Genomic DNA, 72,089 nt, shown 5'->3' on the forward strand with positions numbered 1-72,089 from the left:
GATTTGAAAATTTCAATACAATTCTTAGAAAATTATCATCCCAGGCTTAATTAGAAATAAACAAAAGCACAACTTGAACTCCGTTGCCTTTAATTGTTTGAGGGAATTCAGAGAAATAAAAGGAATCCTTGAGTACAGCTCTTCGAAGTAATCTGCCTCACATGTATGGCTTCTTTTATCATTTAATTAAAGATGTAGCTGCATCAAAACAGTGAGCTTCTACTGAAAATCTACAGAAGCATAAGAGTTTGGAAGTGGTGTGCTAGATGGAGCTGGCTTGTAGAGTTCACAAGAGCCAAATGTGTGCTTTTCTTCCTAACTGTGTTAGGTAACCTCACGTTGGTAGCTTTAAATTGCCTGTGGTAGGAGAATTTACACCATGGCAATAGGCAAACATTGCAAATCAGGACTTTTTTCCCCCCAAAGAATAGTTACTAAACATATACCAGCAGATCTCTGATAATTATACAAGACATAACAATATCAATAAGTATGAATTATGTTCTGTTTGATAAATTAATTGTATAATAAACCATGTATTCACTCATTCCAAGAGTTCCCCCAAGTTAACATGTGCACATGTTATTAAAGATACTGATTGCAAATTCTACCACAACGATACATATCTTTATTACAATAGATTATACCATTTATCTGTTTCATTATTGTATATAAAACTTTGAAACACATTCCAATATTTGACATAATTAGCTAAGTCTTTGGTGTGAAAATCATTTACCAAACTTGAGGACTTATGTAAGTGGTTTGGCTTGTATTTTTCTAGTTATTCTTCTTCTATATGATAATGAATTTGTATATCTCAATGTTTTTCCCTAACTTTCTCAAAAATCTAGACCACAGACCTTAGACTTCAGTGTTTAGCACAATACCATTTATGTATTTGATCTAAATGTTTGACTAAGTATTTTCAGGAGCCATAGAAAATGTGTCAAGAAAATTATTTAAAGTTTACAGATTTAAATGTTAGATTTATTCAAGATATTCACCTTTCTATGCACTGAATATAATTATAAATTTCAAAAAGGGAGAGATTTACTCTCAGTGCTGGAATACGATTTTCTTCATGTGAAAATTTTCTTCATGTGAAATGTTCAACTTACTTATTTTACAGCATGTTGAAAAACTTTGATAATCTGGTACACCTATAAGTATCAAAACGTGTCAAGGAAGATATTGTTATTTTCTGAAATAGTACTTGTTGAAATTATCAATACTTACTTATCTTTCTACACACACACACATACACACACACCTTACTTTTTTAGATCACATAATCTAAAGTTATGAATGTGAAACTCTACATAGAGTAAAAGAAAGAATTCAAATCCTCCAAAAATGAGGGTTAACAAAGCTGATAATTTCTCACGCTTGACCCTGTACTTCCAAGTAGCTGCAGAGAAAGGTGGGTAGAGTTGTATGTGCCTTAGTATTGGAAAAATAAAAACTTTAATTTTTCCAGGGAGACAGTATTTCCCCTTGCTTAAGTCATTTAATAAATTCATCCAATAAATGCTTATTAATAGCGTACTACATGTGAGGCACTACACTGATGCTGAGCACACAGAAATTAAGCAGTCATGGAAGGTGGATATAAAAATCAAATAAGTGGAAATGCATAGAACATGTGCCTTGCTGTAATGGATACAGAACACTGTGGGGCACCAAATGGGTGAGTAATAGATTTAACCTAGACGGGTGATCATGAAAGTCTTCGTAGAGATTTTTCCCAGAAAGACTTTAAAATTAAATGTATCTTTGTATGGCAGGTATTTCAAGTAGAGAGTGGCACAAGCAAAGGAACAAAAACCCATAACAGCAGGGCACATTCAAGGAACTTCCAGTACTTTCAGTTCTGCTGGAGCATAGAGTTTGGGGAGACGGAGAGAGATTGAAGGTCACGGCGCACAGAGAGTAACAGATAATAGGAGAAGAGAATTGGGGATATTGACGGTGTCTACTCTCAGAGAAAATAAGCCTAAAGCATAGGCGGTAGAGAAGGAAACTAATAGGGAGAGTGAAGAGATTTCTAGACCCGGAGTTTTCAATGAGTGAGTTAGTAAACTGAGAGACGGTGGTGAGAATGAGATATTATTAGGTAGTCTTTCAGAGGTAGAGGAATTCAAAATTCTTCCAGGCTCAGAGAATTTCTGTGGCATGGGATGACCACGAAGAAGCAGGAGTGAAAGTAACTGGACATAAGGAGCTCAAGGAATTGAATGAAAGTCTAAGACCTAGTTTAGAACACCCAACTTAATGGGAGGAACCGAGGTAAAAGGGAACTGGGAAGCCATAGTTTATCTATGTTTCTTTTGATTTTTAACACAGAAATCTTTTACTAAATTCTTTAACGTTTCCTCAGAAAAACTTGAATCAGACAAACCCAATTGTTTGTTATTTGCCAAGCACGTTTAGATCCTATTATTATCATCATCTTTCTGATGAGGAAACTAAGACTTAGCAAAGGTAAGTAAACTAGTAAGAAGCAGAGCTGGAACTAAAACCCATAGGAGCTGACAAATCTGCTACTCTTAATATTATAGTGGGCTAATTACTTAATCATTTAGATAGGAATAACATCTACCTCACAGAGACAGAATTACAGATTAACAGTAAAGTCTAGAAGTGATTGAGTGTTGTTAACTCCCTTTGCCCCAAAGTCAGGTATTTGTTTATGAATGTGTGTATGGGTTTATGTTTATATATACTCATTTATTGGCTAACTCATTCTAGAAAGAACTTCCTAAGTGTTCAATGAATATGTGTGTTGTATGAGTCTGAACACACTGAACTACAAGGACTGAATTTGATAATGCACAGGCACAGAAATAATTATATTCAGAAGGATAAACTTTCAAAAAGCTTTAATTTGTCTAAAAAAAAAACTTATAGCACTTTCTCTGTGTGTAGCAATGTTCTAAGCAAATTACGCATTCTTCATTAACTCATTAGTATAATGTAATAAACATAAGCAATATCAAAGAATTGAAAGAATATGAACAATAAGAACCCCTAAATGTTTTTTTAATAAGAATTTTCTCTGATGTTTACCTGGAGTTTTACAGTTGAAAATAAGAGGGATAAAGAGAGAATGTAAAGGTGAGGTTTTCTAATTATTAGTGGATAGGTTTGGATCATGGTGGGCATGAGGGAGGCTTATGGAAAAAGGAGAGTGAACTATGCTGATAACAATTATTCATTATTTGCAATAAGACCTAATAGAGCAAACAATAGCTTAATCAATATCTCCAACTTTTTCTCAATATTCCAAAAGTATAAAATTAGGTTTCAACAATATCTGTTTTCTTTTATTTACTTGTCATTTTAAATCTTCTAAGATTTTTTTCTAATGCAGTGAGCTATGAAGCCATCATTTTTGTCTGTCCAGTACATTCTCCCAACATTGCCCTTAGTAGCAGATGGGTTTCTCTGGACAAAGAGAGTGGACATGAGAGCCATGTCTGGCCAATCATGATCCCTCACGTTTTGGGCATTGGTGACTTTCATGGTGGTGCCCATGTGATCCAAGCAGAGGCAATCAGTATCCTGGCTGATGTTCAAATGATAGGAATGAGTTTCATTTCATGTTTTCCATTAAGTCAGTAAGCAAGGAACTCGTGATTCTGTGGCTACTTAAGAACATCTTTACCAGCAGCATGGATAAAGCCTGTCACCACTAGGAGGAACTGAGGCCACCAAAGATGGAAGCTGATTCTGGAGATGGAGAAAGTGGAAAGAGAATTGAATGAAACTAAGACAGTTGGTACCCTTAGATCAAGCCATAAGTGCAATCCATTCACTTCTCAAAGGCATGACCAACAACTTTCAAAGTCAGTTAGACTTGTTTTTTGGTTCTCACCATTCAGAGAGTCATCACTAATACTTCAGACTTGGATCCAAAGAGCTGGTTTCTAATTCCAACTAGTTGGGCAATCTTGGGCAAATCATGTCTTCTCCCTTGGTCTGAGACTCCTTACCTGTAAAATGATGGAAATGAACTTGACCTTAGGTCTTATCTGTCTATCATTCCTGATTCTACAATATAATTAAATTATATAAGACATAATTAAGTTAAAATGACTATTTCCCAAGATATCCTAATTTTGCTCAAAGATCTCTCCTTTTCTAACCATTTCCCGATTCTATCTCTGTATTACTCCTACATAATGGTATCAACAGAGAAGAAAGAATGTACAAAAGGAAAGTGTAAGCTGTGGTATTTTGCAGGGTTTAATTTTTGACTTGGCACTGTTTTCATGAAAATATGAACTGTAGGTAAGTTATCTAAATAAAACTTATTGATTCTCTATAGAAACAATCCAAGTACATTTCTTTATGTTTATAACTAAAATTTATGTTAAAACTTTTATCTAAACATAAAACCACAATAAAGTCCATACCAATTAGACTTGATTCAGAAAAGTTTATTAAACACTTATCCTGATGAAAAAAATAATTTACATATCATCCAAACTGGGTCTCTTTGGGTCTCGTGCTTAGCGCTTCGCTCTGCGCATTAAACTCTCAATAAATGTTTGTTAAATTAAATTAAAGGAGTTGCTTTAACTGCAGCTCACATGACCTTTCATGATTAATGAATCATCACTAAGTGAGAAATTAATGAGTGTGCTCTGCGCATCAGGAAAAAAAAAAATGTGTTCTGTTTTGGAAAGGGACAAAATTTCACAGCAGGGGAAGGAGAGAGGCAACTCCAGGAATTAACAAGAAAAGAAGCTTGCAATTACAGCTACTGACATGTGGATAGACTCAAAATAGCTGTCGAAATCACTATCTGTGAGCTGTCACACACACTAGCTTCAAATTAATCAAGACTTCACAAATCCCTTCTCCTTACAGTTAGAAAGCAACAAAGGATGGAAGAATCTATCCAGGACAGCTCCAAAGCAGAGACAACTCTGAAGTTCAGATTTCTCACTGCTGCCATGTTTCCAGGCCCTCTGCCCACATTTTTCTTCCTCTTTTCCATAATCAAAGAACCAGAGCACACAGGGAACATCAGACAGTAAAACCAGGCTGAAAAAACCTGAATGAAATGAGGAGGCAACTAAAGATAGATCCCAAAGTATGAAAAGGGAATAATTCTGATTCCACACTTGGCATGTTAGGGAATTATGGCAAATAGAGAAATCTAAGCAATCAGGCAATTCAAGGCAGGAAGATCCCAGCAGCTAAAGGTGGGACATAATTATTAGTGGGAAGCACATGCAGGCAATAAGAAGTCTGAATAAGTAAGCAAATGGGAAAGGATGCAAAGGCATCCAGAAGTCTGGTATTAGGTAGAATTGGGCAAGATTCAGGGAGAAGAACAAGTCATAGAGAAATTAAGCAGGAAGGAGACAGGGAAAGGTCACATTTTTGTTCAAAGGCTTGACAACACCCCTTATTGCAACTGGGGCACAAGCAAGGGGCAAGGTCTTCCATATGGGATGGCTTGACACTGAGTCAGCAAGTTACTGTCTCAAGGCTCGTTAATATTTCTCAGCTATGAACAGAATTGGTCTTGGGCCTGGACCAGTGGAAAAATGATGAAGACAGTGTGTGTGCCAAGTGTCTATCAGGGAGAGAACATTTCACTAGTGCCATTTCCTTTTTTATTTTCTTCAATTATTTTACTTGGGAGCCAGGTGGGGAAAAAAATCACACAACTGAAACAGCCACTGTACTTCTGCACCATATAGCTATTTCCCTCACATTTGACCACTTGGCTTTGTAGCACAGCTTTTCCATTATTTGTTTGGCTGTTACTGATAGCACCAGGCTCTTATGAAATATTAAGTGCTGTGAACAGACACTACATACAGAATTAGTGGCCTTGGAAAATAATGAGTAGACTTAATGAAAGGAAGAAATAAGCAAGAGAACCTGGATTTCAGAATCCTGGCAAAGTAGCTCCAGGGCCCTCTCCGAGCACTTAAGTATCTCCACATGTATGAAGGAGTCCACTATTCCTTCTCATGAACTCCCTGGATGCTGCTGAGTGTGGTCACTGGAAACGAGAGACTTTGGTTTTCATTCAGAATAACTTGCTGATTACTGGTTAGAAAATTAAACCAGTGACTTCTTTTTCAGTTTTCTATTCCCCAATTTTTCACTAATATCCTCTGGCCCTCCTTTCCTTTTAAATATGATAAAATACAGGGCTCGATAATTTCCTCTGGAAGACTGGCTTTCCTTGGTATCGGTAACCAACAAACATGCGTGGTTGCATTTTTTGGTCAAGGGATGGATGGGGATAGAATATAGTTTTCAGATTTGACATTGACTAACATTGACATTACAATACAATGGCAATTAAATATAATTGTGAAAAATAGAATAATGATCGACTGAGACAAATTCCTCCTACACTTGTCAATTAATTATAGTCTAACAAGTTTCTCCTTTGCTACAAAGTTATATACACCCACAGCAACCTTCACACAGTCAGGGACTTTTTAGTATTGAAAGTTTAAAAATCCATGTGAACTAGTTTTCTTCAATTATAATGGGATTGACTTACTTTTTTGTAGTAAGATACAGTCATCTTAACATTTTTAAAGGTTATAATCTTTATTCTTTCCTGATTAGGACATGATACTCTCATGAGGATTTGATTTGGTTAAAATGATTATGACATATGTTAATTTTATGACTCTCAATTCTAAAAGTGATGCAGAAATTTAAATCCATAATTTTAAAAAAATACAGACTTAATATGGGATGAAAGAAAGCTTGTTAAATTTTATATCAAAGTAACTGCTAAAAAGAAACTATGAACACATAATATAGGATGTTGTAACAATTAGGGTTCACTCTTGCCAACAGGTTATTTTCTCCATTTATGATTTTGGATTTTATAACGTAATCATCAGGCCAGTAATAGCTAATCAGATAAGAACCTGCTGTATAAATAAATAAAATAAAATTGAAAGATAAAAAAAAAAGCTAATCAGGGCATAAAATAAAGTTAAAATGTTTTACCAGCCTTATAAACATTTGTGCTGCTAGATTTTTCACTAGTTGAAAGCAATAGCCTATTAGGTAGCTGAATATAGAGTATGTTAGAATTGCACCATATGCTGTTTCAAAGAAACATCTGACTTAGCTAAGAACATGCTTTTGATTTATTCGTTGACTTCTGTGCAGACATATATGTGATTTCTTGATTCCTTTCTTCGTGTCACACTTTTGATGCAATCAACCCTCATGTTCTCTTCTATTCTTCAAGTCCTGGGAGAAAATGCAATCAATCACTGCGTAAATGTAGTAGGGTAACAGCCCTTTCTCGAACATGATTTTCCTTTTTTATCCTGCTGTTTTAAAAAATATATTTTTGAAAGAGAAAATAAATGAAGTGATCTAGTGGTAATCTTCCTTTCTGCACATTTTCAAATTTGGGCTGCATCGATTTGTCAATTTTGATATTGGAAATCGATAGAAAGTGATAAAATTCCTCATACTTGTATACTAATTTGTTCCTTAAAAATAAAAACAAACAGTTATAGTTTGTCATATCTTCCAGTGAACTAGAATTCCAAAATAAAAATGAGGTCTGAAAGACCAGACAGGCAAATGATATATGTCTGAGATGTAAGTGACAAGTCCATCACTAACAGCAAAGGAAATGTATTTTATTATGAGTTAATACTTATTAAATACATGCTACATGCAGAGGAGTATTAATGCATTTTACCTGGATTATCACAGGTAAGGTTCCAAATAATCCATAATTCAAATGTTAGCCTTAACCACATTCTGCAGTTAAAGTAACTGAGTCTCAAGACTTAGGTCACTGCCCAAGGTCATAGAGTTAGTAAATTACAGAGCCATGATTCAAACATAGGCCACTTGGCTTCATAGTTTGCAATACTAAGTTATTCTCTCTCTTGTCAACTTTAAAACATGGTAAGTCATCTAGACTCTCTTAGCTTCTGTTTCCTAATCTCTAAAAAGTGAATGATATTATCTACCTCTTCAGACATTTGGGGAAAATAAGTCAATTTGAAAAACAAATGCGTGAAGAGCTGAGGGCAGTAAGGCATAGACTTTTATGGACTGAGGAAGCCATAAAGACTTCTCTTCTCAGAAATGACATTTTTGAAGTGATTTGCCTAGATATTCTTTCATATATTTCCTGAATCACCCAATTATTTTAGAATGAGGGCTAGAACCCAGGTGCCCAACCAACCATATTCATTCTCCTACTACCTTGAAATGGAGGCTGATAATGGTCATCATCGCCGGTCTACATCGCTCTCCAGCACATTCCTGGTGGCTTTCATGTCTTCTCTTGGCTCTCTCATGGGACATAATCTCATGGTGGGTTTTGTGGTTTTTCGTAATATATCCACTCCAACGTGCCCACTTCTCTCAAGCATACTTTTTCCCTTCATCCACCATCTTCCAGGCCAACTCAGGCATTTCTAACTTACTGAGAGTTGCCCATTGTTTTTCTAGGTCTCTAAAAGTCACCACAGTAGCACACATGCCCCATGTCTAGAGTCTTTGCTAGGGTGTTAATCCTTATTTCCCAAGAAAGTGCCCCCAAGTTAATAAATTCTTGCTTATTCAGGTTTTCATTCTGGTCCATTGACCAAGCACTCTTAAAAATACAATCTGTAGTTATTGGCCTGGCAGCCAAGAGAGGCAGTGAGGGCTGAATCTGACCAAGGCACCAATTGCCCTGTGGGGAGAGGCTTCTGCAGCATCTTCCAGCACAGCTGAAGTGCCAGTTCTTTCTACAGAAGGGAAGGGAGGCCACCTCTGCACATCTAGAGGGTTCAGAAGGGTTGTAGAGTCAATATCCTCAGGAACACCCAGAGAGCCCTCTCCCACTTCTCAGAACTCCTAGTTTTTCCTACTAGGACTCTGACCTTCACGTAACAGATCTGCCTTGGATGAGGGTTCAAACATCTCAGCAACTCTCCCAATTAATTCTACTCTCTGCCATTTGACTACACCTGCCCTTTAAATATGCTAAAACCACCCAGGCTCTCTAGTTTTTACACCCAGCAGTTATCCATTTGTTAATGGCAGGCCATCTTTCATCATTCTTCAGCAGGGCCTCATTTCAATATATTGGGTTGGCCAAAAAGTTTGTTTGAGCTTTTCCATAAGATGTTATGGAAAAACCCAAACGAACTTTTTGGCCAACCCAATAGCAGTAGCCAGCCAACTCCACTGTCTTTGTAGGCACAGTAACCTGTTTTTTGTTTTGTTTTTTTTTCTTCCTTGAACAGCTCACTGAACTCAGAAACACTTACTTATGTTTACCAGTGTGTTAAAGGATATGATAAAGGATACAGATGAACAACCAGATGAAAAGATATCCAGAGCGAGGTCTGGGAAGGTCCTGAGCACAGGAGCTTCTGTCTCCATGGAGTTGGCATGACTCACTCTCCCAATATGTAGATGTGTTTACGCACCTGGAAGCTCCCTAAACCCCATACTATTGGGGTTTTATGGAGGTTTCCTCACACAGGCATGAACAATTATTAACTCCATTTCCAGCCCCTCTCTCCTCTCTAGAGAATGGGAGCGGGGCTGAAAATTCCAAATTTAATCATGGCTTGGCTTCTCTGGTGACCAGCCCCCATCCAGGAGGCTCATTAGAACAAAAGATACTCCTACCACCCAGGAAATTCCAAGAGTTTCAGGAGCCCTGTGTCAGGAACTGAGGTCAAAGACCAAATATTAGAACAAAAGATGTTCCTAGCACTCTTATCCTCTATGTGTAGGCATGGTGGCCTGTTTTGATCACCTGTGACCACACCTAAATCTCCCAGGCCAAACCCCTTATATCTTTAATATGATATTTGGGATGTTTGGGGTTGACTTGGAAAAGTGGTTTCAGCCCAATCCAGCTTCTATCTCATCTAATGGCCCAAAGCTGGCTTACTTCACAGCCATGTGACCTGTGCAGGGCCCTGCCTTCAAAAGGACTCTGCTATTGCCATCATGAAATTCTCCATAATCTCATATTTGAACTTGTGTTTTGTTTTTTTTTTTAAGTGAAGTTCGATGGGATTGGACAATGGAACACACACATGAGCAGAGGAGATATAAGCAAATGCATGTCAGCCTGCACTGTTCCTTACCTCCCAATTCACATGTACTGCTTTGTGTGTCCATGTGCACTGGATTCCAGGAGACCCAGAATAAGTGAAAGTTAAGAGCGATGCAAATCAAGTACACAGTAAGTGTGTTGCTTCTACAACTGAACCCCACAAGCCTATGCTTCCTGTTTGAACCAGAACTGCTTCCAAAAGAAAGAAAAACAATGGTGTTACAAGAAACATGAACAACAAAGGAACTTTATCATATCCTTTCTTACACTAGTTCCGGTTATTAATGAACTACTTTACATTGAAAATTATGAGATAGAAAGAATGGAAAAAAACAGGACAACTCACATTCCCTTTTCTTTTCAGTCCTTGCTTACTCATCAGTAAGCCAGAAGGAGAAAGTGTTGGTAAAAAGTGCATGTCAAGAAGTAAAATAAAAACAACTGGGTTAGTTTTATGCACAGTTTCCACTGTTCTGGTAAAAAAAAAAAAAAAAAAAAAAAGATATTCAGGTACAAGTTACAAAAAAAGCATCGTGCAACTTTGGTGATTCCACATAAAAGTTAAAAGCTCTTCTATTTGCACTGAAAATAGACATCGCACAATACAAAGATGAGTGGCAAAATTCATGCTAATAATTTCAATTTTTAATATTTCTTTACTTAGAACGACATTCAATGGCTAATGAAAAATTTCGTGACAAGAGGGTGACCATAAAGGAAGGGAAAAGGCTTTATATTTTACTATTATTAATCCTACTCTTTGAACAAAAGGCCCCACGTTTTCATTTTGGACTGAGTTCTGCAAATTATGTAGCCAGCGCTGGCCACAACCTAGTTCTTCCCATCTCACTCATCTATTGTTGAGTGATTAAGTGAAAAGCAGAATTTGGCTACAGTTGCTCAAGTCCCAGACTGTGGCTCCAGGCCTCAAAATTCAGGGGAGCTGAGGTGCAGGCTGATTTGTGGAGAGAAAGCATATCACAGTAATTAAGAGCACCAATGCCAGAGTCGGGAGTCAGCGTGCCTAAGTGCAAATTCTGAACTGTCACCTTTATGATCTGGGACTATTTACTTAATCACTCTATGCCTCATCTTCTTCATCTGTAAAATGGGATTGTGATCATCGAAATGCCTACTACATGGTGTTGTTGTGGACATGAAGTGACCCAATACCTGTAAAGCACTTAGACTAGTGTCCGGCAAATAGTTGGTACTATATAAATATTAGCCATTAATGTTATTTCATCAAATAGAGGGAAATAGTCTAACCTTAATCTGAAATAAAAGCCACCTACACTTTATTAAAGATTAGCATTATTTTAAAAGATTCTGTATGACAACACAGAAATATTTGCCTTCACCAAACACTACTTAAACATACTTGGATATAGTATAAGATTTTGATAAGTGAGCAAGGATCCATCATGATTACCCCCCAAATGAGCACCTTCTGGTCATCTTAAGCTTATGATTAACATGCTCAGACACTGCTTCAGGTAATCAGCTGATAGATAGCCAGACAGCAATAATAGGTACATTATTGCTATATTGTGTTTGAGCTACAATTACTTGGGAATGAGGAGGACGTTATAAAATTGTATTTCCTAAATTACATGTTTATTTGGTAATTCACAAGCCACACAGAAAAAAATTACTCAGGACAAAGCTAGCTGAAACAAATTTGCCTTAATGTATCCTAGAGACTCAGCAATGTTTGGAAGATCCAGGCACACAGATCATACATTATACTGGTGTAACACAACTTGGAAGTTTCAATACTACAGAGGATAGAGTCTGAACTTAGATAGAACTGGGAAGTAATGTTTGTAATTATAAAGACCTAAGTTCTCATTTCTCTAAACAGCTATGAAACGCTTCTGTGTTCCAAATCCCTTTGGAAGCACATGACTGTAAGAAGGAAATAAGTACCCAACCTCAATAATTAAAAATACCACTGCAACGTTTATCTTTAAAGAAAGCTTTGCATGCTGGGAAAAGAAAGATTTCAACCTGCTTCTAAGTATAATAATCTTTAACAAAGTATTCACAAAATTATTTTATTAGAAAACCAAAGCATACATTTTTCCTTTTTAGTTAATTCTATTCTGCAAAATTACCTGGGGCTTTTGACTCTTTCACTCCTGTTCATATTTTTGCTTCTTTATGGTTTTTCTCCTCTCCTAGTACTCAAGATGCCTAAGGGCAAGTGCTTTCTCATAAGTGTTTGTATCCTTCCGAAGTGTAATATATGTAATATACCATCACATATGCAGTAAAAATCTCCTGTCATTGTCGTTGGATTAGTGAAACTTAGTAGGATTTTACTAACGATGAGAATAATTTTAAAATGATGGAACTTGAAAGGAGTAAATATAGAAATCATAGATTTTATATTGTCTTTCTGTAATGATGGCTGAAATGAACACCTTGAAATTATTAAATCTAAGTTGACTATTATAAAACAAAGCACTTAGAGATGGTATAGCAAGAGCAAGCCTTACATTCATTCTGGGCTACTTTTCTCTTCAGAAGTTCTTGGAATCAAAGTGGGTAAACCGAAGCCTCTACAATTCTGGATAACGTTGAAGCCCAGCTAAGCAGCACTAACCTTTGATATTCATTTGCCCTGGTGTTTGGGCCTAATCCAAAGTATCTACAGGCATGTGGCAATTTACTCATAGAACTGTAGAAATTTAGAACTAAAAGAGTTCTCAAAATTTATCTAAGCCATACTCTTCAAAGTCACATGACCTACTGAGGCCCTCAAGAATTCTGCCATTTGTCTAGGAGCACTCAACTCAATATATATGGTGGACATAAGTGATCAAGTCTCCTTAATGCTAAGCTCAGGTCTTGTAAGTTTACAGCATCACCTTTATCCAACTTTTAGGGAAATTCCATGACCCAGAGATAATCAGCAGCAATGTTCCTTACTAGATCCTTCTAAAATGAGTCGCAGCAGGAGCAACGCACTAATCAGGAAACTCAGGAAGAATGGGGACTTCTGGATGCTTTCCAGGCTGTTGAGAAATTATGTGAAATTCCAGTGCACCTATATACACCTTTACTCTACTCCCTACACTTCTGAGGGATACGAGAATACTGGCTGCAGACCAGTCCCGAACTTCTGATGTAATGAGTAAATAGCTCTTGTTCAGAACAGCTTATCATGGTTTCAGAGGCTTCTTTCTGAAGAAATTTCCTGCCTCTAAGACTGACAGCAGTGCTCTCAGGTTGAGAGCTGTGGGCTCGGGATGGACGCTGAGGATGATAAGGTTAAAGGTGCCAGGGTAAATTACTGCCATATATTTTTTCTCTTTTCCTCACTGACTACCTCTGTTATGGCAGTAAGATATACAGCACAAATACTTAAATACATGCAGAAAGGAGAGATTTTACAAGGAAATGACTTCAAGCTTATTCCTCTAGCACTGGTATAGAATCTATCTGCCCTAGAGGTGGAGGGAGTATCAGCTCCTAAATTATGAGACCAGAATTAACCAGAAGAAGAGCCAAATTTAGCCTCCCTTATGGATGTAATTATGTTACTGCAGAAAACCTGCAGACATAGAAAAGATGGCTTGAAAAATATATATGGAGACCCAAGTATTTACGTATAGCATTGAGTTGAAACTGCAGTCATGAAAACTTGGCCTTCAGAATCCAAATCCATTAAAACCAAAAGGAATCAAGGAATCTTTGAGGACATGTCAAACAGATGAGAGAATAAGAAACCGAGGCTCATGACAGTTAAGAGACCTTCCAAAGGTCACACAACTGTCAGGCAAACCAGAGTCAGGCCTCGGTAGGTATTTCATATTTGTAATTGCTTGCTTAATACTGTTGTGAAACAGAAGTTCAACCCCTACATTTGAGAATCAAAATGTACACTGCTTGAATCTATGGACCGGAGAGTTTTGAGACATGTCAAGGACACGAGAAAGGCTACAGGAAAGGGGATTACATATTTTCCTTTTGTCATTATTCAATGAGCTCTCCATTCCTCCATGGCCATTGCTTTTGGCTAGGTATGAGCTGTGGAAACATTTTTCCTGGATTCATCTATTCCCTGGAAAGGAAACTCAGTCTGGCTTAAGAGAAAAAGTTCCTCTCCAAGTAATGATAAATTGTCTAAATTGAAAGCTCACACCATAAACAAATTTGAACAGTACAGACATCTTACAAAATTAAATTTCCATCTAGTGCACTTGAATGATGTTTTGAGAAAAATAGAGGATAATATTTTAAGCCCTGCTTCATATGACTCCCTTCCATAGTACTGTTTTTAAGGTCCACTCCCAGGTAACTGAAAACACAATCATAATGCTTTTTTGTTCTTTATTTCTATAGGCTCTATTTTTAGTGAAATACTTAATGTGCTTTGAGTATAACCACTAATAGTATTGTTTTTACAAGGAAATAAAAAGGCCTACAAATTTTGATACTCTTGCAGTTTTACTGAACCTAAATATAAACTGAACACGTCTTTGAATGTGTTAAGAAATTTAACCACACGAAATGTTCTCCGTGTAGTTCTATTTTTCTTTTGCACTTCACTGGAACTAAATTTTGTATTTCCACACAATCCATACAATCAGATTCTGTCTCAGATTCACTGGAATATTACCTCTCTAACAGTTCCATTCTATAGTTTAAACTAAGAGGCAGGAGATTGAAACTACTATCAAAACACTCAAGAATCGATTTTTTTCTTAAAAAATATTCATAATCTTTTTACATAACTATAACCAGGCTCCAAATTACCTTTCTAATTTTATCTCCCACTGTTCCTCATCCTGCCCAGCTCTAGACGGTGTGACGTAGTGTTTTCTCATCTGTGTCTCATGCTTTTCCACCTCTTTTGCTCACATTCCTTCCTCTAAGAGCCATGCACCTAAATCCTACCCAGCCTCCGAGAGTCAGATCAGATGCCTTCCTGGCACCCTGGCATTTCCTAGTACCCCAGATCAGGATTAATCTCATCTAGCTGTGAACTCTTGGAGCCCTGCCCTTTCTTCTGGCTGCACCCATCACCTCTGCCTTATAACATGGATCCTTAGGGAACAATTTACTATAGTTGTTAAGAGGAAAAACTCTAGAGTCACACAAACTGGGTTCAAATCTTGCCAGTATGTTGTTAGTCAACTGGAGATCTTGGGCATGTCCTTTATTTAACCTCTCTTAGCTCCAATTCTATTACTTATAAAATGGAGATAATTATAATACCTATCTTATAGAGTTGTTGTAATAATCTAAGATAATGTATATATAAAATAATTTGAAAGGTGCCTCATAGCTTAGTAAGTGCTCAGTAAATGTAAGCTACTACCAGTATTCTTATTATATTATCATTGTTTGCAGTGGAAAGAGCTTTCACTCATAAGTGAGAGAACTACAAACTTGCCTTAACATTCCAAGTGTTTTTTTTTTCATCATCTGTACTGAAAACAGTATTAGCTATCTATTGCTGCATAATAAATTACCCCCAAACTTAATGGCTTTAAAAAATATTTATTACCTCATAATTCTATGGATCAGGAATCTGGGTGAGGTTTAACAGTGTCCTCTGGCTCAGGATCTCTCAGAAGGCTGCAGTCAAGGTGTTCACTGGGGCTGCAGGCATCTCAAGGCTCAACTAGAGAAGGGCCCACTTCTAAGTTCATGTTCTGGTCCTTGGTAGGTCTCAGTTCCTAACAAGCTACTGGACTGAGGGTCTTGGTTCCTTTCTGGCTGTTGGCTGGAAGCTGCCCTCAGTTCCTTGGCCTCTGTACAGGGCAATATAACATATCACAATTTTATTCATCAAAACAAGCTAGAAAAAGTGAAACAGAGATAGCGTGAGCAAGAGGGAAGTCACAGGTCTTCTATAACCTAATCCCGAGATGATATCGTATCACTAGTGTCCTACTGCATTCCTTGGGAGTGTCACCAGATCCAGCCCACACTCAAAGGGACAAGATTATACAAGGGCATGAAGACTATGTGGTGGGGGTCGCTGAGGGCCTCTCTAGGCTGCCTACCGCTCCTTATAAAGTTATTGTGGGAATTAAATGGGGCTAATGTATCTGAAATCCATTGTAGAGTGCTTAGCCCATAGCAGCTATTCAACCTGATTCTCCCTTCCTCACTAGAATAAAAGTTCTTGAAAACAAGGACATTGCTCAGTGACCCCTGCAGTACCTTAGCACTCTGTGAAGAAGACATGGCTCTTACCAATCACTGGAAGAATAGATGATAAATGATACTGACAAAACTGTTCACAATTTAGTTAATATTGTCTCCATTTTCAGAAAGTGTAGCCCATGTACCTCTCATTCATCAGGGATTCTTTTTTTTTTTTTTTTTTGGCTGCATTGGGTCTTTGTTGCTGTATGCGGTTTTTCTCTAGTTGCGGTGAGCGAGGGCTACTCTTTGTTGCAGTGTGCGGGCTTCTCATTGCAGTGGCTTCTCTTGTTGAGCAGCACGGGCTCTAGGCGCGCGGGCTTCAGTAGCTGCAGCACACGGGCTCAGTAGTTGCGGCATGTGGGCTCTAGAGCACGTGGGCTTCAGTAGTTGCAGCATGTGGGCTCAGTAGTTGCAGCACACAGGCTCTAGGGCACACAGGCTTCAGTAGTTGTGGCTCGTGGGCTCTAGAGTGCAGGCTCAGTAGTTGTGGCACATAGGCTTAGTTGCTCTTCCCGGACCAGGGATCAAACCCATGTACCCTGCATTGGCAGGTGGATTCCCAATCACTGCACCACCAGGGCAGTCCCAGGGATTCATTCACAGTACAAGAGTGTGGTAGGCAGAATAATGGTCCCACAAAGATGCCCTTACCCGAACCCCCAGAACCTGTGAATAAGTTACATGGCAAAAGGGACTTCAAAGATGTAATTAAGGATCTTGAGATGGGAGATTGTCCTAGATTATGGAGGTGGATCTAATTTTATCACAAGAATACTTAAAAGCAGAGAACCTTCCCTGTCTGTAGTCAGAGAAAGAGATATCGCTGCAGGTTAGTTAGAGAGCTACAACATTGCTGGCTTTGAAGATGGAGAAAGGCGTCCATGAGCCAGAGAGTGTGGACACCTCTTAGAATCTAGAAAAGACAAGAAAATGGATTCTGCCCTAGTGTCTCCTGAAAGGAATACAGCTCTGCTGACAACTTAACCTTACCTTGGTCAAATCAATGATGGACTACTGACCAATAGAACCATGAGATAATACATTCATGTTGTTTCAAGCCATATGTTTGTAGTAATACGTTACATTTAGCAGGTAACAGAAAAATAATATATAGAGAAAATATGTCAGTTACTCAGGAGAGGGATCATACACAAGTACTCTCTAAATGTTTAATGAATATATCATTCTATAACAAGACATTAAACATCATTGAAAGCTAAAAAATCGCTAGTTAGATATAACAATTACAAAACACTGGGCTATTTATTGTTTTTATCACTGTATTATAAGGACATTAGCTATTATCAAAAGTAATAAGAACATAAACTATTGTGTTTTAACTTAACCAACACTTATAGAATATTTGCTATGTGGTAGACACTACTATAGACACTTCATAAACACAAGCTCACTTGGCTCTGTTAACCCTAAGTGATAGTTACTATTATCATCCCTGTTTTAAAGACAAAGAACAGACTCAAGGTTCAGAGTGCACAGGTAGTAAGTGGCAGAGTCAAAATTCAAAGCCAAACACTCTGTCTCCAGAGTCCATGCTCTTAACTACCAGTTATGCTTCTTCTAAAATCAGAACCTTATATATTCCCAATAAATTTCTTTGGGTACATTTGGGGATTTAAGCAGCGTTTTTTCCATTGTATGTATTTGCGGTTATTTTTCCCTATTCATTCATTCAACAATTACTAAGCACCTCCTATTTCTTGGGCACAGAAGAAAAGAGAAATAAAACAACAAGCTTCCCCTTAAAGCGTCCACAGCTCAGTGACAAGAGACAGACATGTAAATAGGCAATGATGAAATAGTATAATAAATTCGTGCAAGCAAAAGCATCTCTTACTCCCTATCAATGAGTTCATGATTTAGAAGGAAAGAAGAGTGCTTAAATAAGCATACCTTGAATGCAACAGTGGAAGCACCTAACTGCTGTTAAGAGACATAAGGAAAGGAATAATATTTGCAGGAACTGGTGTCAGGGGGAGACAATGAAGGGTTTGAAGAAGAGTAACAATGTGTGGAGTTTTGTACTTTAGAAAGATTATTCTGGTGAACAGGGAGGAGAGTAAGCTTGAAGGGTGATAAGGAGGCCACAAATTTGTTAGGAAATAAAATGCAGAGAACATGAGGGTTTGAATTAAGGCAATGGCAGCAAAGATTATTAGAAGAGGGTAAGGTTTGGAGTAGTATTAGAAGGCGTTATGGCCAGAGACCCAGCATCTGCCATGCTTCCCTCCAAGAATAATAATAGCAAAAGAGAACACTGAGAAGTTAGAAATGGTGGATGTGTACATACTAGGCAGAGGAATGGCAGCAGAGGGTATTTGGAGCTTGTGTCCTGGTGCCTTTCTAAGGAATTTGGATGTTACCCTGGGGCAACTAGAGTCTGGACAAAGTATTTAAAGTATTCGATCAGGTAGCACTAGAAAGTAACACCACCAGAAAGACGGAGGAGAGGCTGCAGTGGAGAGAAATTAGAAGCTGGGAAAGGAGACAGCATTGTGGTGTTTTAAAAGGAAAAAATTAGGGCTTCCCTGGTGGCACAGTGGTTAAGAATCTCCCTGCCAGTGCAGGGGACACGGGTTTGAGCCTTTGTACCGGAAGATCCCACATGCCACAGAGCAACTAAGCCCATGTGCCACAACTACTGAGCTTGCGCTCTAGAGCCCACGAGCCACAACTACTGAGCCCACATGCCACAACTACTGAAGCCCATGCACCTAGAGCCCATGCTCCACAACAACAGAAGCCACTGCAATGAGAAGTCCACGCACCGCAACAAAGAGTAGCCCCCACTCGCCGCAACTAGAGAAAAGCTCACGTGCAGCAGCGAAGACCCAACACAACCAAAAATAAATAAATAAATAAATAAAATTTTATAAAAAGGAAATATTTAACTTTCAGTTTTTATTTCATAAAGAGACTGAATTTACAAAAGGAAACATTCCTTTTTCACGATAAACTGTTTTTAAAAGTTGAATTGTCACCAATAATTATAGCTAGCAACAGCTCACGTGGAGGCCCTTTTCTAGTACTTCACATATAGTGCCTCATTGAATCCTCAAGTGTTGTCATGAATTCAGTTAATAATTCAGTTACCTAACCAGGGAGGTTAGGTAACTTGTCCAGGTCGTCCAGTAACTGGTAAAAGGTAGAATATAAATCCACACCTTGTGATGCCAGAGCCTGAACTCATAGTCACTATATCACTAAAGCATGTGTAGTAAATCCAGACGTTCACAAATTTCTACAATGTTGTGGTTCAGAGCATGCAGAGGCCCTGGAATCAGACCATGTAGATTCAAATCCTCATTCTACCACTTAATAGCTGTGAGAAGTTACTTCCCCACTCTGTACCTGTTTCCCTCTCTGTAAATGGGGATAAAAAACAGTACTTGTCTCCTAGGGCATTTCTAAGGACTAAGAGTAAATGCAGAAAAAGGGTTTAGAATAGTGCCTGGAATATATTATACATAGGATAAAATTTACCTGTTATTATAAACATTATTATTCCATCCTAAAGTACTGAGAGTACTGATAAGAAATGATGGATATACTGCATGGACCCAAGTATGATCTGTGGTAGGTAGAATAACCTCCCCTAAAAATGTCCATGCACTAATCCCTGGAACCCATGAATATGTTACTTCACTATGGCAAAAGGGACTTGAAGGATGTGATTAAGTTTACGGACCTTGACGTGGAGAGATTATCCTGGATTATCTAGGTAGGCTCAACTTAACCAGAGTCTTAAAAAACTGAAATTAGAGAGATGAAACAACAGATGAAAACGTAAGAGAAATCAGAAGGATGAGAGGATCTCAACCTACCATTGTTGGCTTTGAAGAGGGCCACAACCTAAGGAATGTGAGTGGCTTCTGGAAGCTGAGAACATCTCTCAGCCGACAGCTGGCAAGGAACCAGGGACTTCAATACTACCATAGCAAGGAACTGAATCTGGTCAACAATCTGAATAAACAAAAATCCTGATCCTTCCCTAGACCCTCTAGAAAGGAACACAGACCCGGGGACACCTTGATTTTAGCCCAGGGAGACCCGAGCTGGACTTCCGACTACAGAAATGTAAGATAACGTACTGGTGTTGTTTTGAGCCACTAACTTTGTGGTAATTTGTTACAGCAGCAGTAGTAAACTAACATAAGATTTATGTTTACCTTTTTCCTAAAAGACTCAAATATATTGATTTAAGAACTCTGTAATATGCTAAAATAAATTTAAGTTTTTAAAGTCAGCAATTTTAAACTATGTTGGGGCATAAATCAATGTTGCCTTTCCATTTCTATTATTAAATTCCTTAGAACCTAAAAGTTGCTGAAAGGCTAAAAGAAGGTATCATAAATAAGATGCTATTGTAATTTTTTCATCTTTTCTTTCTTTTTAAAGGTGAATAGTCTAATTTAATTTTTTCTTGAGTTCTCATAATTAACAGATGAATTAAGTATACTTTGATTTTTTTACTAATATACTTTAAGCCCATAGTCAAGTCCTAATAAGACTCTTCATTAAAATGTCAGCAGGAATATATAAATTCTGGGTTTAAAACAATGTGTTGAATTTACAGAGGTAAAGCACTTACTCAATGGCAAAATACACTATGCCTTGGTTATTATGTACTTTTTCACTGTCTCTGAATTGATAACCACTATAGCTCCAAGAGAGTAAGGGCCGTGTCTGAGCGCTAACCTTTACATCAACACTGCTTAGCAATACCCCTGGCCCCCGGCAGGCTTTTATTAAATAAATTAATGAAAAAAAATATATTTTTAAAGCAAATATACACAACTGGAAACAAAGTTTCCCTGAAACCTCAGCTTACTAGCTCATTGGAAAACTAAAAAAGTTCACTATATCTAGGGATTAAATGGCAAAACCCAGAACCTATGTGAAACATTTTCAATAGAAATTTTAAATGTTCTACACGTTTTGCCCTCTTAATCAGATTCCTTAAACATAATTCAAATTTCTCAATAGCTTGGTATCGTTTTTATTATCAATGGATATCGTGACGTTCACGTGACATACATAAAGCTCCGTGAATTAGAAACTTCTTTCTAAAAATGTCCCCTATGTTAGTTTTTTTTTTGGTCCCTTTTTCTCCCTTTCATAAAAATTAAGTGAAGCACAGTACAGATGTAGGTCCACCTGAGAAGTACAATGTGGTTGCCTTCCTTCACAACTGCTACATAAAAGACTTGGTCTTCTTCAAAGAGCTAGAACAGCCCTATCCAACATAAGTGTAACGGGAGCCACATATGTAATTTTAAAATTTCCAAAACATTCTCATGTTGATATGTAACCAATATAACAAATGAACAGTTCCCATTCTTTGCTTTTCATACCTTATCTTAGTAATCCAGTGTGCATTTTACACTTAGAGCATATCTCAATCTGGCCTACCCACACTTCAGGTGGCTAGTGGCTGCTAGCTGGCCGACTCGAGCTCTGCAGAAACCTCTCCTTCTGTACCTAAGGGAACTACACACCCTTTCAGCTTGGAGCTCCTACTCTATATCACTTGTACTCTTGGTTCCTATAGTGGGAATTTCATTATTTGGAGAAACCATCACCATCATTCTCCTAGGCCTGACCTGAGAACTCCTTAACGTATGGAAGACAAGAAAATTCCAGCTATCTGTGGTGTTAACTGTGTATCTTTCAGGTAAAAATGAACTTGAACAGTATGAGACTTCACTGAGAAATGTTCTTTTATCTTATCTATGTTTTAAATTCTGAATAACAAGTGTTCCACGGGATAATCAAAACAAAACAAAAAAACCCCCAAAGCTTTCTTGCATCACCGCTTCTACAGGATGAGCTCTCCAATGTCTATCAATACAGCTATTGTAGGACTGATTGCTCCTGGCGAGAAGGCGGGGCCAGAGGAGACAAGAGCTCAAACGTTTTTAAGACCTACTGTGTGCAGGAAACTTTAAGCACCTGACTTCATTCAAACCAGCCCGACAGTGCCATCCATGAGTAGGCAGTGGCGATTCTCAACGCCGGCTACACATAATTGCCTGGTGAACGCTCAAAAAATACCTTCCGTCGGGCCCCAGTCCTTAGAAATCCCCCCTCACTTCCCCAGAACTGGGCGACCTGGCTGTCGGTGTTTCTAAGAGCTCTGGGGTGATTCACACCGAGCCTGCGGCCGGGAGCTCACGGCCCCCAATGCTGCGAGCGCGTCCAGCTCGCCCGGTAGGGCCTCCCGAGCCGCGATTTTGCAGGGTGGATGGCCGACTAGACGGGACCACCTGCCTCCTAGAGCCTGCAGAGGCCAACAAGCCCCGCCCCACCCCCACCCCTACCCCTAAGGCAGCGCCGCGCCGCAAAACTGCCCCAGCTCGGATGCTGCCGCGCTAGCCGGAGGCTCCCTTCCCAATGGAGCTATCCCGCGGTGGGCCCTCCACCCGGGGCAAGCGAAGAGTCCCCGAGACGCGGAGGCGCCCCGCCGCCACTCGGCGGCGCTTGTCCGGAGGCCAGCTGCCGGCGCCCGAGGGCAGGGAAAGCCTTGCTTTCGAGAGCCTCTGCTTCCCAGCGACCCCTGACACCAAAGCCTCTCCACGCGCGGCCCCCCCGCGTTCGCCACTCTCCTGCCAATCAGATACGGATTTCCTCCACTGCCCGCCGACCAATCATCGCGCGCGGGTGTTCTCTTCGGCCCTTCGGCTCTTCGGCCCTTCGGCCTTCGGCACATTGACATTCGCTGTTCCGCGGCGCGCTAAAGCGTGGTTCTCGTTGGTTTAGTTTACCCTTTTTTTCAGGCACTTCCGGGTGCTGCGTCACTACGTAAACCCTCGAGTTCCGGAAGCTTGGAGAGCCCAGGTTCTGCTAGGAAAAGCCAAGCCTCCCAAAGAATGTTTCAGGAACAGTTACTTGGAGCGGGGCGTTTCGCAGACTCCTAAGGTCAGTGTCGCCCGAGAGAGCCGGAGTGCGGACCTGAGGTCTTGCTTACAGCTGGGAGGGCGTGGAGTTTCACGACCTTGTAATTGTCGCCTTTTACTTGTTTCCCTGTTGTATTGTCTTCCTGGAAGAGGCAGTCACAATCTGATTTGGGGAAAGGCAGTGGGACAAACGTAAACTCCTAAAAACAGTCTTAGGATCGCACCATTAAAAAGAAAAAAAGAAACACAGCTAGACTTGAGCTCCTTTGCATTCTGCGAAGTGACTTTCTAGACACACACTTGGAAATCTTTTCCCGGCACTTGGCGGTAGTGAGATTTAACTGTTACGAACGGCTTAAGAATTATTCAGGGTCAAAACTTTAATATCTGATGGTTCATGTAAAATGTTATGTTTGGTACCAAAAAAGTTGAGTATGCTTAAGTTTCCAACATTTCTGAAAGACTATGAACTCAAAAGCAGTTTTAATTTTCTTGGGGAGAAAAAGTTACTGAGAATTTTCTTAGAAAATTGCTTGCGATGAGCGTGTTATGTTTAACATTGATTTCTGATAAGAGATAGAATGTAAAAATCATTGTTCTTCTGAGGCCTTAAATTAAAACTCATTGTTTGTTTACTTATTTCTTTAGGTCCCATTTTCCAAAAATACTACATTTAGTGAAAGGGCTGTTCACAGAATCAGACCAAGTTGTTGACCGTTCACAACACGTCTGTATTCTTTGATGTCCCTGGAATACTATATACCTGGACAGTTTCAAGCAATTACAGGGAGGCTGAGGCTCCATCCACACCACAGTTTGTCGTCTAAATACTTTCCCATGATGAGTTACCTTTAGTTAAGCCTGAACAGGATAATCTTGGGATGGCTGACTCTTCCTTTTTCTTTTTCACTTTATCTTCTCCCTGATCTTGCCCATATTATCCATTACTTGTACCCAGAAAGTTTAGAGTTGAATGGTTTGGGGCTATAAAGAGATTTGGAAGAAAAGAGAGAGTGGAATTAGGAATTATTTACAAGTTAAAAGGAGAACCCCTTATTTTTTTCCTTAGGAAAAAAAAAAAAAAAAAGGAAAGAAAATAGAAGTAACAGGACATAGTAGAGAACATGCTAGACTATATCAAGAGAATTGAGTTCAACTCCTGACCAGGTCTACCTCTTAGCCTTATTCTCCTCATTTTTAGAAATTAGGAGTAGCACCTCAATCTGTGGTTTTAAAACTGTTCCATAGGAGGACTTCTGTAGAAATTTACTGGAGCCATGCAGAGGAGAGATGAAACAAGCAGACCCTCAGCAGTATTTTACAAGAACAGCTATTTTTCCTGTTCTGCTTGAAAAACTGGGATCCCGTTAGGAAGATTAAATTCATATTTTAGACTAGATGATCTGTTTCCTTCTAGCATTAAAATTTTGTTTCTTTGGTTAATTTTTCATTTGTATTCAAGGTGCATTCCTTTGATTATTACAGTTTTTTAAGCAATAAAGTGTATATGTTCACAGTTAATTCATTACCAAAATCCACAAACCTGTCTATATTCAACCTTATTTAATAGATAAAAATTTTAAGTTTCTTTCTTTTTGATCAGAGTCATACTTCCTTTTCTCTTTTCCGCCTACTTTTTACAATTTTAGCCATAAAATTTTTGCTTATATTTGAAGCTCATAGTAGTCTTTGCAATAGGGAAGTAGATGTTTTCCATTTTCCATTTTTGGTAGCTGAACCATAAAGATGTTAGCAGTCTTACCTAACGTCACGTTACTAGTAAATTTCCAAGTCCTGGCCCCATGTTTTCCTCACAGCATCAAGTATATTTTAAGTTTCTTTGCCTCTTGCACTCCACCATGCTCCGGTTCCTCTAGCACAGGAAAAGGTATGCAGTATGCACAATCTTTATTTCTGGACGAAAGTTCTGCTCTGAATCACTGCCTCTTTTTTTTTTTTCCCTCCCTTGATTATCTGGGTTGGACAACCTAGAAGCAAATTGGACGTTCCCTTTTTTCTCTTCACTGCGAAATGACAGCAGTTTCTAAACATTCCATGTTCCTCCTCAGCTCCTTTAGAAGGTGGAAGAGACCTCAGGAGGAAAGCCCCAAACTGCCCACACTTGCCCCACATCTGTAATCCTGGCACTGCAAGTGCCATCGCTGTGATTTCTGGATGTGGACGTGGAAGCAGGGAAGAGGATTTCTAGCACCCTCTGTACTTCCCATTGTGGGCTGTTAAATTCCCAACCTTTTCCCACCTTGGAATCAAAATGCCCTTTTCTACATTGCTTTTTATCTTGTTTCATTTTATTTTCCAGAGCTCTTCCTTCTTACCTGCCTGTCAATAAGGTGAGATAAAATTTCATCCCAGTTTTCTTTTCTTTCTTCTTATTATAAAAACATGAAAACCAAGAGCTCTGGAGTAATTCTGTTTTGATTATGTATACCCATTCCTTTCCAGTGTCAGGCAGGTGAGTTGGCATTGCCTCTACCTTGTTTATGGTGTATGTTCATAATAGTTAAATGAATGTTTGCACCTCCTTTTTTCACCCCCATATTCCTTTGGTTCAGATTTGATATTGAGTCTCTCTGAATGGTTCTCTGACCACACGGAAAGACAGGGAAAGTAGATGAGGTGCATCCCAGGCAACTCGGGCAGCTTTACCAGATTCCTTGAATTTCTTCCTGTCTACGGTCCTGAGAGCTTGACTGGTAGGCTGTTGTTCGGAAAGGTCATGAGGGAAAAATTCTGTTTCGAGCTCTGTGGGATTGAATTTGATCCAGGCTTACCAAATACTCATACTACTAACTTCCTTTTGTGTGTTCCACCATTTCTCTAGTGTTTACCAGAGATTTACTAGGTGCCAGCTTGACCTTAAACAGGTTGTCAGTCTTGTCTTAATTTTTTACTTCTTAAAATGGGCTTAATATTTACCGTGTTATGAGGATTAAATGAGATAAAGAACTGTAAAGAAAATGTCTGGTGCCTCATACATAGTATGTATCCCATGGTACTTCCTCCTTTTCCATTGCTAATACCTCTGTTCCTTCATGGCTCTTCTCACATTCTCTCAAGTGCCATAAAATGTGCAATTAAACCTGTGTTCCAATAATCTTAAAGTCAGTTAGAATTCTCTTCTTAGGCAATTATATCCTCAGGTTTTTTTCCAGATTTATAGAGTACTTAAAGATCTATTTGCTCCGTAAGTTTCATGTAGTTGCTGTTTGTTCATCCTTGGATTGCAATTTTTGCTGTAGTTCATGCCTGCAATCTTCATCTCTTAGTACTTAGCCACTTAAAATAGCCCCATCTGCATGTCCTGCAGTGCCATACTGAAGTGTTTATGTTCATCTTTTAGGTCCCTCATCACCTTGTCCATAGAGGATGCTGGTACAGAGCATGGCCCCACCACTTCTGCCTGTGTGATTTTCATACAAGCCAGCTCATCTCTCTGTGCCTCAGTTTCCTTGATTTAAAACACAAATACTGAAAGAACCTCTTTCATAATATTGTAAGGATTAAATGATTTAATATTTAATTTTGCAAAGGACACTTAGCTGTGGTCGTTGCTTATTAGCACTTCATAACCAGAAAGTAAGTGGTACAGGTTTACTGCAATTGTAAACTCACAGATTGGTTGGGTTTCTCTTCCATCAGGCTTCGCTACTTTTTTCCATGAGGATTGAGTCTGTCTCATGGGTACCACCGTTCTGATTTCTCCGCTTTCTCTAGCCTTTTCCAAACTCATGTTCGACATGAACCATTTCTGCAGTTGGAAATGACTGTTCTTTTATTTTTTTCTCTTCCTCTTCCAAGGTTTTCTAAAATCCTATAAGGATTCTAGAGAGTGTGGTAAAATGACTTGCCCAGAGTCACACAGCCTGTTGGTAAACCTGGGATAGAATACAGAACTAATCAGAAGCAGTTTAACTCCCCTCCCCCACGTTCACTCAGACATCTGCTCTTTATTTCCACAATGTGCTTTCTTTCTCAAAGACTCAGAAGTATCAACTTTCTGAAAGAAAAGATGATGAGTGCCGTGCTGTCTTCTTAAAAATGTATTTGTGAAGTGAGGCCGAAGTAATGGGCAATTCTGTTCTCAGGTTTAAAAAAAAGTATTTTGTGTTACTTGTAGATACTTGAGAAATAACCATAAGTGAAATAGGTAAGGTGCTCAATTGTGTAAGACTAATTATAGTCTTGAAGATTGTAGTCTTTGAGTTGAATTCCCAACTCTCTCCAAATAAAAAGAGTATTTCCCCTCTGCTAGGGCAAGTTACTTATCATTGTTCGTCTTTTTGAGAAATGTATACTATTTGGAACTTTATCCTTCCAGATATATTTTAAAGACATTTTGTTGCGTACCCACTAGCACCCCCAAAAAGAAAAATTCTATTTGGAAATTGATGAGGATTGCATTTAAGTTAAGAGTAATTCAGAGATCTAGTGTCCATAAGGGAATTTTCAAATTCTGCATGTCTTGTCTGTATCCAAATGAGAACAATTGGGATTTGTATCATCAGATATCTGTAAACTATTGAGACTTAGTTCATATTTGATGAAAGAGAGGAACAAAAGAGCAGTGACAAGTCACTTAGCAAGCCTGTGGCAGAAGTGGGATTTGAACTTACAGTTGTTGATTTCTAGGCCTGTTCACAGTGCCAGAGGTCACTGTGTTCTAATGGGTCCCAGCATAGCTTTTTCTCTTTTGCTCATGTTTGAAATGTGTTCTGGGAATCAGTGTCCTGTTAAATCTCTCTTTGATGCATGTCCCATTTATTAGTATTGATTTCAATACAATGGACAGTAAATCTATCTGACTACACAAAGGAAATAAAATAGTAGGGTATAGGTTCAAAGCTTAAGATCTCGGGTTATAGAACTTTTTTCATATAACCTCCTAATATGAAATGCTGATTAAAATTTTTTTTTAAAACCTAAAAGGCAAAAATGGTCTCATCCATTTTGATTACTAGAACCTTTAGGATAGTGTGGTAGCAACATTGTTATACTAAAAATTAGTTGATTATTGTGGATCTAGAAAAGGATAGTCTGGCAGGGAGCGGGGGTGCATATGGATGGATTTGAAACCTTAGCAATTACGTGGGAATCACGTGTTTCTGCTGACAAAGTTTACAGGACTGTAAATTTAAGTGTAAAATTTTTGTCGGCAGTATGCATTGACAAACATGCCTAATGGTAATACATCTAGTACTGAGCATCTCGGAACAGGTCAATAATAATGTGTATATTGATAGCAGTAATGTAGGAGATGTTACTTGGTATTATAGGTAAAAATCCATGTTATCCCCTTAATCATAATTACATTAATATTGACAGGCCCTTGACAATACCCACATTATTATTGAGAGATTTCTGTCAATAGCATATTTTTAAATAAAATATATTCATTCATAATTTGTACTATACTCAATAAAAGCTCTGGAATACATCCTGAAAAATGCTGCTTCCCTCTTTAGAGAGATACAGTCATTTGTTTTGGTTTTGGAATGCAATATAGATGACAGAGTTTTATTTGGGGAATGAAAAGCTTAAAAAGAAAGCCTGAGTTATTTAAGGGATAAGGTTATATATCGCTGCTCTTAGTAAACGAATTTTCAGTTGTTTTTTTCTCTGTGAAAGAAAAGCAGTGTGACCTGTCTCGTGATAAAATACCAGCAGGAGACCTTTTTAATAGTTTTTAGTGCTAGATCATTTTGTCTTAAACATATTTATGTGACAAGTTAATGACACTAACCCTCGTAGGTGCTATACTTTTTATCTGGTCTTGATTTTTGCCTTAAGCCTCTTTTTCACATATCCTTAACATAGCAGTATCCTTCACTAAACACTAATTTATTTAGTGCCAATTATGCTTCTAATTAATTATTGTATAAGTCTCTTTGCATGGCCATACATGTTTCCCCCTGGGTTAACTTTTTAGAATCTTAACTCAGTATAGTTTGGGAAATGGGGAGTGGGGAGGAAGAGGTTGATAGGATTGTGTATTAAAAGAATGAGGTTTCACGGCAGAGCAGGGAAAAGCATCACCTGATTTTGGCCTTCTGGAAAAATCAATTTGAATTAAATCTGATGGTGTTTGTTTCAATTCAAAACAATCCCAACTTTTTTGAAAAAAGATTAGCTTGTATTTTTTTTTAACTAGTCAAGTTTGAGCCTACTTTTGTGAAATTAGATGCTAACCTACAAGAACCAATAATATGGGATTTTTAATACTTAAACTCTTGAAGGTAGAAGTAGACTGACCAATAGTTGGGTGTGGTTAGCGATCAATGTAACAGAGTCAGGAAAGCATTGGTTTACCAGAAGAGTTGGGGATTTTTGATTCAAAAATGTGAGGACACTGTAATCTTTTTTATTTTCATAGTTGTCAGTGAAGCAAGTTAAATTACTATGACTTGTTCAGAAAGTTATTAACAAGCACCTTAGTTAAGGCCCTTGAAAGGTTGCAGAAGTCCTGTAACTGGGGCCTCCCTGGTGGCGCAGTGGTTGAGAGCCCGTGAGCCATGGCCGCTGAGCCTGCGCTCCGCAACGGGAGGGGCCACAACAGTGAGAGGCCCGTGTACCGCACAAAAAGAAAAAAAAAAAAAAAAAGTCGTCCTGTAACTGGTCTTCCAGAATTGCAGTTTTCCCTTTCTTCAACTTCTTGAACTCCACCATCAGATTAATCTTTTAAAATTTATATCCTGTTATGTCTCTTCAGTGATTACTCATGGCTACAAAATCAATGCAATTTCCTTAAAACAGGGTCTTTTTGCAGGGTGTTGACTCTTCAGCCAGTCTCTCCTGCCAAGCCCTTAAGCTCTGGTCACAGCAGGCGACTTTTTTCTTTATTTCCTAACAAGTGCAAAGACGTTGATGGGAATTAAATAATGAAGGACGCAGCTCCTGTTGGAACCCATCCCTGTGTTTCCCAGATAGACCATGGCCAGTGTCAGTGCTTGCATATTTCTGGAGTTTGCACAACATTATATGCAATTTTTCTCTTTTCTGCCCCGGGGAGCTTTGTGACCCTTTATAGTGTTTTCCTATTTTGAGATCCATTCTTTGCTTCAGAGATCAATGGCTAGTCTTGATTACCATAGCATCCTATTTCTTTAGAAATGCTTGACTAAAAAGAAGTTAACTGAGACTTAACTATTTGGACCGGATCCCTGGTACCTAGGAGAATGCCCAGCATTTTGTCGGCACTCCATAAATATTGGTTAAATTGAGTAGCCATTTGTCAGAGAATTCGAATTCACTGAAACACCAACTTCTTACATTAGACTGAGAATAACTTTATGTGATTTTAAGGCACTTATGGCATTTTTCTGTGCTCTACACCCATTATGGGCAAATATTATTGTATGACAGTGGAAGGAAGAAGTTCTATAATCAGATGAATGGAACTTCTAGTTATTTCAATTTCATCAGTTTCTTCTACCCTTGAGCACTGCCCTTCTCTAAAGCCAGTATTCTAGAATAACTGACCTGCCAGAAGGCAGCGGGGCGGGGAGGAACTGAATGGAGTGTGTTGGTGAGGAACCAAGGTTGGATGCCCGTCTTGGACTGCCTGTATCAGGCCCTGTTCAGCGAAGCACCGTAGAGTCAGGTGCTATTGGTGTGCATTCTGGAGGTTTCTCTGCTTCCGGATCAACAGGCACAGCCACGTGGATGCGGGTGAAACAGCCCAGAGAGCAGGTCATGCTGGCACCCACCCCCGTTCTCTCGGGATTCCCACCCCAACATCTCCTCTCAGATAAGATGCAAGTAAAGGGTGTGATGAGTTCCACTGGACCATGTCTCTCCCCTTCCCGTCCGGCCCCCACACATGCCCACATCAAGGTGCCATCATGTTCACTGTGTAACTGCCCCAGTTATGTTTTAATGGTGTAGTCAGTATTTCCTGGGGAAAAAAAAAATTCTTTTACCACAGGTCGACTGAGGTATTAGATGAGTAATAATGAAGATTTCAGTCTTTTGAAATGAGATTTGGTAAAATCCACCGAGTCTTTTTCTTCTTATGCTCATCCCTAACCCAAGTAGCAATAGTACAATAACAATACTGCTTTCCCGTTTCCAAACCACTTTCATAACATTATCTGTGTTAATCTTACCAACATTGTCAGGTAGTAGTTCATTTCCAACTTCTAGAAGAATCTGATGCTAATGACTTTTTTAAGATTACATAGCAACTAAATGACCAAGCTGGAACTTGAGTCCAAGTCCATCTGATTTTAAATCTGGTCTTTCTACTCTGTCACAGTTGCCAGACAAGAATATAGAGCAATAGGAAGGCTATTCTACTTTAACAAACTATGGTGCATAATGGACAGTGTCTGTTCTATGTTTACAACTAAAAGAAGTCACAAAAATGACTAAAATGTTGGAAACTAAAATCTAAAACAAAAAAAACAGAGAAACAAATTATTTATCTGGAAGAGCAAAGGCCGAAGAGTAGTTAATAATAGTCTTCTGCTCTAGTAAAGAGTCTTTTGTAGGGAGGAGATCGAGCCCAGCTGTTCTTAATCTACCCCGAGGCCAGGCCTGGGGCGAAGAAAAGGAAAGAAAAAAAAAAGTTAAACTGTAACAGAAGGGATAAGAAAGAATTTTTTGATAATAAGGATTGTTAAATATTGGATTGGTTAGAGTGTGTTAAGTTTTCTTTTCTGGCAGCCATTAAAAATTCCTGTCTTTACTAAATGTCCGTCAGTATGATTCCTCCAGAAATGAGGAAGTTGAAATAGATGATTCCTCTGAGAAGCCACTCTCTCTGAGCAGTTTCTCCCTACATACAAGTAAGGGACCTGAGAAGAGATAGGTCTCCTCAACCTCCAGTTCATCTAGATGCTCTCAGCAATGTTCAGTCAGTACAGATTCACTACCAAACTACTCATTCCACTTCATATGGGATCAGCAAATCTTTACTAAGCAACTACTGTGTGCCTGTCTTTGTGGTAAATTCTGTAAGATTACTAAGAACTGATTGTGACTCTAATATCTGAAGATACATAAATTGGCACAACTGGTGCTCTAACACAAGCCATCCTTCTCATCTGACCCTCAACTGAGAAGAATAGCAATCCATCCAGTTTAAGTTGGGGGCAGGGAAGGGGTGAGGGGAGGGTACTCGTAGTGTTGGACTTGATATCGATGTCCAGTATGATCCGAGCTTTTTCAGGAGTACTTTTACGAATAAGAGAGTTTCCCCTATCTTGCTAACCACAGAATACGAAACCTGGGGAAGACGCCGAGTTGTTGATACTGTCACAGTTGAAGAGTTCCATATACTGTATTCCCACCTATCCTGAAGGATTTACAGAATTTTGCATGAGGAAAACTGAGTTAGGTATCAGAGTCACTTTGTGGGTGGCAAGCACTTTGAGAAGCAAGTATGAGGCACTTTCCCTTAACTAGTTTATGGTCAAGTTAGGGAGAGAAGATGTATTCACACTACTGAAATCACAGTACAAGGAGTTGAGCGCTCAAGCATGTGACACGGACAATTGTTGTCAGAGTTAAAAATGCTGACAATGGGAGTTGGAGGTAATTATGAAGGTTTCGTGGAAAATGTTGTAACTGGGTTGGAATGTGAAGGGCAGATGGTTGAGGGAGGTAGGAGGAGTTGCTGGGGAAGGTAAGTGTTTTAGGTACATGAGAAAAGGTACAAAGGCAGGACGGAAGGATAGTCTGCAATTAAAAATTCTTTGGTGAATAATGGGTTGTATGGTTACAGAGATGGAGACAGAATTGAGCTAGGTTAGGTCTAAGAAGTTTGTACTTTATCCCAGGGGCTATAATGAGGTAAAAAAGACATGATTTGGTAAATAAGAATAAATAACTTTATAGAGTTTGGTTTGCTTATGAGGTTTTTCAAATAATGTTTTAGTTTTTTTCTTTTCTTAATTACATAAATGTTATGTTAATTAGAGAAGATTTGTAAACTGCAGAAGAAAGTGAGAAAAATAATCACTGATGATTTTTTACATAAATTTTGGGATTCTTTTCTATTGAGATAGTTTTAAGATTTATGGAGTGTCTTTGAGAACCTTGCAATACCGTCTACCTTTGCTAATGCCTGACTTGTCCATCACCTTGCCTGCTTCCCTTGTGCAGACCTTGGTGGGAATCTTTAAAGTGAGAGCCAGGACAAGACTTTATCTTTGCATCCCAGGCATCTGGCAGGGCTAGGATGTATTGATGTTCATAGAAATTGTGGAATCTGTGAATGGTCTCAGTCTCACAAGGACTACTTAATAGCAGAAAGAGAAAGCCTGAATCAGTGAAGATTTGTAAGAGCCTTTGTAGATCTAGGAATGAAAACCAAGCAGAAATGAGTGGGAAGACCAGCATGCAGCATTGAGCTGTATGGGTGATAGATATGACCACAAAATTATGAATTCAGCTTGGAAATGGACTAGCCCAGTAATTTGCAACATCACCTGGGAACTTGCTAGAAATGCAAATTCTTGGCTCCCACTCCAGGCCTACTGAATCAGAAAATCTGGAACTGAGGGACGCAATCTAACAAGGCCTCCGCATGATGAGTGCTGAGGTTTGAAGAGCGCTAGACTAGAAGCACAGCAAGAGACTACAGGAGTGTGATGCGAAGACCCCAGCAGAGAAAGATTGAAAGGCCAAAGGTTTGTGTTAGCAGTGAACGTAACCCATGAAATGCCACAGTAGCTGGAGTAGGAAACCATGAGAATAAGATGACGTTGTTACAAAGAAAGTCGAATGTGCTGTAAATGGACAAGATCTACCTATCTTTAGACCACTGCCTTCCTGATCGTAGCATTTAAATAGATCAAGTAAATTTAAAATAGATTGGTCCCATGAGAGGGGGCTCACACTCAAAATCTCCACCCAGATTTTCTCTGTCATATCCCCATAACTGCCTACTGAGCTTTTCCACTTAGCTGTCTCACAGGAGCCTCAGATCTCTAAAACTACACAGATTTATTATCTTTCCCTTCAAATCTATATCTCTGCATGTGTTTCCTATTTCAGAGAATTGGACTACCATCCACTTCATTACTCAAGTCAGTTATTCTTGGCTTACTTCTCACTAAGTCGTGTCCGTTCTTCCACCTCCAAGCTTTCAAAGGTACCTGCTTTTCCATCCCCATTGATACCTTTCTAATTTAGACCATCATTAGTTTCTCACTAAATCATGTTAACAGTCATCTTAATTGGTCTCTCTGCCTCCAGCCTTTCAGCCTCTGATCCATTCTCCATGTGGCCAGAACAAGCTGTCTAAAATGCAATGATTAGTTCTTTGCTTACAGCCATGCAGTGGCTCCCCCATTACCTTCTTGATAAAATGCAGCCTTCTCAACCCGGCTTTTAGAGCCTTTAGCTTCCGTCTTTTGCTTTCCTTTCCGGCCTGATCTTTTGTCCTGACCCCTCCTGTCCTTGGCACCTAGCGTTCTCTCTGTTGGAGTGGTTTTCTTACCTTCTTGTATCTGCCTGACACTGCCGATCCTTCAGGTAGCTGCAGAGATCTTGCCTCCCCCCTGAAGCCTTCTTGGACCTTCTGAGGTCTAGTTGCAAGCAAAATGTTCTGAAGTTCCCCTTGCACATCACCTATCACACCTTATTGTAATTGCCTGAGTGTTATTTTGTGCAGCACCCTCTTCCTTTCCCCCTCCTCCCACTCACTAGATTATAATCTCTGCAAGGGTTGAGACTGTGTCTGTCCTCCCATTTTATCACTGGCTCTGACACATTCATTGGGAAACAGCAGATGCACAAGAAACATGTTGAAAGAAGTAGTAATCAACAGTCTGGGTGTGGTAACTTGAAATAGTTTTAAAGGTTTTTGGATGGGAATTTGTATTTTCTACCCTTCACCCACCCTAGACTTTTGTGTTCACTACTCCACTCATCTAGTATTTGCAGGAGGCGGTCTGTGTATCAGGCACTGCGCTGTGACAAGACTGAATCTTCGCAACAGGGCTTATCTTCTAGCGGAGGAAATAGACAGTTAAAAAGTAGTTTATGGGGCTTCCCTGGTGGTGCAGTGGTTGAGAGTCCGCCTGCCGATGCAGGGGACACGGGTTCATGCCCCGGTCCGGGAAGATCCCACATGCCGCGGAGCGGCTGGGCCCGTGAGCCAATGGCCGCTGAGCCTGCGTGTCCGGAGCCTGTGCTCCGCAACAGGAGAGGCCACAACAGTGAGAGGCCCACGTACAGAAAAAAAAAAAAAAAAAGTAGTTTACGAACAGTAAATACATAAAGGCCAAGAAAGAGGAAGGACAGGGTGCTAAAGGAACAGCTAGAGAGGCAGGTAACTCATATTTGGAGGGTCAGAAAGAAGTGGTCCCTAAGCTAGTACTTAAAAACTTAGTCTCATGTGAGTTTTTCAGTTAAAGAATGGGAACAGACTGTTCCAGGTGACGGGAACAGACAGCAAATGTCCACTAGCGAACAAGAGAGGGGGCCACTTTGTGACTAGAGGTTGAAGCATTAGGAAGGAAAGCAGCCTGGGGGTAGGTTTAGGGAGGCTTGTGTTTTAGAAGGATTGCCGTGTGGGAAATGCACTGAAGGACGCAAAAGGTAAGATAGACCAATTAGATGTCATCCAGCCGGGAGCTGAGAGCAGCCAGAATGAGGAAAAGGCTGGGAGGGGATAGAGTCGTGAATGGATTAGAAAAACAGAGAAGAAAGGGCACTCTGTCCTAATCCCCTTGTTTCTTTCCTGTAGCTCCTGGCTAGTGTGAGGCAAGGATTGCACAGAACTTGCAGCCAAAATCCCCACTGTTGTAGCTTATAGGCTGCCAAGCCAAGTCTTGAGGGAGCTGCAGGAAGGGGGAAAAAGTTGAGATCACCCACCCTATTTATCAGTGAGAAGCATTCCTGTCATGGATCTGGTTTGAGAAGAAAACAGCACTAAACCACCTATTATTTAGTAGTCATTTTTGTTTATTTTTGTATAATTTTGTAAAAAAATATAATAGAATTTGAAAGAACTTTAGAGGTCATTTTGTCTCCGGTCCTTAGTTTTGTAAGTGAAGAAACCAAAGCAGAGGCATGGTGAAGTGACTTGACCAAGGTCACAATTGCTGCACAGTTGGTGACAGTGAACTTCACCGGGATCCCTGCCTCCATCTGTAGCTCAGTGCTCCCTTAGTGCCTCGGGCCTTGCAAAGGCCTTTTGATGGCCCAGAGATCATGATCCAGCTCTGTGTGTTGAGGGCCTGTTTTAGAAACTAAATTTAAAGAGATTTCTTGTCATATATTGGATCTTCCAGTTCATTAATAAAATGTAAAATACCTAAAGTAAAATGTAGAATCTCTAAACTCCTTAACAACAGTAGCTGCTGGGTGGTTTAATCTCATTGATTTGCACAAAATAGGCATTTAATAAATGCATTTTGAATGAGTCAGTCATGCCCAGCTAACCATTAATCAGCTTGTTTCTATTTCATTTTAAAAGATTTTTATCCCTATAGCACCTATTTGTTTCCTTAGTGTTTTTATGAAATGATCTCAGTGTCTATTTTTACATCATAGTTTCTTTTTCTTAGAAAATTGTATGTGCACCTTAATAATGACATTGCTGCATTCATGTTGCTTTGTGCTACTATTTATCTTCTATGAGTGTGTGCTAGAATAATAAATACTTACTGGTTAATTTTGTTTTCTCCTAACTTCCTTTACAAATGTAAAATGTTCTTGAGACACATTAAATGACTTGTTGAAAATATTCCTTCAGAGTCAGTAGAAGTGCTGGAAATTAAACTGAGATCTTGACTTACCATCCATTGCAACGTTCCGCGTAGTTCATTGTATTTATTAAGTTCGTGTATTTAATAGGTCATGTTATTATTCAGCCTCATCACTGTTAGCCTCAGGATTTTATCATCTCCCTTTAAAATATCTGACCCAGGAGGACTACCTAGGGGAAAGTTTGTGGAAAAAAGATGCAACGTGCTAAAACTTGTTATTCCTTTGATTAGGAGGGCCAGAAAAAAGAATGGAAAGAAAAGATAGGAGAAGAAAGGAAAGAAGAGAGGGAGGAGAGAGAGAGAAGAAAGAGGAAGAAGTTCCAAGTAAGAAGTGACTGTTTACTGTGCTGTTTTGATGCTACTGAAAGCCCATCTCCTCTGTGTCCTGTGTCATTTGTGTGTCACAGTTTTCCAAGTGTAAGTCGAGAAGACAGTACAAGATTGCAACTGTTTGATGATGGTTTCTAATTGTACTTTTTCCTAGAGACCTTTAGAGAAGGCATGGCTTCCAGAGATGAGAATATGAAGCGGACAAACAGAGTGCTAAGAATAAGCCAGTTGGATGCACTTGAACTAAACAAGGCCCTGGAGCAACTCGTTTGGTCCCAGTTTACTCAGTGCTTTCATGGATTTAAGCCAGGGCTGTTAGCCCGCTTTGAACCAGAGGTGAAAGCATTCTTGTGGCTTTTCTTATGGAGATTCACCATCTACTCTAAAAATGCCACCGTGGGACAGTCAGTTTTGAATATTCAGTACAAGAACGATTTTTCCCCAAACCTGAGATACCAGCCACTGAGCAAAAATCAAAAGCTGTGGTATGCCGTCTGTACAATCGGTGGGAAGTGGTTAGAAGAACGATGCTACGATTTGTTTCGAAACCGTCACGTAGCATCCTTCAGGAAAGCCAAGCAGTGCATGAATCTCGTGGTTGGACTTTTGAAGCTGGGCAGGTTGATTAATTTCTTGATTTTCCTTCAAAGGGGCAAGTTCGCAACTTTGACCGAGCGTCTGCTGGGCATCCGTTCTGTGTTTTGCAGGCCCCAAAATGTCCGGGAAGTAGGCTTTGAGTATATGAATAGAGAACTCCTCTGGCACAGCTTTGCCGAGTTTCTGATTTTCCTCTTACCACTTGTCAGTATCCAGAAGTTGAAAGCCAAGCTCTCTTCATGGTGTATCCCTCTGACCAGAGCTCCAAGCAGTGACAGCACGCTGGCCACCAGCGGCAGACAGTGTTCTCTGTGTGGGGAGTGGCCCACCATGCCTCACACCATAGGCTGCGAGCATGTTTTCTGTTACTACTGTGTGAAGAGTAGCTTCTTATATGATGCGTCCTTTGCTTGTCCTAAGTGCGGCACAGAGGTCCACAGCCTGCAACCACTGAAATCAGGAATCGAGATGACAGAAGTGAATGCCCTTTAGAAGCTAAAATTGTTTCCTCTGAGGAGAACTGTATTTTGTCTAAATCCTTAGCATGAATCATCCTAAGGATACTATTTAGGTATGTCTTATGAGGACATGTGCTTCTCAGCCACTGCCCTCTGTTCCTTTCCAGGCACGACTAAATTCTGCTCACACTGGAAACCACATAATTCTAAACATATGATATAAATGGTAACATATTATTTTTTTTTAATCATTGCATTTAATTTTTAATGTCAAGAATAATGGATAGGGCTTCCCTGGTGGCACAGTGGTTGGGAGTCTGCCTGCCGATGCAGGGGACGCGGGTTCGTGCCCCGGTCCGGGAGGATCCCACGTGCCGTGGAGCGGCTGGGCCCGTGAGCTGTGGCCGCTGAGCCTGCGTGTCCGGAGCCTGTGCTCCACAACGGGAGAGGCCACAACAGTGAGAGGCCCGCATACCGCCAAAAAAAAAAAGAATAATGGATAGTTTTTATCAAATGACCACTAAGAATGCTCCTTCATTCTACTACTTCCTGGAAAGAGGTTAGACTCTAAAAATAAAAGATTGTGGTGACTCTGAGATGAGTGGGCATTTATTTTCAGAAATGACACCATAACATCATAAAATGACAATAGTAAGACCTGTTGTTTTAAACTTTCAGATCTGATGTGTCAATTGTAATTTTAAGTTTTTCTCTGAAGCCAGCTTTTAAAGGATTCAGTCAGCTTCATTCTCCGGCCAAACGACGGCCACCAGAAGCTCCAGACTTCCGTTTTACCAGCTTTCTGATCCCACTGGCCTGAGAGCTTCTTGCCTAATAGTTCTGGCAAAGTCCAGGAGCTCACAGTTATTGGTCAGCCTGAGATTATGTGCACATTCCTAAACCAGGATGGAGAAATACTGCTCCTGATCATTCAAATGTGGGTGACATACCCTCACGAACACCCCATGCACCTGAAGCAGGACAGGAAGCAGTTCACCACAGGTGTTCTTAGGAGAATGGTGGCCACCAGAAAGGGGAAAGCAGTAGATCCCAACTAGAATCTCCCTTTGCCTTCTATATCCTGGAGTCTTTATTTTACCAGTGATCTACTTTGATAAGGACATTATAAATAAATGGTCGTCTGAGACTGCAGATTTGAAAGGATGAAATAAAGTTAACAAGATTTTGTTCTACCAACAATTTTGTTATGGTGTTATTTTGATAGCGAATTCTGAGTAGGTGCCCACATTGTCATAATTTTAACATGAAAACACAATACACCTACGCTAACTAACGGTTGTCAATATTATAGGGTTTTCTTCTTCTCTACAGACCCTAATGGCACTTAGTACAATTTTTTTTTTCTTTCTTCATTTAACATCTGCTACCGCCACTAATTGATAACACCCCATGAGGTCAGAGACTATGGCTGTTCTGCTCATCATTGGATAGCCAGAGGCTGCCTCTGGGTTCCAGTGTACCAAGAGACATCTTGTTAGCCAGTGATGAAACCTGACACCACAGGTTGGGTTCTGCAGAAACAGATGTCGAAAAGGGTTAGAAGTATCAATACAAGATAGTGATTAGGGATCCACGCCTGTGAAAGGAAATGGTGAAGAAGCAGGAATAGCAGAGGAAACAACTGTAAGCCAGGCCTGCCAGCCTCAGCCATCCCTGAGGAGATCTCTGGAGCATTTTGTCTTTCAGGATGTCCTAGCCGGGGCCAGAGTAGTCAGGCCTTTGACCTCCACCTCTCAGACACTGGATGTGGCCGCTCAGGGGAGGGCATGACCTCAGGCCTGGCAGCTCTGCACCCAGGGCGGACCCTGAAGGAACTGAGGGCTGAGGCAGCCTGCAGACCTGACTCACCACAGTGAGGCCACAGGGCCATCCTCAAAGGAGGAGCCGGTGGCTACCCCAGTGGGTATCACAACCGCTCCCATCTCTCTGTCTTTTTTCTTTATAGTTTCCCTTCTTTTGTCTTCCCTGCTTTTAAGGATATTTGGCACAGAGCACATTAAGGGCAGCTGGCATTCACCTTCTCATCAGTGGGTGTACACTTAGTGCTGCCTCAGGGAGCTTCACCTCCCCTCAGAGACGCAGGCCTTGCTGGCCAAGCTGCTGTGACAGCCTCAGACTCTATCTAGTCCCTGCTGCCCTGTGGCTGCCAGGAGACTTACCTGAACCCTGGTTCTTCTGTTCCCACCCCCCAGCGGCCTCAGGGCCCAAAGTTCACGACAACTGGGTCGCATTTAGCTACATTAACGTTCATCCCTGAGTGTCCCCCTTTGAGAAAATAAGAACTTCCACACTAACATTTTTCTTTTCTCTCCCGTGCAACTTGTTCTCAAGTCAGGTTTGCTACTTGTGTATTTAGTGTATCCAAGTGGCTTCAGTGATCGTATCTAAAATACATCCCTCCAAGCGAACACAAGGCATGACCCACTCCCCTGTTCCCAGCTCCCCCACCTTCAGTACTCAGCGGCTGTGGGGTATGGACAGGTTTATTTAACTTCTCTGAGTTTCAATTTGCTCAGCCTATGAAATGGGCATTCAGTAATGTCAACCTCTTAGGACTGTAATGGGAATTAAATAACATATCATTCTTCTAAAAATTATCTCTTGAGCCCCTACAGGCATTCTTCTTCTGTACTCAGAGATGTGTTCATGAATAAAACAAAACCCCTGGCTTTCATGGAGTTTACATTCTTGGAGGTGTGATAGACAATAAACACATGTTGTAAGATCATTTCAGATGTGAGAAGTACTCTGAAGGAAATAAAACAGGCTAAGGGAATGGAGAGCGACAAGGGACGCTGTATTGAATTACATGCTCCTGGAAATCCTCTCTGAGGAGCTGAAATTTGAAGAGATCTGAATGAAAAGAGGGAGAGAGCCAAGCAGAGAAGGGGTGCGAGGATAAGAAAATGGCAAGTGCCCAAGGTCTCAGGTGAGCGACCATCACCTGTTCAAAGAACAGCAAGAAATCAGAGCGAGCAAGAGAGGTGGGAAATGAGGCAGTGAGATAAGGGGATCTGGGGCCGGCCCTCGCAGGCCAGGGTGAAAAGATACCCGAATTTATTCTAAGGATGAGGAAACCACCAGAAGGTTTTAAACAGAGAAATGACATCAAACTTACGTTCTTTTAAAGGATCACAATGATAATGTGTGAAGAGTTATGAGAGCAAGAAAACCAGTTCAAAGGCTACAGCAAATAATCAGTATATAATAATCAGTATATAATAATAAGAAATACTAAGAAATAATAAGAAATAATAAGCCACGATTCTTATTTCTTTTAGGTTTGTGGTACATACTGGCATCACTATCTGAAATGGCCAAGGCCAGCAAAGCCTTGAGAAATTCAAACCGATTTTCATAGATTTCATGCACCAAAGCTCTACCCATGGCGTAGTTCTTTGAGTTCCCATTAGGGGCTGCTTTATTTTGAATAGATTTCTAATGAACTTTCACCAACAGATGAAAAATAACAGACGAGAGATAGAGAACACTGGTAAAAAGCAAGCATGTTTATAGTAACAAGAAATAATAGAAAACCTGGTATCAATGGAAAAAAAGAATTTAAAAACCCTAATCTGGTAACATTTAAAGTAGGGACACATGGACTCTGAAGAATAACTGAATAGTAATTGTGGCTTAAAAAAATGACCTCGGATCATCAATAAAAGTACTTTACAATCTGTATCAGTTGGTTAAGGAGGCAGTGACATTAACATTGCTGTATTTGAGGAAGCCTTCAGAATGTGTTGGCACTCAAAGGCAAAACCTTGATTCCTTTGGAAGCTGTTTTTCCTAACAGCGCTCAGTAAGTGAAGTGTTACTCTATTAAGAAAAGATGTTTTCAGCAACAGAACAATTCCAAACAGACGTTTTAGCCAAACCAATAGGCCATATTGTCTATAGGACTGATGTTCCAGGGTTCTCTGCAGCCAAAATTAGTGTGTAGTGTACATTTGTACTCATCACCACAAGTAATTTGGCAAGTATTTCTCGTATATGTTTTTTTTTCCTTCAAAGAGTATGTACATTATGTAACAAGACAGAATAGGCCTTTATGTTTCCAGGTCGTAATTTTCTCTCGATATTTAACTGGTCCTATTTTCTCTCGATGTTTTCAAGAAAAAGTGTATGGTTTTTAAAATGTCATTAAAAAAAAAAAGTAAATACAATTTTATACAAGGGCCTTCATGGAATCCTGCCTTGAGTTGTTATTCTGGCAATTAAAACAAGTCAAATGAGGTTAAACCAACTCACTCCTGAGGCCAGGGAGTACAGTATTAAATGGGTAGTTCTCTTTCCTTCTCATTAGCAGTAAAGTAACTTCTCATTAACAGGTTTGGTTCATGCTGAAATCCCAGAACCAATAAAACATAAATCTATGGAAGTAAAGCTGATTTTAAAATCAGATGGATGTGGACACGTGGACATGTTTATATCCATTGACCTTAAGAATCTATTTCAGGGAAACGATAAGATTTTAGATATAGATTTATTGAAATGATGTTCAGTATAGCACTATTCATAATAAAGATGTGAAACAACGCAAATGTTCAACAAAAGGGAAATAAATGGTAGAGCTATTTAATTAACACAATGTTTTAAATACCATGGAAAAAAAATTTATGCAAAAATATACATTTAATTACATGAGAACGTGCTTACAATATAATATTAAAATGAAGAAAGAAGTAGGTTATTAAGTACAATATGATCTCAACTATGAGATAAACAGGCACATATACTTACAATAAATAATTCAATTTTGATTTTTTTCTTTATACTTTTTCTGTATTCCCCAGTTTTCTACAGTGAGCATGCAATACTTAAGTACACCAAAACAAGTTACTTATTTCTTTAAAATCTCCTGGCCAATTTTGTTTCAGTTCAATTCAAAGGTAAACATCTGTACAGCTAGTAAACAAGTCCTTTAACTATATGAATTTAGGAGATACAAGATCCTAAAAACCTTAGAGTAGCTATTTTTGCATTACAATAAATAGTCTGCCCTTTTTATGGCCAACCACCCACAACTCTTAAAAGAGTCTGAATTATTTAATGCATTTATAAATTACATATTAAATCTCTCACTCCATATAGCATATACATTTTTTTCAAGCACTTAGAAATATGTAGGCAACAAAAAGGTAGAGTTCCCACTCCCTTTTCCAAAAGTATTTGTATGGTACTTACAAATGCATGTACAGTATTTGTAAGTGAATGTCGTTTAGTTACTTTAAAATATCTAGAACTAGCACACCAGATCAAAACAATTGACATAAATACTTTATATTATCAATTCACCTAAGCCTGTAAGATGACCATATGTCCTCAACTAAGAGTCAAGACGCAGGTTCTGACCCAGGAGTTTGTATTCTTTCCAGATGTGGACACAGAAATGCTGACATTTCTGAGATACTTTTATGGTTTGGTTGCCAATAAGACATAATGCAAGCTTGAACTTCAGCTGAGACTTTATCTAGTCACAGTTCTGAATTAGTGGAGCCAGAGACTTTACCGTCCTGTGAGGTGTCAGGGACAGCTCCCTGGTAAACATATTCCCTAAGCACTCTGGAAATGCCATCCTCTCCTGGCAGCCTCTGTTCTCTCAAATCGCCAACAATTTTTAAGAGTGCCTTTTTAATCAGCAAAAATTATAAAACACCACGATTGTTTTCCACTCATGAAAAGTATGGTCATTTGCTTTAAAAATGCTTAGCTCCAGACCAAGTACAAAGGGCAAATAAATTCTTTGAGAGTAAGGACCCCCATCCAGTATTGTGTGCAGTATTTCTTAGTGCCCCTTCTCAAAGCTACCAGAATATTCCTCAGTTTCAATTGGATGACTCTCTTTCTTAAATGGCAAAATAGACTGTGAGCTCAGTGAGGATAGAGACTGTATCTTGCTCATTGTTTTGTGACACTGCAGCCGAAAACAGTGACCGGCACAATACAAGTGCTCAGTAAGTGTTTGAAGAAGGCAGGAGAGTTTGGGGTTTGATCATGAACCCCTTAACAAACATCGAGCAGAGCAACTAATGGTATTATTGTGAGAAGATTTCTACATGCATTTCTGTAACACCATAGAGAGGCCAGCACCCCCAGTTTGTCTCTGTGGTGAGTCTTAGGAGTGCCATTTTTAATTTAAAATGTTCTGTGGTATTCTTGCTTTGAGGGGAAAACAGTTGGAATTCAGGAGCACAATAAGAGAATTAATAACATTTCTTTGAAAATACATGCAATTTTGGAGCTGTCAATTTCAGCTATGTCTCTTTAAATACTTTTTCTTCTAGAATACAACTGGGTAGATGAGATTTTTTTTTTAATTCCATTATAGAAGTAATAGCCCTGTTTTGGTGTTTTGTAAGCAGATAATATTCTGCCAGTGACTGTCTTTGCAGTAATGCATTGCTCTGAATTCTGAATTCTATTATTTTACATCTACAGCAGCTTAAAGTGTATTTTTTATAAGCAGCAAACTTCACCTCATAAAAATTCATTACATAAGGGCATAAACAAGTGCTTTTTCTTCTAGTCATTGGCAGTAAGTGATTCATCAGTTTTCCACAGAAAACCAATTTCATTGCAGATGTTCTGTAATTTCCAATCTCCCTGAATTGTGGAACCATATCACACAATCCCAATGCAAGGAATGTAAGGATTTTTTTTTTCTTTTTTTAAGGTCTGTGCTTAGTCTCTTTAATAGGATTGAATATCATTTGCTGTCTGTCTCATCAGTTTTATTTTTAAAAAAATTAAGTAATCAGTCTCCTATTCTTTCCTTTCCCACGTATGTTGCTTCCACACGTGGATAGATAACTGGTAGAAAATTCAAAACCCACAGATTACTTGATGTCTGCAAACAATAACATATACTCCTTTTTCCCAAGGTCGAACTAGAAATACTGAGAGAAACAAAACTTTTCCAAGACTAAATCCTTTTTCCTCCATAATGTTTACTTTCTCTTCCCCACAGTGAAGGAGGAGTGTAAGAGGCTTTCCGTGAAAAATGGAGCTCCCGACAGAGATTCTTGGGAAAACTGTCTCCACCAATACTTGAGTTTAGTTTTGTCCGGTGTTTCAAAAAGTTGATCAATGGAAAATGGGCATTCAGGTATAAAATAAGGAGTTAAGAGGGAAAAAAATGCCTGCAGATTCCGTGATGGTCTAAGGCCATATATGATAAATGAACATTTCTCAGAAATGCTGACAGGGAAAGGGTTAAATATCTCCTAAAAAACTTAGGAAATTAAAGTCCAGTCTTTTTAAAAACACCTCAATCTTTGGATTGAGAAGTTGAATCAAAAGCATGATAATTAAATTTACTAATAACACAAAGTTATGAGGTATTGCAAGGGTGAAGTGACAGATTTTCAAGATAACCAATTCGATTCTGAAGCTGGTCCTTATTTACCCCTCTGCCTTCCAACTGCAGCTCTGGTTACCCACATATTTCCTTTAATGAGTTACATAAGGAAGGCCCATGGACTTGTCTCAGCAGGACAGTTCCATGCAGGGGCTTCCAAGTGTGTTTTGAAAAGTATAAATATCTTCCATGAGTCTGCCATGGTGCCTGGAATTCTAGCATCAATGGATGTCTCTAAAGTTAGAGCATGATTTCTAATTTGCTGAATTATATGGAATGTGCTGCCACTTCTAGTGGCTTTTCTGCTGGCACCAGGCAGAGACCAGAGGGAGCCAGAGAAAGGGGAAGGTTGGTCTCTATACATCCACCCATAAACTACAGAACCACCAATCAAACCTAGTTTATCTCCTCACCCCCTGTGCTCCCCGATTATTGCACATTGCCTCTTTTTACTTACTGTCCTTCAAGTGCGTTTTAAATCGGCTTCTCCTTTATACAACCTGAAATTGGAAGTCATAGGAACAATTAAACATAGCCTTCCTCTCCATCCAACTCAGACAAACAATTATTGAACTCTTTCTTCTGTCGACTGAGCACTAGAAATCCAAAGATAAATAGGAGATCAGAGTCTACCAAACGAGAAGATGAAGAGAGTAAATAGACAAAGTGCTTCAGAGCATGGAGAAGTGAGTAATTTATTTCATCGGGGACCTGTGGAGGGCCTCGCAGGGAAGGTGGTATTCCGGTTCAGTCTTGATAAGTATGTAGGATATCTTCAGGTGAAACAAACGAAAGGCATTCAAAAGAGAAAAATAAAATTACTCCTGGGATTTAACACATGAGCCTTTAGCATCCAAGTTCAGATGCATAGTCGTTGAATAGATAATCATCAAGCACCTGCAGGGTGCCAGACATTGTGCAAGGTAAGCACTGAGGATGAAAATACAGAGAAAACACAGGACATGATTTCTGTCCACAAGGAGCTCATAGGTTTCCTTGAAAACTATCACTGGGGAAAGCAGGGTCCAGTCAGAGCAGGGGTTTGCGCTTGAGCAGGGCGAAGGTAGGTTCATAACATAAGGCATTGTCTAGAGAAGAAAGCACACATTAATAACCTCAAGTGGAGATCCACACCTTCCAGTGCCAGCAGGGAAGGCTAAGGATTCCTCAGAAGACACAGGGCAGCAAAGCTAGAGATAAGACTACTGAAATGAGGCAGCCCAAGCAACAAAGTTTGGTCGAAACATACCAAAAATTCTTAGCTCTGCTCTGTGGTTACTTTTCGAGAATTTTGTATTCAATGAGAAAAGTGTTATACAAGCCACACTTCACAAAAGAGGCAACTAAGTAATTTGTCCAAAGTTACAGTGCAGGTGTGAAAACTAAGATCTTTCTTACTCAAAATCTATCCCCTTTCTGTAATATGAAATTGCTTTTCAATTTTATTTCACAATTTCTCCCAGAGGCTCACTGTTCAACTGGTTTGTCCATACCTCCTGTATTACATGGATTTCAACAAAATTCAGGAATGTATCAGAAAAAAAAAAAAAAAAAGTTACTCAGATGGAACTATCCTATAGAGTACTGGCCAAAATAGAGCAGACACTGCTCAGAATGTCCTATTTGAGTAACTGCACCATAATTGAGAAATAGGGGAGATACAATGTATCCTTGAGATACTTAGATACTTGAGAGGAAAAGTACATGCCAAGAATTTCTTTTGACCCAGGAAATGAAGATAATGATTCAGGAAGAGGAGTGGGTATTACTGTTTTCTTAGAAGTCAGCATTGTGCCTGGTCTGTGGTGGGACTCACTAATTATTAGTGGAATGAATAGAAGAATGGATGTCAAGGGAAAGGTGAAATATCAGAGATGCTCATTTTACCCTACATATTGTCAAAGTCATTTTCTAGCAGTGCCATTTTTAATAGTCATGCCAAGTATTGTTAGGATATAGAGAAATGAGCATTTTCTTATATTACTATAGGAATATAAATTGTTTCAGAGAAAAGATTGGTTGTATGTATCAGAAGCTTTTAAAATATGTCTCCTTTTTCACAAGAAATTATAATTCTATTATTTAATACTACTGATAGTTGGAGAGATTTATTTACCAGGACATTCATTCCTATTTACTATGGTAAAAATTGCTGACAACCAAAAATTTCCAACAGGAAATAGGTCAAATAAATCATGCTATAAAAGAATATTTAATAACATGGCAAGGTGTTCACTATATATTCTAGAGTAAAAACTGGAAATCTTACATGCAAAATGTGAAATATTATATTTTCCTAAAAATGAAATATTTATGTATATATATTTATCTATATTCACAACAAAAGACTAGAAGAATTTGTAGAAAAATATTGGTAATAGCTATCTCCAGGGGAATTGGAGTAATTTTTACTTCCTTCTATGTGATTTTCTATATTTTCCAAATTTTCTACAATAAATATATATTTCTTTTACAAAAAGAAAAGAAATTCACAAAAATGTAAAGGCAAGCAACAAAATGAGAAAAATATTTTCAAGTTATATGAAATAAAGGGTTAATGTCCTTGATCCTCATCCTTAAAAGAATGAATAAAAAGACATGAAAAGACAATTCTCATAAAAGGAAATAATAATGGCTAAAAAACATAAAAATATGTTCATCTTGGCCAGCAATCAAAGAAATGCTAATTAGAATAACAATATGCTATACAGATGTGACTATTCATTATTGATGAAGTCCCAAATAATGATATATTTGAGGAAAGCAATTTGCCAGTATGAATGAAGAGCCTTAAATAACTCATAGCTTTTGACCCAAGAATTCCACTTCTCAGAATCTATCCTAGGAAAGCAGTCCAAAATGGAATAAACTTTAGAGATGTGCATATCAAGTCACTTGAGTTTTGACTAAGACCAAGAAGAGGAGGGAGAGGATTTATACTCTGGTGCCAAGACAGGAAGGAGAGAATGGCACAGTGTCCTGCCCACCCGCATTAAATAAATATGACCCATGTATTAGTCAAGGTTATGCAGAGAAACAGACCAAATAGGACGTGTATACATAAATATGGATATAGACATAAATATGTATTTATATATACATGAAGAGATTTATTATAAAGAATTGGCTTTCACAGTCATAGAGGGTAGAAAATTCAAAACCTGCAGAGTACACAGGCATGCTGTTGACCCAGGGTAGCCAATGCTGCTGTTCTGATTTGAAGGCCAGCAGGCTGAAGAATTCTGTCTTGCTCTGGGTAGGCTGATCTTTTAGTTCTATTCAGGCCTTCAACGGACCGGATGAGGCCCACCCACATTAGGAAGGGCAGTCTGCTTTACTCAAGAGTTTGCCAATTCAAATGTTAATCTCATCCAAAACAGCTTCATAGAAACACCAGGGTAATGTTTGACCAAATATCTGGGAACCATGGTGCCAGCCAAGTTGACAAATAAAATTAACCAACACACCCTGTGATGGAGGGGCTGCCAACGGAAGATAAAGGAAGTGTCCTTTGGAAGATCCTTGTCAGGCACAGACATAAACAATGTTGCTCTGGGGCCTGAAGGACAAAACCTGGTCAGAGTGGAGAGAGAGGCCTTCTTCTGGTCTTTACAGAGAACACAGCAATGGTCTGATGCAATGAGTACTTAAAGAGTCAGCACCCTTTTGATACCTCAAACATTTGCAGCAATGGGAACTAGCAAACAAGGCCCCCATCTTCAAATGGTAATTTGTTATGCAGCAATAGATAACTGATACAATAGTACCTTACAATACTGAACCTGGTTTTAGACTCTGCTCCTGCCAAATGGCAATAGACTATGAAAGATTGCCGCATAAGAATAAATATTATTTAAATTTTCTTCTCCACTTTGACATAAATTACTTTCAATTAAGTAGCAATGATAGTATGCTAAATCCAATAATAGTTGGTTTATCATAAAGATGCACATTTCTGGTCACTTAGTAAAGCTACTTAAATTGAAGTAATATTTTAGTTAGCTAGCTGGTTAGATCAAGCTGACAACAACTGATTTTTTCTTTTAAGGCACTGGGTGGTGGTTCCTGCTGCTGCTTATTATTTTCACCTTGATGAACGGATTTCCCATAAATTAAATGAGAATCCATTTTTTTAAGCGATAAGTTGTTTGTTTCGCTGAGTACCTCTGATCTTTTAAAAGTTTATTTTCCTCCATTTCTGACAGTTCTGATTACACCGCTGTCATTATAGGTAGGTATTGGTTTACACAATTGGTAGACCCAATTCTACTTTACTAAAGCTATTAACTCTTAGGTACACTGATCTGTTAGAACCTGTTTCTCATCTCCAATGAGAGCTGTGAATTGGAAGGTAGACTATGTTCCGAGATGTGCAGGAACCCCCTGAACCAGAAAACTGGATTTTTATCTTCCTGACCTTCTATTTATCCTTTGAAAAGACAGAAGCAATATGAACTGTGAAACTAACCTGCTGGTTCAGGTTCCTCTTCTTCCTTCTTAGTGAGCTGTTTTCCTTTCTCCATTTTCTTTCAACTTTCTTCACTGCTGAAGTCTGAAAAAAAAACTTGATTTTTATAAGCTTACAATGTTTTTCAAAAATAAGTTTCTTTTCCTTAAATTAGTTGGTCAATTAATATTCAATGAAAACAAGGTTTTTGATATTTATTATTCTTACTTTCTTACTTCAGTTAAATACAGGTACTTGATACCTGTACACTTATTTACAGCTGGGTCTTACTGAAGACCCCCCTTTTGAAATAAAGTGGATGTCCTAGATGTGAAGTATACCAATTCAAAGCAATTGAATGCAGAAACAGAAACCAACAAACACTAGCTATCCAATTACCTACATTAGAAAATCTGGGGGATGCAGACACGTAATTTGGCCAAAGTCAAATCAAGATTTCATCCATATCAACTTCTACTAGAATAATCTATCAATCCAAGTAGGACTTTTAGGACAAAGCTGCTCTATTAAATCATAGTCAACTGAGCAAACATTATACAGCTATGTAAATATTAAAAGGTAAGTGGGAGCAGGGAGGGGGCTCTTCTATTTTTTTCCCCAAATCTTTGTATTTGAGAAAATATTCTTCTTACAGGAGCCAACCCAAGTTCTGTCTCCTCCATTCCAGCCAGTCAGCTCGCCTCTGTGGTCACAGATTTATTGGTCATAACACTCAAGTAATCATCAAATCACAGGCTTGAAAGAATTTTCTTGAAGAATTCCTCTGTAAAATATTTATCAATTAAGAATCCAGAGTCCATTTTATTACTTCCAATGACTGAGTTCACTGTCTCCCAAGAAAGTCAGTCATGCTTTTGAGCAGTTTTATTTACTTAAAACATTTACCTGCCATTTTGAAATAGTTATGTGCTGGTCATAATTCTGCCCAGTAAAGCCCTTTGAAAAAGTCTAATCTTCCTTCCCCAAGAGAGTCTTTTATCTACTTAAAGTAAAAACAAAACATGGCTCCCTTCCTTTTCTCTTATCTAGGCTTACCCTCCCTCTGGCACAACACCCACACTGCAAAGGGAAGTTAGGTCAAAAGGGTGAGTGGGAGCTGAAATTCAGGCCACACTCTCCATGCTAGGTGTTGAGCTCCAACATGGGGCTGTAGACAACCACAGGAGAGGATGTCTTTTATAATTTTCATGAAGGCACCCCCCCCCCCCATTAAGTACCCTTGCCAAACTTTCCACCTGCAGGACTTACTTTATCTGGAGAAGTGACCTTATTCAGTCACCGATGTTGTATATGTCAGGGAATCTGTGTTCCTTACATGACATGATGTCAAATCTCCCCTCTGTGGTTCTTTCCTAAATTCTTCTATTGCTATCACCATGCCTACATCAGCAGCTTCTCAAAGATGGATTTTTCTTAATCTATTTTTTTCTTAAAACTTGTATCTGGATATACAATAAAGTATACTTTAATACCATTTTTATTATTCCACAATTTAGGTCTTCAATAGAGCTTGTCTAATTACTATATCAAAGTTGAATTCTTTGACCTGGTTTTCAAAGACCGTAGTAAATTTGATTTAACCTGAAATTTTAACTCAACTGGTTCAAAACTGAACTGATCATCATTATCCCCAAACCCACTTCTTTACTATGTTCTTTCTTTTACTAATTGAAGTATAGTTGATTTACAGTGTTTCATGTGTACAGCAAAGTGATTCAAAGTTTTATATATATCTATATATAAGTATATATATACATACTTTTTCAGATTCTTTTCCATTATAGGTTATTACAGAGCATTGAGTAGAGTTCCCTGTGCTATACAGTAGGCCCTAGTTGTTTCCCTATTTTATATATAGTAGTGTATATCTGTTTACTATGTTCTTTTAATTGTATCACCATCTACCCAGTCACCATGAAAGGAATCTTGGGCTCGTTTCTTAATTTCCACTTCTCCTTCACTTTCACACTCAGTTGGTCACCTAGTCCTGGTACTTCTACATTTGCATTCCCTTATATATCCTTTCTACTCACGACTCTCCATTTCTACTTTTCCTGCCTAAGTTTAGGTTGCTACCTCTGACTTACAGCCTCTAGTCCAGCCATCCAATATTTTACCATGAGGCTTGCTATCTAAATTTCAAATTAATAGGGCCTTATACTGCTTTAACACCTTTTTTGATGGTTTTCTATTTATGTAAATGGAAGAATATCTAATTCATTTGGCAGAGGTTTCAAAATCTTTGAAATCTTTCTGTCCCCAATTGGCTCTCCATAATGGAAATATCATGGACATCTATGGCTGTGTGCTTCAGATGATTCCCACTGCTTTATAACTGGTGTTTTCTACTTCTTCCCAAATGTCAACAGCCATCATGGCTATAATAACCTAATTATCTTTACTTCTAGTTCATCCCAGTTATCAGTGACCTTGAACAATAATCACTGTTCATAATCCATAAAGGAACCAGTAGTAGGGATTAATTTATGGTAACTAAAATAAGTCCTCTCAGAATGACACTTTAAATTTTACCATAATTTCTGTCTTTCTGTTTTTAAATGTCCAACATACATGTATCACTTTTACTCTCAGTAGACTCTGTCTTGTTGTAAATGGCAACATCATAGTTGAGTATTAATTATTTGTACCTTTGCTTGTTATCTAGCACTTCGTAATTTTTATGTACTTTCTTACATTTCTATTTGTAGTCTACAGATCCACAGAATGTGGAATCTTCACATAAGGCTGTGACCACATGCTTTTAACTATGTTGGCAAAAACATTTACTAACCATTTTCCCACCAAACTAAGTAACATCAGAGGATTTTAACCTGTGAAGAAGTTAGGTCAGAATCTGTTTTAAATTTGCTCCGCATATGTTTGTTATGTTGGAATATTAAGATGGTCTAATGAAAAAATATATTAAATAAAGGTTCTTAAGAGCAGAAATCTTACTTGGCTCCTTGTCATCAAACTTTCCTAACAGTTCAAGTAGAGATAGGATAGACCAAAAAATCTCCTTAGGGTTTAAAATCATTTGAAACCCACAGATAGGAAGGTGAGCTGAGTCATATCTAAGCCTAGGATACACCAGGGTATCCAGACTTCCTACATTTTTCAGAAGTGACAGAGATCTGCTGTCTCCAAGCCCACTACTGTCTTGCTTGACCAACATATTACTTTAAACAAAGAAACAAAAACAAACAAAAGGGGGTGAGGGTGCTACCCTGACAACATTCTTCTGTTGGAGAACAGTTTCAAAGTTTCATGGAACAGTTTCATGGTTGGGGATGCCATGAGCACAGGGAGAAAAGGTTTGGCTCCCCAGTGAATGGGCAACTTTTCTTAGAGCTTAATTATTGGAGTAAATTAAAAAGTCAACACCTAACTGGCTTCACGTTTATCCCAGAGGATTTAAGCCTCCAGGAGGAAGAGCAGTTGGACTTGTAGCAACTCCTGAGGATGTCCCACAGGCAGACTACTCCAGGAAGCCATAGATTTGAGTAAAAGTTTGGGAATCCTAGATTGAAGATGGTGATTGAAAATGAAACCCAAGAAGGCAGTCTGAGCCATCACAGATCAAGAAGAAAAAAACAACACAAAATCATTTCAAAATTCATATCTTATTTCCTTTGTCCTTTCTATGGAGTGTGTAATTAACATTTATGATGTTTTAATAGTATTTGCCTCATTTTGGAAAATGCACGTCTCTAGAGTTGGTTCCCATCGTTAGCAATCGATGAGAAGACTGGGGTAGGATTTTAGCTACCTAAGAAGACAATGAAACCATCTAATTGTGATCAGTCTGAACCATAGGGCCAAAGTCTTTAAGAATGTGATTCAACCCACTTGTTTTAATGGTGAGCATCACATTGCCTTATCTGAATGCTAGTATTCTTTAAAAGAGTGTTTTTCAAACTACATATCAGGACCCAAAACGTTGGGGCTAGCGTTTTTGAAAACTAACATAAAATAGAACTAAGCAGAACAGAAAACACATTTCCTCACACATGGGAAGGGTAATGTATTAGTCAGGATAAGCTAACCTATATTTGATATCTAAGTAGCTTTAACACAATAAAACATTTCCTTCTCACTGGTATAAAGCCAGTTCAGGTTAGTTGAGCCTCCTCTATCTAACAGCTTCACAATGTACATCATGTGGTCTCCAAGTCAGGGTGTAACCAACCCTGAAGAGAGAGGTTGATGGCCACACAAGGAATATTTAAGTTCCAGGCCTGGAAGCAGCTTGCATCACAGCTGCCCACATCCCATGGGCCAGCCCTGGGTCACGTGATCCCAATCAAACTTGAAGGAGTGGGGCACAATGCAGCCCTCCTGTGCACACAGAAGAGACAGTGGAAAGGACATTTACACCCACTCTATTTACACCCACTCTTCACTGAGTTCAGCAAGGATGAGCTTCTGTAGAATAAGCATTGTACTTCAGATATTTTAACAAATACCTCACCTTTCCTGGAATATTAGGCAGCAATTTTCTTTTCTTTTTCTGAAAAGAAGGCACTTTCTGTTATCACTGGGTCAAAAACACAAGTTGGTTTTTATGTATTTGGATTTTCCTACCAAGTTAATTAAACTGACATGTATTGAACATCTGTTAGTGTATCCGGCCCCATGTAAGAATCAAAGATGGAGGGGACAGTGGTTCTTCCCCTTTCTCCATCATCTCTTTCTATATCAGCATCATTTCTTCAATCATGTGCTCCCACTGAGCTGCACCAGAAACCTGACATTAGAGACTGCTTTTTGCCCTAAAAAGTTGCAAATATGCAAAATGTCCTAATCTGAGAAAAACTGTTACCTTATCGTGAAGAACTTCAACTCTGGTGAAGAATTGCTAGTGGACTAGACGACCTGCCTGTGAATTCCTTTTGCACAGCCTCTCTGTGTAGATTCTGTATCCACCATCCCTTAGTCTTTACAGCCTTGGCGCCTGCCTCTAACTACATACTGCTGTGGATTGAATTGTGGTCTCCTGCACCCACCCCCAGCCCAATTCATATGCTGATGCCCTAACCTCCAATGTGACCGTATTTGGAGACAGAGATTTTAGGAAGAAATTAAGGTTAAATGAGGTCATAAGGGTGGGACCCCAATCCTATAGGTCTGGTGACCTTATAAGAAGAGGAAGAGACGGCGGACTGTTCTCTCTTTCAGCACGACCAAGACCACATGAACACGCAGGGAGAAGGCAGTGGGTCTGCCAGAAAGAGAAGCTTTCACCAGAACCTGACCATGCTGGCACCCTGATCTCGAACTTCTAGCCTCCAGAACTGTAGGAAAATAAATTTCTGTTGTTTAAGCCACCCAGTGATGGTGTTTTATTGTGGCAGCCCAAGCAGACTAAGACAAGTGCTGACCTTGGATAATCAGTAATGATATATAGCATTACATGTCTCCTTCTCTGTGCAGGTTGCTCTCACCTGTCCAAGCAATCTTTCTGTCATTTGAGGACTTTGCAGACACACTGTATCCCTCACACTCTACTGTCGTTACTTGAGTACACATTCTCTCATCTACTCAAATGTAAATTCCTGGAGAAGAGAGATCAGTCCAAAGATAACACCTAATGGTGGGAACACATGAAACCACCATCAGAGGCAAGCGTTATCTCCTTTTGCAAATGAGAAAACTAGCTCTGATATGACCCTGAGGTCAGGCTGTAAGCAATCTGTGGAACTAAGCTTTCAACCAATGGATGTTGATCTCCAAGGAAAATTTTATTTTAATAATAAAAGTTATAAGCCTCCGCTCTTCCCTTTCCTCCTATCTTGCCAAATTTTTGGACCTGGTACCAGAACACTAGCTAAGCCCTGAGCACTGAACCGTCTCTTTATTATTTACTTCTCTGCTTTTCCAACATCTCTGCCACTTAAATCCTTTCAGCTTTATTTGTCCTAGGTCCACAACCCAGGGCCATCTACGTTATTGGAGCTGACACTTTGATTAAAACAATGCAATATTGTAACACTGACTGCCTCTGTATTTAATTATTTAACAATGCTTTCCTTAGTGTGTTAGTTATTATAACATAGCTAATGAATCAATTTAATTAGATATAAACAAGTTTATTTTGTTTTCTGTTAGAAACTATAATCCAATTCTCTTCATCATATTTACCGCTACAAAATAACAAGCTAAGTCCTTTAAATCACTTAAATCCATGGGATTTATGCCATCAGGTTAAGAAATTTTTTGCCATCACAAGTCTTTAATTACTTTTCCCACTCATAGTAGGCACTCACAAGTAAGATACAATATGAATTTCTTGAACTATTGCAAAACAAAGAAGAAGAAAAATCACGCTCCTTAAAAGCAAAAGCCTGATCATCATCATATTTTGATGATTCAGATAATGAGCAGTAATATAAATAGACTAATGAAATTAAGAGTGATTCATATTCACTCCCTGGTGCAACTGGTTTCACTAAAGAAAGCATGATGCTATTCTAAGGCTAAAGGAAGCTCATTCTTTTAGCTGAACATTTAAATATGCCATTTTAAAACAAGTGCTTTGTTTAAATTTGATTGACTCTCCTCAAACCATATGGCCTTAAAATATTTATGAGTCATTTTGGGTTGAATGCAAGACATATTGGCTGTAAAAAGTACATTAAAAATAATACTAGTAATAATCTATAATATTATTTTCAAGATAAGTATTTTCCTGATCACTGGTAATATCATTTTTCTTACTCTTAGTTACCATCTTTATTTCTTAAAAATGATCCCAAGTTTTAGCTCAAAGATGTTCTCACTACAGAGTTCCAAATAAGTTAATAACCTGTTGTAAGAACAGTGGGAACGAGACAGAATAAATTGAAGCCACCATTCCAATTAATCTTTGCTCAGTTCTAGCTTTTAGGTTTCTCCAGACTCTGGGATCAGGGATTTCATAGAGAAAAAAAAATCAAAATCCCCAAACTACCAAACTGCCCTACCAAATATACTCCCTGTCTTTGCATATTCCAAAAGAAGAGTTCCATGGTGCAAGATAAGCTCCCAATGTAGCATGATAGTAAATGGATGACAGCCTAGATCCATTGATTCTAGTGCTTAAAAAAAGAAAAGAATGCATATAAAGGGACTGGCATTGTTATTGACTTCTATTTATTTTTGTAAGGGTTTTTAGTCCCAGGCCAGTTGTCCCTTAATTGCTCAGCAGGGTCTTGGGTAGATTTCTGTTCAACCTATATGTTCCCATGGAATGCAATCTAATTGCAAATATTGGCTATCCATGAATCATGTAAATCTCATTCCTTGGAAAGCCACAGGTAAGTTTCCCCACTAGGAATACATTCATTCCAATGATCTGTTATTCTGGATTATTCACATTGCTGCCCTTGTTCAGCCATTCAATGTACATCTTTTGTGTGTCTACCAGATGGCTACTGTCTTTAGCATGGGAAAAACAAAATGAGAAGACACTATTCCCACCCTCAACAAGCATACAGGATGGCAATGTGTTAGGAATTAGTGTGTTTGAATCCTTACAACAACTGCCTTGAATGGGGTAGGTGTCACCATCCCCATCTACAGATGGGAACAACAGAAGACATAAACCTGAACCTCAGAAAGGTTAAATATTACTAAGTCCAAGGTCACAGAGTTAACATGTTACAAAATTTGAGTTCACATCAAAGGTAGCTCTACCTAGTTCCCAAACCTATGATCCTTTTATTATTAATTTCTGCTTTCCTTTATCAGTTTAAAAAACAAAAAAAAATACTGAATTTATTTTGTTTCTAAGTCTTCTTCAAAACTTCCTTATTCATTATTCCTAAAAATTGACATTTTACTATCTTGTATACCAAAACTTTAATACATTTGCTTTTTTTAATAAAAATAATACTATTTTAAAATATTTTAGGCACTAAAATACCATACAGGGTCTTGTGTCATAAATATGTTTTTACTTCCCCCACCTGCAGAGAGAAGAGGTGCACAGGGACCTCCCCAGATTGAGCCCCATTCTTCAGGCCAGTCATGGGGGTGAAACGGCTGGAATTAGAGAGTGTGGTCATGAAGAAGCATTGCCTGAAGAAGAGCCAGAAGGTACTCTTAGTCATTCTGGAATTTGAGGAGTGATTTTTAACATGCCAGGAAGAAGTGAGTCAATAAGGAAGAATGTAAATCAAAAGGGTAGAAGTAAAAGGAAAAACACAGTCACTTTTATGTAAATTGAAAGATCTGCTTTTGCCAAAAGGAAATTCTGGGAAAGATCTTGCCTGCACATCAGCAAAATGTAGGCAAATTCCCTTTTGTTTTCATCCCTCTGTCAGGAAAACTTTTCCCAGACCAGTGGGGCATGTAGGACTAGAATGGAAACAGGATGGATTGAAAATTATCTTTACTATGAAATCATAAAAGGTACAAAGAGGTAGTTTTTTTTTTCTTTCTTTCTTTCTTTTTCTTGAGCAATTTTCAAGACTGCCATATGAGCTGGACTAAGCTCCAAGGCTAAGACCAAGCCTTTTCTAGACCCTTTCTAGAATTTAAATTGTAGCCAAGAGGTCAATCATTTTAATTTTGTCAATCCTACAGAACCTAAGATTATAGGGAACAAACTGTATATTCTGCAATGGATATTCACCCCATTTCATTAAAAAAAAATGTTTTTCTTTAATTACAAAAAGTAGTGATTTGTGGTGGGTTTTTGATATAAAATATTATTCATTTTAGCTTATAAAAACATTTTTAGGACTAATTGTCAAACTGACATTTCATATTTTATTACATAATTTCTATTTTAAAGCATGCAATATGAGATCCTTCACCCCTGTGTAATTTTGTGAAAGAGTGTGACCTTTGAAAAATAAATTATCCGTGCATTTTTGGAAACCTGAGAAGTCTTTATCAATATCCTCCTAAATATTTTATATGTTTTCTCTAAAATCCCCACTTTTTTGTCAGAAAATTACTATAAAATCTCTATTTCGATAATGGCCCCTGAATTTGTTTTTTTTTTTAATTGCTGTTGTAACAAATGATCACAAACTTAGTGGCCTAAACAACATACATAAGTCTATTATCTCACAGTTCTATAGATCAGAAGTCCAGGACGGGTCGCACCAGGGCAAAATCAAAGTGCTGGAACCAATCCCCTAGGGATACCAAAGGATGACTCTATGCAGTTGTAGAACTGATATTGATGCCAAAATTCGGCTTCAGAATACAGGTACAGAATTGAATCTCGGAGACAGAGTCTTGGGTGAAATAGAAAACAATAGCTTTATTGCTTTGCCAGGCAAAGGGTACCACAGAGGTAATGCCCTCAAAACTGTGTCCCCACCTGGAGGTGGTAGTGAGGAGTTTTATAGTAATGGTTCAAAGAGGAGGGCATGATCAGCTCATGGACATTCGTTTGGTGCTGAGGTAAGTGGGAGTTGGCATCATCAACCTTCTGGTTCCAATCGGTCTGGGGTCTACTTGCTTGTGGCAGCATACAGTTCACCTCTCCACCTGGTAGGGATTTCAGTATCTGCAAAACAGCTCAAAGATATTGTTATGCATATCCCTTGAGGGAGAACCAGGACCCTGCTCCAAGGCTGCACTATTGTTTCTTGACTGCTCTTCCCCAGTCTCTGCATCCCCTCCCTTCCCTGATTAGCAACTGTTTGAACCTGCTCTTTGGAACTCAGGGAGGGTCATGGATGCTGAATGAAGCCTATTTCCTTATACTCCAATAAAGATGTTAAAAAAAAGAATTCATAGCAACAAACCTGGAATCTCAAAAAAAAAAAAAAAAAAAAAAAGGAAAGAAAAGAAACGGGGGACACAGAAAGGCTTTTGCGCCCAGGAGCTCCAGAGGGTCCTGCTCGGTTTCAAGATCTCTGTTTCCTTGCTGTCAGCAGGGGGGACCCATTAGCTCCTAGAGAAAACCTCTCTCCAATGCTTACCCGTGGTCCCTTACCTCCCTGAACCGGCAGCAAAGTGTCAGGATCGTTCTCACACTGCCACCTCTCACTCACTAAAGCCAGAAGAGGTTCTCAACTTTTAAGGTCACATGTGATTAGATTGACTGCACAGAGATAATCTAGAATAATTTTTCTGTCTTAAAATCCTTACGCTCAATCACTTCTGTAAAATCCCTTTTGCCTTGTAGGGTAATATATTCACAGGTTTGGGGATAAAAATGAGAACGTACGAGGGCCATTATTTTGTCTCTCATGGCACCTCCACTGCAGTGGAGAACTGGATTTCTTCAGATGAACTAGCTTTCCCGGTAACTCTCTTAAATGAAAGTGGATCATTGTCCTAAATTTATAATATTTCAGAACCAGGAGATACCATCAAGATCCACCTCCTTTCCTTTCTCACTGCCACTTCGTCTTTGTGTGTCCACCCTCGTTTAATTTCCCTTCCTACTTTTTTTGCCTATATGACTCTACTATTTTTTTTTACCAGGATTTTTCTTAACTTCAGGAAGCTCCCCTTCATGTTCGGCGTTCTTGAAACCTGCACCAGATTCCCTCGAGACCTGCCTTACCTCATTGGGTAAGAACAACCACCCAATACTCAGATATCACAGTTCCTGGACCAAATCCAACACATTTTACCCTCATTTGGTTTTAACAGAGCCGCACGATAGCACTTCCATAATTTGGAATTCTTTAGTCTCTAAATGCCAAACTCTAAATTTTCCCTCTGATCCTTATTTTGAGCTTCTCATTGTCAATCTTGCACTACCATTAAATCTACTCTTTAATTTCATCCAGACTTCCAGGTCTAACTTCTCTCTACTCTATAACCATTCATTTATGCCCAACTCATTAATTTTTGTAAGACCAAATTCATTCATTCATTTCTTGATCAAGGGTTTATTTAAAACCTATTCAATGCAGATTTTACAGAAAAACATTCCAGTTGTTCCTGATCTCAGAGTTTACAATCTGGTTTCACTTTCCTTCCTACCCAGTCAGATCCCCAAGAAAAGGTTCAACTATTCATTCACAAGTATTAAAAATTTTATTGACTACTTACCTTATTCTAATTCCACTGTGCAGTTAGTTCCCAAAATATAGGTTCCGTGCTTGTCTAAATCAGCTAATTAGGCAAAACCATAAATATTAGATAGTTGAATAAATAAACATGGAAAACCTAAAATCCACTTTCTATTTTTGAATTTCCTGACTTTCTAAATGAAGCTGTCAAGGAGAGACATGACCAAACCTGCTTTATTTGGTGACAAGTGTATAGAGCAGCCTTTACTAGTCCAACGCTGCTCACTAATTCATTGAATTAGTTAACTTACTATTCTTTTTCCAACAGTGATTACTTCAGGAGTTTTCTGCTCTTTTTAAACTGCCCACATAACAGCACTCTAACGTGTTCTGTACATCACAGAAAAAAGGAAGACCACCAGGTGCAAACTCTCTCAGTTGCTATCACTTATTCCTTTCCAAACTTACTTATAATGGCAGACACTAATTTTTAGATTAGCTCCGGTACCCCCTTTAACCCACTTTATGAACACTGCTACTTCCCAAGTGTGCTATGCTTGTTCCATCAATTACCTACCCTCCCTTGCACCTTCCATGGCTTCTACACCATTGGTTACAAGTCTGATTGTCTCCTATCCTAATAAAAACTTCCCCATTCTTCTCTTTTATTCCCTTCACTACTAAATTTTTCAAGAAAATGTTCATTACTTATGACCCTTTTTTTTCTCACATCTCATTTCCTTCTTAATCCCTTAGGATCTTATTACTGCCCATAAAATATCATTGCAACAATTTTTAAAAGGTCATTTAGAATCTATTGGTCACTTTTCAGTTCTCATCCAGCTTGACCTATCTATAAAAAGATACTATTAATAATCCTGCTATTTTTGAAATTCCCCCTTGGCTTTCATGAATGTCTACCTTTCTGACTGCTCATCTGAGCAGCCTTCTACATTTAGGACTGCTCCATCTAAATCTAATTCGCTGGCTCTGTTCTTTCTGCCTATCCCACATCCAACCCTTCATAATGACTTCTGAGCCTGCACTTGGTCCAGAGGCAGCTTCCTCCATATCCGTGGTGTCAGTGATGCTGATGGCTCTTGAGTCTGTATCTCCAAGCCTGATATCTTAACAGATGACTGATATTTATTTATTTATTACAGTAGGTCCTTGTTGCTTATCTATTTTAAATATAGCAGTGTGTGCATGTTAGTCCCCAAAACTCCCAATCTATCCTCCCCGCCAACCCTTCCCCCTAGTAACCATAGGTTCATTCTGTAAGTCTGTTTCTGTTTTGTAAATAAGTTCATTTGTATCATTTTTTTTAAGATTCTGCATCTAAGCAATATCATACGATATTTGTCTTTGTCTGACTTAATTCACTTAGTATGATAATCTCCATGTCCATCCATAGTGCTGCAAATGGCATTATTTTAGTCTTTGTAATGGCTGAGTAATATTCCATTGTATATATGTACCACATCTTCTTTATCCATTCATCTGTTGATGGACATTTAGGATGCTTCCATGTCTTGGCTATTGTAAACAGTGCTGCAATGAACATTGGGGTGCATGTACACTTTTGAACCATGTTTTGCTCTGGATATATGCCCAGGAGTGGGATTGCTGGATCATATGGTAGCTCTATTTTTAGTTTTTTAAAATAGTGGCTGTACCAATTTACATTCCCAACAACAGTATAGACATTTTGGATGTCTGATATTTTAACAGTTCAATATAGCTGATTCTTCTACTCTGGCAAATATGCCTCCATAAAAACCTGAAAGGCCAGGTTCAAATTTAAACTTCTTTCAGAGTTCTGGGAATTCCTCCCAAGAACATAACTAAAGGTGAGAACCATTCCAGTCCTGCCCTCTCTCTTTTTCTCCACTGCCTGGCTCTATCCAATACCATGTGGGGCCTCATGTATAGGGGTTCTCTCATGAGAACCCCATACCTCAGGTGCAGGCTGCATCCATACACTTACAGACAGCTATACTTTGAGCATCTCTTGAGCCTGAGGGAGCACATCGGAAGATGGACCTAATGAGGAAGACTGCACCTATTCCAGAAGTGGATTGGGGGCCATTTGGGCATGGTTTCTAGGGTCTCAGGAACCCAGAGCTGATTTAGCAATGAGTAGTGGACTCCAGGGCACATCCCTCTTAGATCTGTGGATTCCTCATCCCACAGCGAAACATATCCAGACCAGGACCAGGGTAGAGCCCTCTAAGTTGTGGGTCCTTGGGCAAGGTCTCCTCTCCAGGGTCCAAGGGTAGGACTGCAATTATTATCTGACAATAATCTTTATAATGATATTATACTGGTTTATACAATTTTTTTTCTAGTCTGAACTTATTTCACCAACGTTATTCTTTCTAATTCTGGTCCTCCTCTCATGGGCCTATGGGCAGAGAAATCAAAGCATCTTGAATCTCATCACCTTCTTCCTCCTCTCATTTGAATGGTCACCCAGTACTATTGATACTATTGGTTCATTCTCTGAAATACATCTAGCCCTTTTCTCCTTTCCAACACTACTTCCACAGTCCAAGCTGAGACCTCTGTTCTCTTTCCTGAGTAGCCTCTCAACTAGTATTTCTCTTTCCAATCTCTTGACTCTCTAGTCCATCCTTTAAATTCAACTTATCTTTCAACAGGTTAAATATGATGCATTCCTCCTCCAAATCTTCACTGGTGTCTCACTGTCTACCAAATAAGATTCTTACTACATCATTATATGCCCTTTGTATATATAATGCCTCAAAAATTCCTACTCTGGCCACATTTGCTAACTTACCATGCCAACAATACCTAAAAATTTCTATATCTTCTTACTTTAAAAAAAACTCTTCTCCTGTTAACCTAGAAGAACTTTCCCCGTTTTCTTAGTCTATGAGGTTCAGCTCAAAAGCTATGACCTCAAGAAACCTATCCTACCTTACTTTGAGAATTAAATAAATTCTCCCTTTACTTTTAATTTGCCTTGATAATTCCTCTGCTCATCTATCCATCTTTTCTTTCATTCCTCCATCCATCCATTCATTCAACAATGTTTATTGAGAACTTACCATGAACTTGGCACTCTGCTCTGTCCTGTAAGAGTTTTTGCCCTCACAAAGCTTAGACTACTGGGGAAGACAGCTATTAATTAAATAATGGCCCTAAGATATAAGGATAAACTGTTGTGAACTAGGAAAAGAGCTCTGCAAGAAAAAAAAGTGTTTTTTGAGAATGTATAACTAGGGCTTTCCTGGGTAGTTGGGATAAGCTTTTCTGAGGAATTGACAGGCAAACTGAGATTTCAAGGACTAATAGGAGTCAACTAGATGAAAAGGGGAAAAGGTAGAGGGAGCTGAGAATGCAAAATCTTCATGGTGGGAGTGACTTTGGCTTATTCAAAAAAATGAAAGAAAGTCAGAGATACTTGGAAGACATAAAGCAAGGGCTGAATGAGGTAAGAGTATCTGTTGTGATAGGAAGTGTCCAGATTTTGTCTTTATTCTAAGAGAAATGGAAAACCTCTGAGTTTTAAGTGGGTAACATGGTTTTGTAAAGAACCCTCTGGTTGTAGCAGGGAAATTATCTGAGGATAACAAAAGTGGCTGCAGAGTATCCAGTTACAAGACTATTGCAGTAGTTCAGGTATGAACTGGTGGCTTGGGTGATGGGAATGTCAGTGGTGGTAAAGAGAAGTGTACAGATTTGAGAAATACTGAGATCATAAAATCATCTAGACTTAGTGATGGTTTGAAATGGAGAGTGAGAGAGAGGGGGATGGCAGTGTTTCAGGGTTGTGTATAATGAGTGGTGGTGCCATCCACCAAGACAGGGAACACTGGAAGAAAATCAGTTCTTGGGGAGAAGATCCTTTCACTTTGGGGAAACTTGTGTTTAAGGTTCACTTAAGATCCAAGGAGAAGTCTGTGTTGCTGTATATTTGAGGCTCATTGGCCTAGAAACTTCTTAGAAAATATAGAACATTAGAGGGGATAAGAGCCAAAGACCCATCCTTGAAGAACATCAACAGAGAAAAACCTTTAAAGTGTGAGTTTGTATGTGCAGGGGAGGGAGCTCGCATGGAAGGGGATGTCGCTGCAAAGGAGTCTGGGAATTTTTTTCTGCCTTGATTTATACATGTTTTGGCTCTGCATGTCACCTCCACTGAAAGTTCCTTGAAGATAGAGAGCATGTCTTATTTATATTTATAAGTCCCCCAGCATCTTGGGACACTGTATTTATGAGATGATCCTTGAATTGAATGTTGGTGACTCTTTGACAGCCATTATTTTCTTCCTGTGGAAAAACGTTGTCTTTTAAATCTGGAGTTATTTGTATTCATTTAATGCTTTTAAACTTAATTTAAAACTTCTTGGGCTATGGTTTAGGATAATTATTTCCAAAAGAAAAGTTATAATATGTTTCATCCTATTCATAAGAGAATTAAGATAAGGTCATAGTAATATCTTTCTCTTTGTTTCGTTTATAAGCAAAAAGCAGACTTCTGTAATGATTTTTTTAATGTGACTGTCACCAAAATCTGAGACCATCATAAGCTAAAAACATAAAGAAAATCTAGCAAGATTAATTTTCCAAAAGTCATAAACTTCATTCTAGGTCAATTCCATTCCAAAATAAGTCTGAAAGGTGATCGTTTTTAACATTTTCAATAACAAATTGGTTTTAAGGTTAAATAGGTTAGTTTGTACACTTTCCATTCTGTCATTTTTTCAGATAAAGAGGAATTTTCTAACTGTGGGGTCACTAACTACATGTCAAGCTAAATCTAAGGTAATACACCACTTTGAAATTAATAACATCTACTTAACATATTCTCTTGTCACCTTAATCTCCTTTCACAATTTTTAAACACTGATCTCAATGTAAGTTTTCTCCTCTATTTATAATTTTTTTCTTACTCCTTCCTCCAATAGCAAAATTATATGCAAAAGAAGATACCTATTTGAAATCTCTAAAGCAAAATGACATAATGCTTTGCAAAATATTCTGTTGATGAAAAAGATTGAGAGTAACATTATATATGTTTTTTGAGTGGGGCTGAAACTTTTCTTCTCCTTGGTAATTCTTAATTAGATTTATGTAAGAATGTAAATGGTGTGCATTCGCTTTCAAGGTTAACAGTTCTCTGTCCCCAAAGCAGATCAGTGACAAGTGAAGTCGGCATTTATTACCACATTCCTGGCAGAAATTGATAATCACCTATGTCTGGTGAGTAAGTGCCTATTCGCAAAAACAATAGGATTTTAAAAATTCAGTCTCCAAGAATCTGTTCTATCTGCCCTTTATGCCTTTTATGTACTTTTTTTCTCATGTTTTCAGGTCCTTAAATGTGGAGCCAGGGAACTCATGGCCCGACATTTTAACATTTTGGCTAGGGACTCACTGAGTCAGTGTGAGACTAGCCTTTAATTACAAGAAGTTTTAAAAAAGGGAAAAATCTAGAAGCTACACTAGTTTCATTATCTGTGGCACATCTATTGCAGAAAAAGACAGATTTTAATAGTTAGGGTTTATTGACCTTAAATCTCTGGTTCACATATTAGACAATAATTTGAGGCTTCCACTCACAGTTTGCTTATACTTCACTTTACAAGACTTGAATGGCTCATTGGTTTTTCTTACTTGAAATAGTAAACATCTTGACAACAGTGTTATTGTTTCAAGCTATTCTGGTCTAAAAAGGACTAATCCTGCTATTCTAGAGAATCTCTGACTATCTCTATTAGTCCAGGCCCTCAGGAGATGAATCTCATTACCGAGATTAAAGGACAACTTGAGCAAAGCAAAAAATAAGAAAAATATTGAACAAAATATCACGTAAGATCATTATAAGTATTAATAAAACAGTACTTTCCACAATACATGGCACAATGAACATAATAAGTATTCAGTTAAAGTCACTATTATTGAACAGTGAATTGAAACAAAAAGTTAAATTTTATAATAAATTTACAAGTTGTACCTAAAACTAAATGACAGAAGAACGCTAACAATTAAGGCATAGTCAAAGATATTACTAACTAAGGTATCAAACAAACCAAGAAAGCCAATATCAATAATCAACAACATAGAATTCAAGACAAATAATAATGTCTAGGATAAAGGGAGGACCATAATCTGATTTTCCCTTTAAAGGAGTAAGCATGGCTCTTATGTTGAGAATAGATTATGGTGAGAACAGGATGATAGTGGTGAGTTTATTTCTCCTTCATTTGAAAAAATTCCAGAGGTAAGCATTCCAAGGCTGGTTTGGGAGTCTCACATGATACTAAAGACTCAAGCTCCTTCTGCTATCCCTCTGCTTTACAATCTTTTGAACACTGATTTCATTCTCAAAGTGACAAGGTGGCTACTGGATCTCTGACCATAACATCCACTTTCCAGCAAGAGAAATTAGGGACAGCAAAGTCAACTCCCTTAAAAAGCCTGTCTGAAAGTACCACCCACTACCTTCCATTTACATTTCATTGGCCAGGTTTTAGGAACCTGGTCACACCTAACTTCAAAGGAGACTGAAAAATGTAGTTTTCAGACAACATGTATTGCTACCCAAATTAATATCAGGATTCTGTTATTTAGCTAAAAAGATGAGCTTGAATATTGGGTAGGCAACTAACAGCCTTTGCTACAAATCCTAGACCACATAGAAACATATTTGGAGGGAAATATAACTTTACAGATATGAGTAGAAATGAAACAGAAAACAAAAAAATAAAATTAATAAGTCCAAGAGCTTGTCTTTTTTTTCCTTTTTTCAAAGGCAAAGAGAAAAACATCTGACAAGGCTTGACAATGAGAGAGACACACACACAGAGAATGAACGAGATTGAGAGGAAACAGATGAAACATTATGAAAAAAGAGATGATATAACCAAAGTTGTAGGTAAGATTTTTTACATATATGGGAATATCATATAATTTTGAATATCTTGATGAAATTTATGATGTTCATGGAGATGATAAATTTCCAAAACTGAGTCAAGGAGAAAAAAATCTAGTCGATCAATAAACATGAAATGTAAAATTCTGTAAAAGAATTTTCTTCAAAAGGTACATGATTCACTCTTTTATAGACAAATTATTCAAAACTTCCAAGAAAATGGTAAATCTCATTGCTTTTATCTGTTCCATAGAAGAGAGAAAAGTGGAAAATTCTCAATTTATAACATAACAGTGAAATTACCCTATTAACACAATCTAACAAAAGATAGTGACAAAAAAGAACATTTCTCTTCTGAAGATAGATGCACATCCTAAATGAAATAATAGCAAATAAACCCAGCAGTATGTGAAAAAGAGAGTCCAAGTATAATTTAATATTAAGAATCAATACAATTAATTCTCCTAATAGGTCAAAGGAGCAAAATCAAAGATCATTTTAATAGATGATCTAAAGGCAATTGATAAATTTTAATAATACTCCTTTTAAGAAAACTCTTAGCAAAAAAGGAATAGGAGAATAATTTCTTAACTTGATATAAATATGTATGGTATCTTAACTAACTGTCATCATGCTTAATGTTGGAATAGGAAGTAATTTCATTTAGAGTTAAGAATGGGGCAAAGGTATCCAGTTCACTGTTAGTACTTAACATCTTTCTGGAAATGCTAAGTAATGCAATCAAAAATGAAATGACGTCTTATAATACTGGAAAAGAGAGAAACAATTTTTTAAGTCTTCAAATGATGTGATTTACCCACATGGAAAAAAACTCAAGAGAACCACCTGAAAAATCATTGGAACTAATAAGTGATTTCATTAAATTGGTCATGTAATGAACTCAATAGCTTTCTTATATACCTATGACAACTACAATCTAAGTTCCTTGATGAAAAAAAAAAAAGTCTTTCTTCACTGCTGAAATTTAGCTCCTAATAAATAAATGGAAAAGAAAATCCATATAAAATAATAAGTAAAATACAGGATATCCAGAAATAAACATTTCTATGGAGAAAACAACAAAAGGTTTATCTATCTCTAGCTATATATCTATCATCTACCTACACCTACATCTGTGTAAGATAACCCTAGATTTCAATTCTGCACTCTACACATTTTATAGCAAAATCCCAAAACAATTCTTGCACAGTTGATTGAGGTATAAGAAAAATATAACCTACGTAAAACAAAATTCACCTCTTCAGTCATGATTTTGATGACATTTGGTAAATAAGCAGAGTAGTGCAGCCACCACCACAATCAAAATTTTTAACTAAATTAATCAACTTCTTTAGAATGCATCCCAATTTTAAGGTAAATATTATGAATGTGTACTGCTAAAAATTGCTATCTGTAATTGGAGCCCTGCAAAAGGTGAGAAATAGGGGACAAGAAGGAAAATATTCAGCAAGGGAAGATACTTATGAGCCAATCTGTCTTCTCTTTTAAAGGAGATTCTAAATTTTAAGCGCTTTCGGATTGGGTTCCAGAACTATTCTATTTTTATTCATAGACAGAAAATAGGCATGAATCAGGGATTAGGAAAGCTTATAGTTTATTAGGAAAGTCCTTTTTAGGAAAATCATAGCTATTAGTCTGCTGCTGAGAAAGTTGGGCTCCGTTCAAAGAATCTCTTAATTATCTCTCCTCTTGCTGAAGCTGCAGGTAACATATAGAAAAGAGTGTTCTTCCCTTTAATGAATTCCCAAATGCTGTGGCATTTATTAAGGAAATATTTAAGTAGAGCCATTGTTCAGAGGATATTTTATTCTTTCCTTACTACCACTGTCCCTGCTTCAGCTTATTAGTTTCCTACTGGGAGGTTAAAACAAATCCACAAGAATATATTGTATTCTCCATCTGGCCTTATTCCTTACTTAACTTTGTACTTAACTGGTACAAAAATAAAAATAGGTTCAGACACTAGTGGGTGCTGATTAAGGAAATTCTTAAGCAGGATACATGTTTTTAGCTCTACTAAGATTCTGTTTTCTTAGCCCTTTCACTTAATTGTTGATGTAAGGAAAATTAAAGTTTATAAGTATTCGTTTTTTTTCAATGCATATTTATAGCGTATTCAGTACGAGTGAGACTTGGTATTCAGTTCTGCGATACAAAGATGAATAATACAGACTTGGATCCTGGTCACATAGACTATAATCCGGGTAGAGGGGAAGATAAATATGTGTTCATACAATGTAATAAGCACCAAATTAGGAAGAACATACCTGATGGGTACTTATCCAGTCTTGGGAGACCAACGTGATTCCAGGAGAAAATGTGTGGATCTGCCTCTGGGGGAGACTGAGTGAATATAATTGAAGAACAGTAAACATTTTGGTGTTGGAAATAAGCAAAATGCTTTAAATTCTACTCTTCTACTTTTTGAGAAGAGTAATCTTCTGATTGGTATCTGGGGACTTAAAAGTGATTTCCCACAAGATGCTCAGTCCATCGGTCAAGAAGAATTTATGGTGCCAGTGAATTTCCAAACATTGTGCTAAGCACAAGGGATAATATCATAAATGAGACCACATCTCTGCTTTCAGGGAGCATATATTCAACTGGCAGGAACACGGGTGCAATGATGCTTTTGTATAACATAATCCAATATCCCATTCAGACTTAGAAGCTCAGATTTCTTAGTACTTGGCCACTTGATGCTCAGTGTCATGTGGGATGATAAATGTAGACCATGTATTTATCTCAAAGCATTCCACCACCCTACTGAAGATTATATTTCCCTTGTCTATGTTTTCCCCACTCATTTTCCATATCTCTATTACAGCTCTTGGCACAACTAACTTTTTAAGTGAGATTTATTTAGTTTCTTAAGAAAAGTTCACAACCACATACAGTCATGTAACTACCACAACATCAGGACATAGAAATTTCCCATCACCCCAAAAAGTTCACTTTTGCCACTTCCTAATCTAATCTCTCCCATACTCACATCCCCTGCAACTGATCTGATAACTGTTCCTCTAGTTTCACCTTTTTTATACAGCATCTAGCCTTTAGTGTCTGGCTCCTTTCACTTAGTATAATGCTTTTAAAGTTATATTTTATTTATTTTTCTTGCTTCATTGCACTGGCTAGGACTTCCAGTACAAAGTTGAATAGATGTGGTGATAGCACACATCCTTGACTTGTTCTCAATCTTAGGGTGAAAGTATTCAGTCTCTCACATGAAGTAAATTTTTAACTACAGTTATTTCAGGCTGAATCTTCCTTTTATTGATTCTTCAGGAATCATTACTATGGAGAATGTCTCACAGTGGCTCATTTGACATTGGGTGGTGCCTCTCCCCCAGCTTGATACATACAATACACTCCTCAGCTTCTGCACTCTGTGGTATACACAGGCTTCTTGCTGCTGGGGTGTCTCACATTTCTCAGCAAGCTCTCTAAGACTTCTTTTAAAACAAGCTTTGGGCCTGTTCTCTACCATTGGGCCCTTCTTCAATCCAGGGGAAACACATACAACTCCCAGTGTTGTCATCACTCTTTCTGCCACCGAGACCATCTTACAGATACTAGTCAACCATGCCACCCAAGTTCCAGGATTCTTGAGAAGGTTCTCTAGATGGTCTGCTTGAAACACCTCTCTCATGGCTTAAATGAAGGGAAAGCAACACCCAATCCTCTCCCAGAGGGAGGGCAAGGAAAGCGCCAAAAATTGCAACAGCTTTCTCCAAAGACATTTGTATCTTTAAACTCAGGCATTTTATTCCCTTGAGTGAGTGGGCTGAAGACCATAAAACTGGGTTTGGGGGGGACCTTTGAAAATCTTGCATAGAGGGGTCAAATGACATTTTTGCAATGTCAGGATATTTTCCTCTATTGCTTTATTCCTTTGGAGACTTTAGTTGACAGAGAAGCAGAACAAGTCCCATTTTATAATGTATTACAAGTGAATTAACTGATACCAAAGGTTGACCTTCTAACTTCAATTTGTATTTATCTGACTACATTACACTATTTCAGTTTATTTTCTATACATGATGGGCCAAAAGATCCATATTTGT

The 72,089-nt window shown here is 38.5% G+C and overlaps 1 protein-coding gene across 2 annotated transcripts; it reads left to right on the forward strand.

Moving 5' to 3' along the window:
* The first annotated feature begins 23,061 nt into the window (after positions 1 to 23,061).
* PEX2 (peroxisomal biogenesis factor 2) lies at positions 23,062 to 48,075 on the forward strand. Of its 2 annotated transcripts, XM_089899030.1 has the most exons (4): positions 23,063 to 23,185; positions 33,655 to 33,812; positions 37,131 to 37,223; positions 37,384 to 48,075. In XM_089899030.1, exons 3-4 carry the CDS (start codon positions 37,148 to 37,150, stop codon positions 38,316 to 38,318), a joined length of 1,011 nt encoding a protein of 336 aa, XP_089755156.1. In that variant the 5' UTR covers positions 23,063 to 23,185; positions 33,655 to 33,812; positions 37,131 to 37,147; the 3' UTR covers positions 38,319 to 48,075. The 2 variants fall into 2 exon arrangements, with proteins under 2 accessions (XP_022451080.1, XP_089755156.1); XM_022595372.2 differs by lacking the exon at positions 33,655 to 33,812 and having other exon boundaries at positions 23,062 to 23,185.
* Positions 48,076 to 72,089: the final 24,014 nt, after the last annotated feature.

The sequence above is a fragment of the Delphinapterus leucas genome, chromosome 17 (genome assembly GCF_059928025.1).
Source record: "Delphinapterus leucas isolate spDelLeu-1000000601 "Yukka" chromosome 17, BTC_Dleu_Yukka2, whole genome shotgun sequence".
Classification (NCBI taxonomy): Eukaryota; Metazoa; Chordata; class Mammalia; order Artiodactyla; family Monodontidae; genus Delphinapterus; species Delphinapterus leucas.

Excerpts from the sequence above, each read along its gene's own strand:
- PEX2 (XM_022595372.2), top strand. The coding sequence starts at position 37,148 with ATGGAAAGAAAAGATAGGAGAAGAAAGGAAAGAAGAGAGGGAGGAGAG. Across the intron at positions 37,224-37,383 it reads GAAAGAGGAAGAAGTTCCAA|AGACCTTTAGAGAAGGCATG; the intron begins GTAAGAAGTGAC and ends ACTTTTTCCTAG.